Source organism: Mauremys reevesii, linkage group 1 (assembly GCF_016161935.1).
Source record: "Mauremys reevesii isolate NIE-2019 linkage group 1, ASM1616193v1, whole genome shotgun sequence".
Classification (NCBI taxonomy): domain Eukaryota; kingdom Metazoa; phylum Chordata; order Testudines; family Geoemydidae; genus Mauremys; species Mauremys reevesii.
The window spans coordinates 163,500,322-163,572,410 of NC_052623.1; the positions used below are offsets into that span (position 1 = coordinate 163,500,322).

Here is a 72,089-nt window from a genome sequence, read left to right on the forward strand (position 1 = left end):
GATGGATGCCAAAGATGGCTTCTGTCTTTGGAAGATATAAGCAAAGTTCAATGAATTTGTTTCAAGAGGCAGGATGACCTCATGCTGCTCTTCAGTTCCTGTGGGCTTCCCATCCCCCTGTATGTAAATTGGTTTTCCATTGTTTTGATTCCACCATGCTTAATTTACATAGGAGACAGGTAGATGACTGCCTTGTCTCCTGTCTGCAAGGGAACCTGTTTCTCTCTGGCCACAGACTTCAAAACACAATATCATTAAGTATCTGTATTTCCTCATATAGTGTTAATACATACATTTCACAATGATTTTAATCAACAGTGTGTCATTAGCTTTCAGAAAAGCCTCCCCTTTGGTTGAAGGAACCATCTTTCTCAGCTTGCAAGTATGCTGGCTCCTTGCATCAGCCCATGATGGATGCCAAAGATGGCTTCTGTCTTTGGAAGATATAAGCAAAGTTCAATGAATTTGTTTCAAGAGGCAGGATGACCTCATGCTGCTCTTCAGTTCCTGTGGGCTTCCCATCCCCCTGTATGTAAATTGGTTTTCCATTGTTTTGATTCCACCATGCTTAATTTACATAGGAGACAGGTAGATGACTGCCTTGTCTCCTGTCTGCAAGGGAACCTGTTTCTCTCTGGCCACAGACTTCAAAACACAATATCATTAAGTATCTGTATTTCCTCATATAGTGTTAATACATACATTTCACAATGATTTTAATCAACAGTGTGTCATTAGCTTTCAGAAAAGACCTCACTCTATACAGTTTTACAATAGCATGATATTGTATACAATTGGTTGATTCAATTGCTTATCACTTGAGGCTTTGCCCCCTTGTCTTTATAGGCCAGTAAACCCTTGTAATGTGTTCTTTGAAAAGTAAAACCAAGACCAAGCTTCTGCCTTCTGTTGGCATGTAGATGCCATGCTATCTTCTATCCTGCTTGTTAGTGTGAGGTTTGTCTCCACCCCTTGTTAGCCTGATAGGTCTGCTTATGCAATATGTAAATACATTCTCATTGTCTTTCAAAGTACTTCGGTAGTAACTCCCAGGTGGGGAAAACACATTCCTTTGTCTAGTGCAGCCCTATTTACCAACTCCCTTTGGGATGCCTGGTTTTGAACACACTTTAGTAATCATTCCAGCATGTCCATAAATCTTGATACACACTGCATGCATACATCACACAACAGTATTAATGATTAGTGGATTATTAGTTTTCCAATGACATATTACATGACACTTTTTAGATACCGATTATAACCATAGTGAGTTGGGGTACACTGAATTGGTCAGGCCAGTTGATACCAGTGAGCCCCTTGCTCTCTAGCAAGTAGCAACTTGGAGACCTTGCAGGGTGGAGCTGAAATTCTCTGACTTCCCCACAAGCAAGGCAGTGTTATCTTCATAGGCTTGGTCAGTAAACACTTCTTGACTAACCTAGATTCCAACATGTGGAGCTGCAAGACCTCATATCCAGTCAACCTCTCAACAGAATAGTACTGGGGTGAGAATGCATCCCTGTCATACATCTGAGGTTGTGTAGAAATGTGGCAAAAGCTGTGAACCAATGCACACTTTCACAGAGGTACTCGTGTTGAAGATCATGCTCCAGATTTGCCAGAACATCTGTAATGCTAAATCCTTTCAGTAGGAACTGAAGTGCTGACCTGTTGACAGAATCAAAAGCCACTTTAATATTGATATATGCCACACGAAGCGAGGCATTAAATTCTTGCTTTGCCTTTGGACAAATTTCAAATCGGAAAGATTTTAAGTGGGGCTACTACTCTTCCTGCAGGTCTCCTTTGTGTTCCTTAAACTGCTGCATCTAGGCCCTATCATCCTTACTTGGTCTCTAGCCTCAGGAAATGTATGGGTCCTCTTGCAGGATTTTCTCTGTCTTTTCATCACATGGAGCAGGGGATGGAAGAGAGGTAAAAAGATTTTTCCCTCCTTGTGAAATAAGAGGAGGTCCCTAGAGGTAGAGACACCAGGCTTTAACTTCCCCCCAACTCCTCCTTAGTTCAATACTTTCTCAGCCCCTTGGCCATGCATGATCTTTGCTCACAAGGCCATTTTCCCACTGGTGTTTCATTCAGTTTCAATACAAGTATTTTCAGGGATCCACCCTTCTTCTCTGGAATGGCATTTGTGTGGTAGATGGTGCAACATGGCCTCACAGGCACCATCTAGATGAACATGAAAAAAACCCAAATACTAGACTGTGGATGACTTGTGCCTTGTGGCTCCAGTGAATGGTGGAGGAGAATTGTATTATCTGAAAATCATTTAGACTGGAGTGATGTTGAAATGCTGTTTGCTTCCTGTTCCCGGCACGCTTAGTTTTCAAGTTGGCTTAAATGTCCTTGGAAGGTAACTTTTTTTTTCTTGCATCCGACGAAGTGGGCATTCACCCACGAAAGCTCATGCTGCAAAACGTCTGTTAGTCTATAAGGTGCCACAGGATTCTTTGCTTTTTTTTTTTCACCATTCCATTTCCAGTCCTACCCTTAAATGTTTAGGCTTTGCGTCATTTTCAGGGTTAAATATTTTGGTCTCATATTTCTTGACTCATAAGGTTGCAGTTGACCCCAGTATTTGTTTTCATCAGTACTTATATAAACATTCAATTCTGATATGCTCATATTTGGACCAAATGGAAAGCACAGTCCTACCCATCACATGTTGGTAGTTATTTTATATGACTAAGCTCTGACACAGCAACTCTGCACACAAACATTGTGTTTTCTTTACTTTGTGGTAAGGGTATGTGGCTTAGTAATCAGTTTGATTTATGATATTGTACTGAACTGAAAATCCACAACTATTGCTTTTTTGTCCTCTTAATTTTGTGTTGTGGGAATGTGACTTTGCTACCATCACAGCTTGTGATGCTGCCCTGAAATTCCTAATTTGCATAATGACAGTCAACAATTAGTCTTTATTCCCCTTAACATTAAGGATTTTTCTGGGTGTGGAATCACTAGTTGGCAGCAGGGCCGGCTCTAGGCACCAGCTGACCAAGCACGTGCTTGGGGCGGCACCATATAAGGGGCGGCCAATCTTGGTTCGGCGGGGCAGCACTCGGGTTTTTTTTTTTTTGGCTCTGGGAGGGGTTGATTTTCTCTTTGGTTCGGCGGGGCAGCGCTCCAGGGGGGAGAGGAGGTTGATTTTGTTTTTGATTTGGCGGGGCGGTGCTCCGGAGGGGAGTGGGGGGTTGATTTTGGTTTGGCTGGGTTTTTGTTGTTGTTTTTGGTTTGGCGGTGTGGCACTTGCAGGAGGGGAGGGGTTGGTTCGGCGGAGCGGCTTTTTTTCCTTTTTTTTTGTTTTTGCTTGGGGCAGCAAAAAAGTTAGAGCCGGCCCTGGTTGGCAGCATGCTGCAGATAATGAACTGTAATGACTATCCGTGCCCAGTGCAAAGAAGGTGAAATTCACACACATGCAGAGTCTAAGAAAGTTAGCTTTGTGTGGTGAATAGAATCCTGTACCCTGCTGCTATTCCAGTCCCTTTGATATAAGTAATCCAACCTTCATGATACAAACTATTCTGATCCAAACAGTGCCATAAATTCAGCTGTGGGCTTTGGTTTCCAAAGTTTAGAAAACTAGTATCAGACTGAAATAAAAAAGCACTTACATGTAGGACATGGCTAGTGACCTCATCTGGCCTCTTGATATTGTAAGTGCATTTTTTCACCCACAATTAAATACAGGCTCAAAATGGAGGGTGCAATGACTTGCCCCTTCAGTTGCATTCAGTTAGACACTTAATTACATATCTCTTATTCATATCTTAAAAAAACCACACTCAAACCTGTAAATTGGGCACCTAGCTAGTCTTTCACTGCTACCTTCTTTCTTCCTCCTCCACTACCTTCACTTGTTTGTCACACTCACTTGTGCCTTGTATTAACTTAGACCCTGATCCTGTAAACATGTATGTACCTGAGTAATTTGTGTGTTTGCAGGACTGAAGCCTTACTATGTGCATAGAAGCTATGTATTTATTGTGATTGTATCAGTACAAAGTTCTGAATTTTGTCTCCCCACTGACTTAGGGTCTGATTTTTGCTGATGGCCTGTATTATTATGGGCACATTTCTCACAAATAATTGTGCCTGCATTGAGGTACTACTGTCTGCAACTTTTAGACGACATCTTATGATCTGATTTAAAAGTGCAAAGATGTAGACACAAAACACAAAACTGCAGGCATGGTTATTTATGGGCTTACACCGGCACCTGCTAGGAGTGAGGCTGGCTTGAGGCCCAATTTAAAAATCAAATGTCTAAAAGAGAGAAATAGCAGAATCACCCAAACAAATGAAACTGGCGTCTCTCCCTGAAATTGCATAACTTTTAAACTATGGAAAAAATGAGGCCTACAGGAGTTGATGCTGATGTCTATTTGATCATGTGGCAAATGATCTTCAGCAATACCGAACTTCTGCTTGCAGGTTAGAGCAGTACTTTGGATGTCTGCTTCAAACCACCATAGAAAGTTATTCTTGTACTATAGTAACCAATGAGACGATTTGAAATTGAGAGGAAAAATTCCATCTAGAAAACGAGCCCTTGCAGAGGCTCTGTATTTGGAGTTTGTATTTAATCTATGTTCAAGGGCAGTAAAATAGTTCAAACACTTTATTTCTTTATACATATATTTTTATGACTATGTATTCAAAGAAAGAAATCCAGTGTGCAAAACAAGTAGGAGAATTCATGAAGCCTGAGGAAGTAGTAGTCCCTGGAGACCTTTTACTTTGCCCAATATCCATTCTTAACACTTCTCCCCAAGTACACATTCTAGTTGTAAGACTGTACTGTGATACCATAGCTGGCAGCACCTCAGCATTCCAGGCAAATGATAACATTATGAGACAGTCACAATGCCTGCCACAAGGCTGGAGGAGGTTCCAGCTGCTGCAATAAATTAATCAATTATAACAGGAATCAGCAACCTTTGGCATACTGCTCACCATGGTAAGCCCCCTAGCGGGCCGGGCTGGTTTGTTTACCTGCCACGTCCGCAGGTTCAGCCAATCGTGGCTCCCACTGGCCGCGGTTCGCCACTCCAGGCCAATGGGTGCGGCAGGAATCTGTGGCCAGCACATCTCTCAGCCTGCGCCGCTTCCCGCAGCCCCCATTTGCCTGGAGCGGTGAACCGCGGCCAGTGGGAGCCATGATCGGATTAACCTGCGGACACAGCAGGTAAACAAATCAGCCAGGCCCGCCAGGCGGGTCGCGTGCCAAAGGTTGCTGATCCCTGGATTATAAGGCCAGTAGGGACCACTGTGATCATCTAGTTGGACCTCGTGCATAACATAGGCCATAGAACTTCTTTGAATTAGTTCCTGCTTGGACTAGAGCACTTCTTGTAAGGAAACATCCATCTCTGATTTAAAAATTGCCAGTGATGGAGAATCCACCACAGCCCTTGGTAAATTGTTCCAGTGGTTAATTACCCTATCAAAATTTTGCTCCTCATTTCTAGTGTAACCCCACTGTTCAGCTCCAACTTCCAGCCACTGGATCTTGTTCTACCTTTGTCTGCTAGACTGAAGAGTCCTCTATCATCAAATTCTGGTTCCCCATGTAAGTACTTATAGACTGTGTAATCAATCACCCCTTAACCTTCTCTTTGATACAAAACATAGAGTGACCTCCAGGAGGTCAATCGCTATAAGGCCTGTTTTCCAATTCTTTAAATAATTCTTATGGCCCTTCTTTGAACCTTCTCCAGTTTTTCAACATTCCTCTTGAATTGTGGACACCAGAACTGGACACTATATTCCAGTAGCAGTTGCACCAGAACCAAATACTGAGGCAAAATAATCTCACTACTCTGACTTGAGATTCCCTTGTTTATACATCCAAGTATTGCATTTACTCTTAACCACAGTTCAGCTGATTATCCACCATGACATCTCACAGCTAGAGGCTCTGGAGGTTCCCAGGTTGATTTATTCAGAAGCTTAAACTACTGTCATTAACTTTTATGCTTTTTGTCATCCTGATAAACCAACAGCAAGATTATTTATTTATTTATTTGATGCTGAAATGCTAGATTGCTCAACAACTCGGCACTGACTCCTGGCAAGCAACCCTTTAAGAGATCAAATAGTAGGGACTTTTACAACGATATGATGTAACCTTCAACTCCCTTATTGTAAGTGTTGTGTTGCAACCTTTGCCTGTTTTTAATAGTAAAGCTGTCATGTTTAGAATAGAGTTTTTACCGCAACCTTAGCACACTAGCCTTACACTTCAATAAATATTTCATAACTTTACCAGTGGAGAACTCTATGTTCAGTGACTTAATCAGGGGGCTCAGTTTCCAGTTCCTACTTTTATTTTTAGCTAGCTTTGCCAAGTGGAAGGTTTCTCTTTGCTCTGCAGTTGAGAGCAGCCTGATGCTTAGTTCTGTAGCTGCTCTGAGAGCAAACGAAGTCCTCACTTCTACAGCCACAGAGGCCATCTCCATCTAGAGCTAGGTGTTGATTCCTCCAGGTCTTTGCCTGGGACAGAGACAGAGCAGGGTGAAGCAAAGGTAGCTTCATGCTACCTCTGCACTTCTCAGTCTCTTTTTTACCATAATCTTCTGTTTTCTCATGCGGCAAATGCTGACCCCTCCTCTACAGCCAAGGATAATTGTCCACAGACAAATCAGCGCTGTTCTGCTTTGTGGGAAAGGAGGCAGCTTTGGTAGACATTGCACAGGGAGACTGTACCCTCTTCATGTCCTTGAGCCCCCACCGGGGAGGGGAGATCACTGCAATCCAGCGTGAGTGGGGCAGGAGCAGGTCTGGTGGGTCTGTGGCTGTGCCAATACAAATGTGGCCCATTGAAATGCTCTTGTATGGAATCTGTGGACAGAGCTTGAAAGGTTAGCTCTAAAAGAAGTGTAAACAGCTCCTCTTCGTCCCCAAGGGGTGTTTGTTCTGAAGCCTAATGAAGAATGTTTGAATGACAGCATTGTTAACTAGTTCACTGTGAGCGGAAATATCCCAGGGATTTGCGTATCCAGGGTGGGTGGACAGTATAGAAACATGAGATGGAAAAATACTTATTTTAAAGGTAATTCATTTCCTTCCTACTGCAGGAAGGAGAAAGAGGCAGGAAGCACTAGGGCTGAGGGAGAAGCTATTAAAGGAGGGAAGAAAAGGAAAGTGTAATGACAGCAGTTGCTTAGGGATGGAGTACAGCAAAGATGGGCTTTCCCCAAGCCAGGGGAGGGAGTGGAGGGGAAACTGTCCCTCTGGCTTTAGCAGCTGAGGGGAAGTTCCACTGACACATGCTACCCCTTATTTTAACCCCCTCTCATCATTTCTACTTGCTGGGCTGATGACCAGGCTTAGGCCTCTCTTAGGTCCCTAGCTCAGCAGCTTTAGCTTGCTGAGTTAAAGCCAAGGCAATGGGCACAGGTCTTTGAGGGGGTCTCTGAGCTCACTGGCTCTGCACAGTTGCTTTTGGGGCTCATGTCAAGGCCCATGCCTCTGTGAGGTTACTGGTGCAGCATCTCTAGCTTACTGCTTTTATGTGTAGGGCCAGACTTTTATGAGCTCTGTAGGTCAGCTCCTTTAGCTGACTGGGGCTATATCTTGGCAGAGACTCTCTGAGGTTACATATGCAGTACCATTAGTTTGCAAAGCTCACGTCAAGGTTTGGGCCTCTGGGAGACCTCTGGTTCAGCATCACTACCTTGCTGAGATGATGCCAAGGCACAGGCTTTGTGAGGTAACTTGCTCAGCAGGGCATAGTGTCTTTACACAGTCTGATGAACATGAAACCAGAAAACCTGCTATCATTATCAACTTCTGGTTTGGTGTCATTTCATCCTCTTGGGATACAGGTCAAAGGACATTTTGGATCTTAGGGGGAAATCATTTTCTGTGTCCATATAACTGAACTGGTGTCAGTAGCTAAACAGTGTGCAGGTAGTTAATATTACTAGTTACTGGTTTGTCATCCGAGTCTCATTTAAACTTGATTAACTGAAGGGTGCGGTTATGGAAGTTGAAAGAGCCTGTATTTGACAAACTTGAAGTTTGTGAAAGAATTAGAATCTCAATCAAAACTGATTTCAGGTGGGTTCTGTGTAAATCATTCACAAACCTAGATAAAAGCAGCCAAAAGTGGGCTTAGGACAAGCTCTTGCCCTGTACAAGTGAGTGAAGATGCTGTGGAGACGCAATATTAAAATATTAATAATTCTTGGATTCATTTGATTTCTCATGCTTGTTTTTTTCAGTAATTGCCTCTTCCCCTGACAGTGATTTCTATAAAATTATTTTGCCTTCTTAACCTCATGTGCTTACTGTTTTATTTGAAGGGTTGCTCAGAGGCTGCTGGACAGCTGGTGGGTTGTTTAAAATATGTGAGACCATTTTAATATTTGCTGGAGAAAAATTAATGTAATAAAAATATAACTCTTTGGCCTGACCTGGCTGAGGTGGCAAGAACTGCTAGTGATGATGGCTCTATTGAGTTATTTGTTAATGGCTGCACTTTGATTGCTTTAAAAAAAAAAAAAAAAAAAGGGCTGTGGGGAGAAGCCACACCAGCACTCCAGTTTCTGCAAAACATCTGAGCTGCTTTTATGATGGAAAGACTCACAAGTTTAAGGAAGGAAAATGTACTGTATATGGACCTCTGTGCCATGGGGTGGCTTTCGTGGATGAGTCAATACATGCAACTGACCTGGTTCAGGATTATATGATGGGTCAGAATTCAGTGCACCAGTGGTTACTGTTCAAAAGTGTCTTCTTGAACTGCTTTCATAGAGCAATGTTATTGAAACTAGGGTAAAAGCAGCAAACACCAGTAGAATGAAATAGCCATAGTGTGTTGTTCAGCGTAGTCCCAGGGTTATAATTTAGGAGTAGTGGTATGAAATTTAAATAAAATTAAGTTAAAAATGAGGACAAGTTTCTGATCAGTGAGGTCTATTTAACTGAGATAATCTTTCAAAAGAAATGAGGGGAGGTCCGTTACTTGACTCACTTAAAACTGAACTGGGCAATGAATTGGAGAGTACCATGCAGTTTAGGGAACAATCCTGCATTAGTAGCATTGGTGAGGGTATGGACTCAGGGTCTTTCCCAGCTGTGATTCCATGATTATAAATGTAGCAAGACATGTATATGGACTTACACATAGCTGAGTAGCTCCCTCAATGTTTAGTAAGTTTTGTCTGGTTAGATGTTTATGTATATTTTAATTGATTACATGCCTAATAAAATGAGGGCAGGGGAAAACCTATAAGCTTTCCAAGTTGATATACTGTATATGGAAAAGCTAGGCTGTATTTTGAACCTTCCAATCCTGACAAAGTCCCTTTAAGAGGAGTAGAATTTTGCCTGCACTGGCAACAATGCATGTGTTTGTTAAGGAACCCACCATATCTACCTTCCTGATGCAGAAGACAAGGAATGTTGTGTCTAGGACTCTGGGGGGAATTGGGAATTATTCAAAAACAGTTAATCCTTGTGTAAAGATTGTCCCTGTTAGACTGCCAACATCTAGGCAGCTTGAGTTAGACCAGCCTGCTAAGTGGCAGTAACATAAAGCTGGAGATCTGGGAGCGGATCCTTATTTCAGCAAGGGATGTGGGCTCTCAGCAAATGACATGGGTGAATAGGGGTTGTGTTTTTAATGCAGAAGTGGTTTCTCTGTTGGATTCATACTACTTCCTCCTCTACCCTACAAGTGCACATTCCCTTCACTTTGCCAAAGCCATCCTGTTCCATGGTGAAAACCCTTCAGTTAAATGAGAGAATCACATTTTGCCTGATTCATCTGTGACCTTACATTAAATCAGTGACACTCAGACTGAGGCTTGGGATCTGCAAGTGGCTCTTTAATATGTCTTCTGCAGTACATGATAAACACACTATGTGATTTAATTATTAACCAATCAGGATGCTTTTGCTATGTTATTAACTAGTTGTGGAATACTTGGCCAGTCATTTTGCTGTGAGAATAATTATATATATAATTATTCTCACAGCAAAATGACATATATATAAAAAAATAGTAAATGAAACAATAAATTCACACTACTGTGACTCTTTTGGGCAGTGTTTTCACTAATTTGGCTCCTGAACCACTGAGATGTGACTATCACTGCATTACAACCATCTTCAACATGAAATCAGTTTTAAGGAGGGGGATTTGTTCCCTAATTGTTCAGTATAGATGGCTTTATCTTTGGCAGGGCATCATCCTGGGATCATCTATCACAACAGTGATTCTGTTTGCTATTGATTTGTACATTTGCATGTACACTATAAATTCATGGATGTTAGCCTTTGTTAGCTAAAATTCACATTAATTAGTAACACAGCAGGAGCCAGATCCTCAGCTGACATAAATGGGCACTGTTCTATTGACTTCCAAGGTACCTGGTCCTTACTGGAGTGGACAAATCTGTTCTCTTTGTGATCCACAGTATAATAAAAGCTTGGAATGAAAAATTAGGTTTTAAAATGCTGATTCCCAGGGAGTTACATTAGAATGCATCTGGCCTCTGATTTATATGTTACAATTTATAAACCATTTACCACCAGGATTGGGCCATTTTGCTGTCTACCCACGAAACATATGAAACAGACTTTTCTTCCAGAGAATGAAGACTTTTTGTTTTGTGATTTCATAATACACAAGGCGCTAACCTTTTTATGTCAGAGAATAAATGCCAAGAAGGAGAAAGGCAGGAGAACAGAAAATGGCATAGCTTTGTTCCTTCATCCTCAAACACAGAAAATGTTCAAAACATTTCTATTCTATATGAGACCTACCATTAGAAAAAAATCTCAATTTGCATGGGGCAAGTTATATTGAGACAGAGGGTTTATATAGTTTGCTTACTTTTAAGAAATGTATATGTTACATGGTTACTGACTGCATCACATGACACACATTAGACATGAAACACAGGACTCCTTCATAAAGGAACACACATTGGTCTGTAATGTGAATTCCTCTCACTTTTAAGGACATATTCTCTCCCCCCACACACACACACACTCCCTTTAACATTATCAGTCACATGTCTAGTATATGAATGAAGAGAACAGTCACAATGCCGTGACCACATATGCCTGAACTGATGAAAAGCTACATACTGAGAAAGAGAAGTTAATAAAAGCAAGTTGAGCTGGAATGTGTCAGATTTGGCAATTCTGTAACTGACATTTGCATACTACTTTGTGAGGGCAGCAAAAAAGTAGCTGCTGATTTCATAAAGAACAAAGATCTGTGTAAATTGTAGCTGTGAGAATGCAGCCAGTCCTGTTATAGCAAAAAAAAAAAAAACAAAAAAAATGCCACCAATCTTTCCCCTTCCTATATTAAAACTGCATGCAAAATGTCATGATAGTTTAAACCCTAACCATAGCACAATTACAGGTTTTCCTTCATTTTTTTCCATTCCAGTGTACTTCCTTAGACTTTGCAATATTAATTTTGCTATCTACTGGTAGACATTTATATTGGATCACAGTATTGGAGCATCTTACAAGTTATTAAATATTAAGGGCCAAGTTCTGCACTTAAACACTGTGCAACCCCATTGATCTCAGTCACTGCAGAATTTAGTTGTATGTCTTTGGAATATCAGTGCAAAATGTATCTTTTTAAAATTTAAGTGGGCCCTTAATGTTAGATGGAGTGAGACTTTGCTGTTACTAATCTCATATACACTAAATACTTTTGAAAGGTGCTGAACTATTATTATTTGTATGAGGTTAATAGCTGGAAGCCCTACCTGAGTTCAGGGCCCTATTGTGGAAAGCATTGTACAGACACTAAGAGACAGCCCCCGATGGACAAAGGAAGCTTTATCATCTCCATTTTACAGATGGGGAGCTGAGGCACAGAGCTGAAGTGCCTTACCCAAGGTCACAGGAAGACTGACAGACAGAAATAGAATAGCAGCTGCCACTTTGGCTTCTTACTCCGTGAAGTCAATGGGAGTTTTGCCTGAGTAAGGAAGACTGGACAGGGCCCGGCAACACCTCACTCATTAATAAGGTGGCACTTCATAGATGGAGGCAGTATATTCAGCTTGAGGAAGGAGCTCACTACCATTTTATAACAGCCTGGCTGTCTCTGGAACAGAGATGACAGGCTTTGGAAGGATCTGCATTCAGGTCTTCACATCTGGAAGGACAATTGGGTCAGACCTTTAGGAATGGGGAGAATTTATTAGAACTTAGCAGTCATTCCTTTGCCTGTGGGAAAAGAGTAGAAGTTTTCTACATGGTTTGTTCTCCAGTCACATAGAAGACCCTTTTTAAATTGTCTTTGCAGACCATAAACCTATATAATATATGCAATCTATGTCACATCCTCTAATATGTGAATGCAAATGGTTGGGTTCTCAGACTTCAAGGTCAGAATGATCATCTAATCTGCAGGCCACAGAACCTCACCCACTCCTGTAATAGACTCCTAACCTCTGGTTGAGTTACTGAAGTCCTTACATCATGATATAAAGACATCAGCTTACAGAGAATCCATCATTTACACTAGTTTAAACCTGCAAATGCCCCATGCTGCAGAGGAAGACAAAAAAAACCCAGGGTCTCTGCCAATCAGACCTGGGGGGGAAGATTCCTTCCTGACCCCAGATATGGTGATCAGTTAGACTCTGAGCATGTGGGCAAGACCCACCAGCGAGACATCTGGGAAGGAATTCTCTATAGCAACTCAGAGCTGTCCCATCATCAGATGTTGGAGCTATTTGCTGTTAGCAGCTGCAGATCAGCTACATGTCATTATAGTCAATCCCACCATATCATCCCCTCCATAAATTTTAACAAGCTCAGTCTTGAAGCCAGTTAAGTTTGTGCCCCCACTTCTCCTTGAAAAGCTGTTCCAGATATCACCCCTCTGATGGTTAGAAGCTTTGCCTAATTTTAAGCCTGAACTTGTTGATGGCCAGTTTATAGCCATTGGTTTTTGTGTCCACATTGGTGCTTAACTTGAATAACTTCTCTCCCTCCCTCATATTTATCCCTCTGATGTATTTATAGAGAGCAGTCATATCTCCCCTCAACCTTCTTTTGGTTAGGCTAAAGAAACCAAATTCTTTGAGTCACCCCTCATAAGGTAGGTTTTCCATTCCTTAGATCAGCCTAGTAGCCCTTCTCTGCACCTGTTCCAGTTTGACTTCATCTTTCTTAAACCCGAGAGACCAGAATTGCACATAGTATTCCAGATGAGGTCTCACCAGTGCCTTGTTAATGGTACTAACATTTCCCTATCTCTACTGGAAATACCTCACCTGAGGCACCTCAGGACCGCATTAGCCTTTTTCACAGCTGCATCACATTGGCAGTTCATAGTCATCCTCTGATCAACCAATCATCCAGGTCTTTCTACTCCTGTCACTTCCAACTGATAAATCCCCAACTTATTGCAGAAAATCTTGTTGTTAGTTCCTAAATGTATGACCTTGCACTTTGCATTATTAAATTTTATCCCATGTGACAAAGTTCCTCCTCTACCTTGATAGGTCCTGCAATTATTGGTGGATTGGCTCACCTCAGTGATCTCCCCCTCTGGTGGAACCCACAGTCTGGGTCAACTCCTCCTGTGTCTGATCAGGAGTGGGGAGGTTTGGGGGGAACCTGGGCCCACCCTCTACTCCAGGTTCCAGCCCAGGGCCCTGTGGATTGGAGCTGTCTATAGTGCCTCCTGTAACAGCTGCATGACAGCTACAACTCCCTGGGCTACCTCCCCATGGCCTCCTCCAAACACCTTCTTTATCCTCACCCCGGGACCTTCCTCCTGATAATGCTTGTATGCCTCAATCCTCCAGTAGTTCACTCTCAGCTCCTTGTACTACTTGCTCCCAGCTCCTCACACCCAAATCTCACTAACTAACTGGGAGGCTTTTAACTAGTTCCAGCCAGCCCTTGATTGGCTTCAGGTGGCCCAATCAATGTAGCTATCTCCACTGCCTTCTAGAAAGATCTTAATTGGCCCCAGGTGTCTTGATTAACCTGGAGCAACTGCCATTTGGTTACCATGGTACTAGGGATTTGGTTAGCCTGGGGCTAACATACCTGTTCCTTACTACTTTACTGTAGCCATCTGGCCTTGCCCCATCACATCCATTTCTATTACTGCAGATTACAAGGTCATCCAGATCTTCTTGTAAGATACTCCAGTCCTCCTCCATATTGACAGTATCTCCCAACTTTGTGTCATCTGCAAATTTTATTAGCGCACTCCCACTTTTTGTGCCAGGATCAGTGATAAAAATGTTAAATATGATTGGTCCTAAGCCTGATCTCTGAGGAACTCCACTAGTAACCTCCCTCTAGCCTGACAATGTGACCCATTGTAGTTGTCCCTTTAACCAGTTTCTTGTCCACCTTTTAGTTCTCATATTAATCCCCATCTTCTCAAATTTAATTAATAATTTTCCAAGTGGAACTGTATCAAATGCCTTCCTGAAATCCAGGAAAATTAGATCTACTGCATTCCTTTGTCTAAAAAATCAGTTATCTTCTCAAAGAAGGAGATCAGGTTGGTCTGGAACAATATATCTTTTGTAAAACCATCTTGTATTTTACCCAATTACCATTCACTTTTATGTCCTTAACTAGTTTCTCTTTCAAAATTTGTTCCAAGAACTTGCACACAATTGAGGTCAAACTAACAGGCCTGTAGTTTCCTGCATCACTTTTTTTCCCCTTTTTTAAAAATGGGAACTATATTAGCAATTCTCCATAGAGTATGGCCCCTGAGTTTACAGAGCCATTCAAAATCCTTACTATTGGGCTTGCACTTTTCCTTTAATATTCTTGGATGGAGATTACCTGGGCCCCCTGATTTAGTACCGCTAAACTGTTTGAGTTTGACTTTCACCTATGATGTGGTAATTTCTACCTCCATATTCTCATTCCCATTAGCCACCCTGCCATTGCCCCAAGCTCTTCATTAGCCTCAATAAAAACTGAGGCAAAGCATTTGTTTAGGTGTTGGGGTGAAAATTAAAGATTAGCTAGGCATTGCCCATCATCAGTGTTTAGCAGTCCCACTTCTTCTTTCTTAGGGCTTGTCTACACTACAGGACTATTTCGAATCTACTTAAGTCGAATTTGTGGATTCGACCTTAATAAGTCGAATTTGTGTATCCATACTAAATACACAAATTCGAACTTCTGAGTCCACATTCACGGGGCCAGCTTCGACTTTGGAAGCGGTGCACTGTGGGAAGCTATCCCACAGTTCCCGCACTCCCCGCTGCCCATTGGAATTGTGGGATTTCCCCCCAATGCATGCTGGGGGGAAAAATGTGTCGTCATTGAACCGTCAATCCCGCCCTCCCTCTCTTCCTTGAAAGCGCCGGCGGGAAATCTGTTCGCGCCCTTCTCTGGTCGGTTACAGCGCGGACGCCACAGCACTGCGAGCATGGAGCCCGCTGCGATCATCGCTGCACTTATGGCCGTTGTCAACTCCTCGCACGTTATCGTCCACCTCTTCCACAGTCAGATGCTGAGAAACCGGGCGAGGAGGCTCCGGCAGCACGGTGAGGAGAGTGGCGCAGACCTCTCACAAAGCAGGGTACGCCGGGCAGTGGAGATCATGGTGGCAATGGGTCAAGTTCATGGTGTGGAACGCGATTCTGGGCCGGAAACAAGCACAGACTGGTGGGACCGCATAGTGCTGCAGGTCTGGGATGACACAGAGTGGCTGCGAAACTTCAGGATGCGTAAGGACACTTTCCTTGAACTGTGTGACTTGCTGTCCCCTGCCCTGAGGCGCCAGGACACAAGGATGCGAGCAGCCCTGACTGTGCAGAAGCGAGTGGCCATAGCCCTCTGGAAACTTGCCACGCCAGACAGCTACCGGTCAGTAGCGAACCACTTTGGCGTGGGCAAATCTACCGTGGGGATTGCTGTCATTCAAGTAGCCCACGCAATCGTTGAGCAACTGCTCTCAAAGGTAGTGACTGTCGGAAATGTCCAGGTCATCATAGATGGCTTCGCGCGATGGGATTCCCAAACTGCGGTGGGGCTATAGATGGGACTCACATCCCTATCCTGGCACCAGCCCACCAGGCCAGCGAGTACATTAACCGAAAGGGCTACTTTTCAATGGTGCTGCAAGCTGTGGTGGACCATAGGGGACGTTTTACCAACATCAACGTCGGGTGGGCGGGCAAGGTTCATGGCGCGTGTGTTCAGGAACTCTGGTCTGTTTAGACGCCTCCAGGCAGGCACTTTCTTCCCGGACCACAAAATAACGGTTGGGTATGTGCAGATGCCTACAGTGATCCTCGGGACCCGGCCTACCCGCTAATGCCCTGGCTCATGAAGCCCTATACAGGCGCCTTGGACACTGAAAAGGAACTCTTCAACTACCGGCTGAGCAAGTGCAGAATGGTGGTGGAGTGTGCTTTCGGACGTCTCAAGGGGAGATGGCGGACCTTACTGACTCGCTCGGACATCAGCGAGAAGAATATCCCGTAGTTATTGCTGCTTGCTGTGTGCTCCACAATCTCTGTGAGAGCAAGGGCGAGACCTTTTGGCCGCTTGGGAGGTTGAGGCAAATCGCCTGGCTGCTGTTTATGATCAGCCAGACACCCGTGCTGAGAGAATATCCCAGCGGGAAGCGATATGCATCAGGGAGGCTTTGAAAGCGAGTTTCCTCGCAGAGCAGGGTAACCTGTGACTGTCCACTTGATTTTAAGAGAGCCTGATCATAAACCAAGTTTTCCCCACTTCCCAAGGACGTTTTAAAACTAAGGACATGTTTTAGTAATTAATAATAAATCTTTCGTTGACTTTGCATTTCTGTTTCTTCGTTGAAACATGGAAGCATTCTGTGCTGGTTAAGGTGTGCACTGATGGGTGGGTTTGCAGGAAGGGCGAGGGTGCCGTCCTTGGATAGGGGTTACCATGACGGCTGTGGGTTTGGGCGTTGGAAGGGGTGAGGGTGTGGGGAAGGGTGAGTATCTGCCCTGGATGAGGTCTCTTTTTGGGGCTCGGGGCACCGGGAGGATCGTGACTACGGTCCAAATGCATGTGAAGGAAGCCTGCCTTTACATTCGGGATGTCAGGCACCAGGACCCTACACATCAAGGAAAGACCCGGGGCAGCATACACCACACAGACTGTCCCTGGTGCCTAGTGACTGCAGTCTGTGTGTGCCCTGCAGTTGACCCTGCCCCAAGTCTGTACCCTGGTAATGTGGGCTATGCACTGTAATTAAAAATCCCCCCCCCCCACAAAGTCTTCTGACACGAGAAACGTGACGGAAACAGAGAGTAACAGCAAACCGCTTTTAATAATGTTATACACAGTGGGGGGTTGAAACTTGGATTTGGGACTGGGTGATCCTGTAAGGGAAGAACTTCTACAAATTTACAGCGCGAGAGGTGTCTTGTACATTAGCGCTCTGCTGCGGTGCAGTGACAGTTCTCACGGCCCCTACCGCCCCTCCTTCTTGTCACTTTGGGTGAGGGGACAGGACTTCTTGGCGTTGGAGGCGGTTGCAGATGCACTGCAGGGGCTCTCTCCTCCTGCCTGTGGTCTTGCAGAACATCTACAAGGCGCCGGGCGTGTCCGTTTGCTCCCTCATGAGACCAAGCAGCGTTTGAGTCGCCTGCTGGTCTTCCTGCCGCCACCTATCCTCCCGTTCCATGTGTGTGAGATGCTGATGACACAGGCTCTCACTCGACTGTCTCTGCTCTGCCGCATCCGCTCTGGAGCTGGCCATCAGTTCCTGGAACATGTCGTCCCTTGTCTTTTCTTTCGGCGTCTAATCTGAGCCAGCCTCTGCGAGGATGGCGGGGCAGTCCGTGAAGGAGCCGAAGCTGTGTGATGCGAAAAAGTAGGTGATTTCCTTGAACAAATACATGTTTGCCAACAGTAAACACAGTCTAGTCATTTTCAGTTAAGAAGACCAAACAGGGAACCAAGTCTCAGGAGATCTCGGAACTAGTCCGAGATTTGAATACGCTCTCATTGGCGGCGCGATTGCACTGGATAGCGCTGGCGAGGAGAGACAGCTGCATCCCTCTTGCACAAAGTCCTGGTAAGCCTTACAGTACAGACTGCTTATCAGATAGTGCTTAGCTGTGCTCTCCTGCTGGAGGCAATGTGCAAAGCAGAAAAGATGAGCGTTATGCGGCATCTCCCGCCAGTGAGCGAAAGACCCTGTATGCTTTTCCTCTGAGGCCTGCAACACGTGGCTGTTAAGCGAGGGTCATTCTTATGCAAAGTAAAACTCTGTTAAGCGAGGGTCATTCTTATGCAAAGTAAAACTCTGTTAAGCGAGGTCTTTCTTATGCAAAGTAAAAGTCTACCATGCACAATAGTAACAGTACACTAATTCCACTAATTAGATGCAGCACTTCCACAACGACATCACCCTGAGGCGTGTCAGGCGCACACAGAGAGCGGATGTTAATAGAAGCCCTGCACAGACCAGGACCCTACGCTGCCATGCTCGTGAGGCGATGGTCCCCCTCTACCTGAGGATGGCATGGCGCGGAAGAGTGTGCTTCAACGGAGCACCCAATAAAGCACCTCTCCCAAGAAACCTCTTGCTGAGGCTTTTCCAGCTGCTCTCTGAGAGCTTTTTGAAATATCCCCAGAGGACTATTGCTCCATTGCTGTTTGTGTAGACCTGCTGTTTGTTTAGTTTCATATTTAAAAATGTTTATATAGTATTTCTATTTTTATATAAATCCCTGTTTCTTAAAATAATAAATGTTTCCCTGTTTGTAGCACTTACCGCCTGATCCTTCCCTGATTCCGAGTCCTGGTTAACGGGCGGGACGGTTGGTAGGGGATCTCTGTGAGGGTGATGAAGAGATCCTGGCTGTCAGGAAAGCGGGAGTGGGTTCGATGTCGCCTGCGCCGTCCTCTAAAGACCCTTCCTCATCTTCCCCATCGGCGAACAGGGAGGGGAACTGTCCCGGTACACTATTCCGTCCTCGGAGTCCACCGTCACTGGTGGGGCACTGGTGGCAGACCCACCTAGAATGGCATGCAGTGCCTCGTAGAAGCGGCATGTCTGGGGCTGGGCTCCGGGCGTCCGTTTGCCGCTCTGACTTTTGATACCCTTGTCCTAGTTCCTTCACTTTCACACGGCACTGCATCACATCCCGGCTGTATCCTTTGTCTTTCATGGCTTTAGAGACCTTCTCGAAGGTCTTCGCGTTCCGCTTGTTGGAGCGCAGCTCCGAGAGCACAGACTCCTCGCCCCACACAGCGATCAGATCCTGGACTTCCCGGTCACTCCATGCTGGGGACCTCTTTCTATTCTGGGATTGCCCGGACTCCTCTGCTGGAGAGCTCTGCATCGTTGCAGGTGCTGCGGAGCTCGCCCCGATGTGCAACCAGAACGTCAGATTCAAACCGCCCAGACAGGAAAATGAATTCAAATTTTCGCGGGTCATTTCCTGTGTGGCTGGCCAGAGAATCCAAGCTCGGACTGCTGTCCAGAGCGTCAACAGAGTGGTGCACTGTGGGATAGCTCCCGGAGCTGCTAAGTTCGATTAGCATCCACACCAAGCCTAATTCGAGCTAGCAAGTGCGAATTTAGCGTTACTCCACCTGCCGGGGTGGAGTACCAAATTCGAACTAAAGAGCCCTCTAGTTCGAATTAAATGGCTTCCTGGTGTGGACGGTTGAGCGGTTAGTTCGAATTAACGCTGATAAATTCGAATTAAAGTCCTAGTGTAGACCAGGCCTCAGCCATACAAATAAGAAGAAAACTATAGAACATTTTACTATTGGTTTTAATTCCCTTTGCAAGGTCCCACTCTGCTTGGCTTTTGGCAGTTCCCACTTTATCCCAGCACTTTCTGACAAAAGGTTGCTTTCCTTGCTGATCCCTCTGTCACAGAGTCCCTGGGCAATGCTCTGGAACTGCTCCCTACAAAGCCAGTCAGGACTTTGGGGGAGCCTCCTCTCCCTTGGAGCAGACTGTCTTCAGGGCAAGACGCGCACATGGCTTCACCTTCCTGGGTCTGACCTTGGAGCATTCAGCATATACCCCTCCATGCGCTTCTCACAGTGAGTCTACCCAGGCGGGGTCCTGGGGAAGCCAGAGGGTCCTGCATGCACCCCCTCTTTGCAGTCAGACATGACTCTTAGCCAGCCAGTAAACCAGAGGTTTATTAGATGACAGGAACCTAAAACAGAGCTTTTAGGTACAGAGCGGGACCCCTCAGCCAGGTCCATTTTGGGGCCCAGTGAGCCAGACAACCCCATCTGCCTTCACTTCCCGTCCCCAGCCAGGTCCAAACTGAAACCTCCTCCTCTGCTGAGTTCCTTCCCTGGCCAGGAGGTCACCTGACCTCTTTGTTCTCCCATACCTTTAGCATCCCCTTGCAGGGGGGAAGGGCCCAGGCTGTTAGGTGCCAGGAGACAGAGTGTTGACCAGAAACTGAGGCACCCACACAGTATTCAGAGGAAACATTAAGAACAGTCCCACTTCGTCACACCCTCCCATCTTCCATTCCTTGTAGGCTTGCTGCCTTCTCTTAATCACCTGCTGTTCCTTTCTTATTTGATTTTCCTCCCTCACTGTTAAAATCAGGTGTGCAGATCACATGAGCATCTCCCTAGAGAGCCTAGTTTAAAGCTCTTTTAATCAGTTGTGCTAACCTCCATCCCAGAAGTCTATTTCCCTCCCTACTCAGGTGGAGTCCATCCCATGAGAACAGTACTGAGGGTTCAAGTCATAGAAGAGGCATGTTAATGTGGGTAGCTTAGATCTTGTGTACTCTGTGTTCCTACTGATGTAAGTTTTTTTTTTTTGTTGAATTTGGGCATTTAAACACAAAACTTATATGAACAATAACCTGCTAGGCTTCAGCTCTAAATGAGTGATAGTGCTGTGTTTAGGAAATATATATTGAAAGTGAAATTAGGGCTGAAACACCCTATAATCAAAAGCAGAAGAGTGGCACAGAAAGAGAAAAATATGACTGTAGACAATGACATGGCTGTAAAGGAAATACGTTGATGTCTCCTGCCCCCCACCCCCAAGAAACCCAGGCCAGAAGCAAGTTATTTCTAGACCTACAATGTAGTACATTATATTCTCTAGTGGCCTGATTTAAATACCACTGAAAATTGTGGGTGCCTTTCCATTGACCTTATTGGGCTTTGGCTTAGCCCCAAGAAACTGGATTTCTGTTCAAGCTATACATGCCTTTGTTAGCTGATAGGACAGCTACAAACTGCAGCCTGAATTCAGCAGACCCCATATGTGGGCCTGCAATAGTGGTGGTGAGTACTGTGTTCCCCCTCTTTCCCTTGTATGGGCCACGGAAAGGCTAGAAAGAAGATCATGCACAGGGACTGCCCTAGACCTCAAAGTTCACGGTGCATCATATGGCCATTGACAGATGAGGTTCTGACCAGCTCATCCATTTGGAAGAACAAGTTTGAGAGCTTTTCTACTGTGTTTTGTTTTAAAGAGCCTTTTTATAAAACTACCCATTCTGCTTTTACAGCAGGTTGAATCCAGTGCAATGAGAGCAGAATTTGGCTCATTTTTGTAGCTACTAGAACAAGGAAAATTTCTCTTTTAAAAGCACTTGATATTGTTTCCTCCTTTTTTTCTCCTTTAGAGAAAGGCAAGCTTAAGAATGACTGGCATGTTATGGCCTACTATCTTACTGGGGAGGGGAGGGGAAGAAAACAAATGACTCATGGTATTTGCAAAGTGGCTCTTATTCCATATCAGGTGGTGTTGGGAATGTTTTTCAACATGATGGGAGTTATGTACCCTGAACACAAGTACCAGTTTGGGGATAGGTTGTAGTGGCTTTTTTACAGAGCATGGAGTTTTTCTGGAATAAGTGTGTCCATAACTGCATACTTTATCTTAATCCAAATTATCAAATGCCAGCTTGAGTTAAAAACTCTTGAAAATATTATGTTCATCCTCCATCTGGAGACATTATATAAGTTCTTGTAACTTGAATCAGACGTATGTACTGTACTCTCTGGCAGTAAGGGGGGGGAGGGGAGAAAAGAGTGTCAGCACAAAGCTGTTTGAGGAAGGGCATAGAGCCTTGTGCAACGTGTTCTGTACAGAGCTGAACATCACCACAAAGTTATTGCCCGATTCTCCTCCCGCAAGAGCTATACACTGAGGTACCTCAACTCTTTTCAGTGGACTTACTTCCAGTTTACACTGGTCCGAGAAGAGAATCAGGGCTGTGACTTCAGAAGGTATTTCCACAAAGGACTATAAGAGAGCTAAAATATTTAGGAATTAATACAAATTAAATTACGCACACTTTTTTCTGTTTAAGATGTTTTAATAAAGATTTGTATTTTCTCTCCTTCACACTGTACAACACAGTTCAATGTACATCAAGCTCAGATAAAAAATAAAGCTCTTACAAATTACATTTTTCCAGTGAATTTTTTTTGCAGTAAAAAATAGCTGCTACATAAATCCCTCTTGAGCTCTGAAAAAGGAGCCACATTTCCAAAAATAGAATTCATATTTTAATCAGATGGGATAAACCAGAAAAAAAGGCTTCTATATAAAATTGTTTTTAAAAGGACATGCATAGACGTGAAAAAACATGCACCATTTATCCATGTTAATGTTTTTAAGAGAAACAGGCCCTTTATGCTCCAGACTACATTAGTTTCTTGTAAAAATGCCAAAATGAACAAAGTTTGCCAGCTACAGTTATGGCAAAATATTCAACCAATACCCTCCATCTAAACTTTCATATTGCAGGCCTACAGTATAATCTACTAGGCACTTTACAGACTTCCTCAAACTGCAAAATGTTGTATGTCCTATTCAAACATGAAACAAAACGTTTACATTCTTCCTATTTCAAAATGCACATACAATTAGTTTAAATTACATTATACAATATCTGTTAAATAGGAACATTAAATATATACAAACTGACTTGAAATGGTGTGATTTTTTCCACTCTCCCTTGAAAGGAAAAAAATAATTGCTACACCTAGTTTTGAAACATAAAACAAAATGTTTCTGTACCTAACATGTTGTGTAATAAAATGTACAATACAAATTTGTGTCTGTCTCTGCTTTAAAATAAAGGTTACGTAGTTTTTTGTTTTTTTTTAAAATGCATATCATGATGTAAGCAACGTGGTTGTTAAGTTTTGAGCTAGAATTCTGATGTATTATTGGTCACTCTCCAACCTTTGGTATTAAAAACAACCCATAATTATATGGCACTGTAAAAAGCCAAAACATTTAACCCTAGAGCATTTTCATGTCTTCAGGTTAGAGCTAGGCACTGTGCCATCTGCCACACTGCTCTAAAGAACTTGGTGCAGCAATACTTGAAGCCATTGCGTCTGATGAAATAAGGCCACTTCTTCCTTCAGCTTTCCCCGATTACAAAACCAGTTCAAGGTCCTTATTTCTTAACAGTTGCACCAATCTGAACAGTCAAGACCGACTGTAGATAGGTCCTAGTCACAGTTCAAAATCTTGCAATCTTTGCCAGTTTTGCACGATATTGCAGTGCTCAATCTTCTGTGTCTAGCTGCACTCCCAGCATGGCATGAAGTTCCTCTGCCGTGTACCCCAGCAGGTTCTGTAGGTCACATACAAACCGGTACACGTAGCGCTTCCCTGATGTCTTGTGGATGATGTTCTTGTCATAATAATAGCGCAGGCCTCGGCTTAGTTTCTCATAGTTCATTTTTGGCTTGTTTTTCCTCCTTCCCCACCGTCGTGCCACCTTCAGCCCCAAGGGGGGGGGGGGGAGAAGAGGGGGAGAGAGAGAAAGAAAGGCAAAAACTAATTAAAGCATACTATCATAGTTAGCTGATGGTAAACTTATTTAGCAACCAAGTCATTCTGATGGTTCAAATGCCATAAAATCAGTGAGGATACTTGGATGAGTAAGAGCTGAAGCCTTCAGTGGTTTGAGCATTGGCCTGCTAAACCCAGGGTTGTGAGTTCAATCCTTGAGGGGGCCACTTAGGGATCTGGGGCACAATCAGTACTTGGTCCTGTTAGTGAAGGCAGGGGGCTGGACTCAATGACCTTTCAAGGTCCCTTCCAGTTCTAGGAGGTAGGATATCTCCATTAATTTAAAACAATCTCTGAGTTATTGGCCGGACTTTGATTAAAAGGAATAAGACCTAGGGTCTATGAACATGACACCAATAGACAGTGGATAGGTGCATGAGGCACCTTGCCACAAAAGCTGTTAGTGCAAGAGAAGAGGTTAAGGTGAATTCTTCTCTCTCAAAGAACAACCACCTCCCATGTGAGAGAGTAGTGTAAAGTGAAAGTTGAATTATGTGAAGTCACTTAAGGCCATATCCAAAGCTCACTCAAGGCAATGGGAGTCTTTTCATTGACTTCTGTAGGCCCTGGATCAGGCCCATTAACTGCATCAGAAAGTGATTCCATCAATTAGAGGGTTGGAGTTTATTCTGTTAATGACTGCTGTAATAACTTGGAAATTAAAACTAGTCATTTGATGCATGTCTGAAAACAGACTTTTGAAGGCCTCAGTACTCTGTGCAGCTGCCATGTTTCTCTCAATTCCCAGAGGTTTTATCAATTAAGTTACTTTCTTTAAACAGTTAAGCAATGCTGTAAGTTAAACATAAACATAAAGGCAGCATGCACAGTAAGGCTATAATACACTAAACTTTTACATACACCTAGGTACTAGACTGATGCTCTTGAAGTCACCCAGACTGCACAGTAAAGCATTTACAGAGGCAGAGATGCCTGATCTTGTAAACACTTTGCCTTGAGGGGTGCCTTTCACTGATGGAGGATGTAGGATCAGGCCCTAGCTTTTTATTCAATCACAATTAGCCACATACCTCATCTGGGTCAGCAAGTTTAAACTCCCAGCCATCTCCAGTCCAGCTAATAAATGACTGACAGGATTTGTCTGTTAGTAACTCCAGAAGGAATTGCCACAGTTGTATAGGTCCACTGCCTGTAAAAACCAAGAAGAGCAAAATTATTAATCATAACTAAGGGATATAGTAAGACCCATACCATAATCCTAAGATTTAGCTGATATAATTTTAAGATGTTTAGCTGAGGCAAAGAACGACAACTGTTTCTTTAAACAGGAATCTGCTGAAGGATATTATAATGAACTTTGAATTAAAATAGTGGACAAAGTAGTTATTTGAACCAAGCTTTGCTTCTCCCCTCACTTCATTCCTTTCTGCTGGAAGGAATATTTAAAACCTTACAGTCCTAAACTAAAGTCCTTGCCCTGACGAAGCTTCCAGTGATGAGCATTTCGCCTGAGTAAGCACTCTAGGGATGAGTGCTTAGTGGGTGAGTCAGTGCTAGTGAACTCCTTGAACTCCTTGGTTTTGTCTGAGTTTCCCTCCTTTTTAGACAGAGGAGAGCTACCGAAAATAGAATGCATTCCAGGTTTTAATAGTCTAGATTTTTACTAGAACATTGCATTATTAGTGAAGAAGTCATTCATGAACAATGAGTAAGAGTGTACCTCTCAACCTCCCTTCATCAAAAATGGACATACACCCACACAAGGGATCAGAAACGTGAGAACAAGAGATACAGTGTGTGACATCACTTGCCTGTAAAGCCTGCTAGAATTGCTGCTGGTATAACTGGTTTCCCTTGCTCTACAGGATCACTTCTTTCTTGAATGTAATCTTTGAAAGACATTGTAGGTTTGTTCAGACATAGAGACTGGCTACAATCGTCTTCAAAACTTTCGTAAGAGGGCACACGTTGTACATCCACTAAAGATGATTGGCTGTTCCAGGACTGAAGTTGAGAATCTGTGCTTTCATAACTTTCTGTGCCGCTGTCACTGGATTCATGCTCTCTGGGCTTACCTAAAAAGTTAAATAATGGTTGTTATTCACTTTATTTTGTCTGTATAAACCATGTTAAGAAAAGAGTGCACAGAGCATAGAGCCTTAAACTAATAATTAGCAAATGGATAAGGTAAATCATACCAGAGTTATCTATCAGCAAGTTCAGATTGTTTGTGAAGTCGTGGGTCATGGAGCAGTAGTTCACATTGACTGTCTCTAACTGAGCTTTGGGGAACATGGAAAAGTCTTGATCTGGGCCAAGGAGATTTGGTCCTGCAGAAGTCTGACATAAGTCACTCAGGAGGCTGGCTTTGGGGTAGCTATGCATTTGCATACCATAAGAGACCTGTTCTGTATTAAAACCTAAAGTGGGAAGGAGAGGGAGAAAAAAATGAATGGATTAGTTATTCACTACAGTCCTTCTCATAAATGTAATACCCTCATGTAAGCAAAACAAAAACAAGTCAACCCTTCCACTGCAACATAGACATACAGTTATGCCACTAAAAAATATTTTTTAGCTGAAAACCTGACTGGGTAGGAATGATAGGCTGTGTGTCTAATCCAAAGTCAGTGGAAGGACTCCTATTGACTGCACTAGGGTTTGAACGAGGTTCTGTATCACACAACCTGTATCTGGTGTATGATTCACAGATTGCCAGTTGTGCACAGAGCTCTCTGTGGTTTCCCAGAATGACAGAACACATGGGTAGGGGGCTAGGTAGTCCATAGCAGGATTCCTCTCTTGTTAATCTACTAATCAGTTAAGAGAAATGTGCTGAAAATACAACCTCATACATATAAGCAGTATATGGGGGGAGGGGAAGAGAGAAAGATGTCAGGAGAGGGCCACTGGTCTGTGATCTCCCTCCCATCTGCCCTCCAAGGCGCCATATGGCATCCATCTTCCTTCTGCCAAAAAGGACTAAAATATGACTCCTGCTGGATCCCATCAGTGCTGCTTTTAGATTCAGCCTGGTAGTTGTAATGGCCAGTTTGTACTAAACACTTGATTTTTGGCAATTCATGTACCAAAAACAAAAATTTGGGATTTCATAAATTTTCTGCACAAATTAAGACTTTTGATTAACCACAGTTTTCACATAGTCTTCTTTCCTCCTGGTTTCACTGACTCCAAGGATTTGCCTCAAGAAAATATCTAGTCTGATTATTTTCAGTGTTCAAACCAACTTGCAGAATTACAGTGTGTGATATCCCATGCAGCATAAAGCCAAAGAAGTGATTTTAAACGTCAACCAAATCAGGATACCTACTTAATGAGTTGTTATTGACCCAGTGCGGGACTGAGGTAAGATGAGAGTTTTCAACATATTGGTCCTGTCTCTTCTCTTGACTATCTGAAAACAGAACAAATATTCTTTTTACACATCTGACCAGGACATTATGGGGAACTTCAAAGTGATGGGAGGTATTTCTGACAGTTACATGAAGTTAGTCACCTGACATCAAACTTTCAAAGAAATAACTGCTAGTAGGGAAAATGTCATGCCAATGGAATTATAATATTTAATTTGTCTAAAAATCTGCAATAAGGCTCTGATCCTGCAAACACTTCAGCAATTGCTTAACTTCATGCACATCAAGGGAATTATATGTGTACTTAAAAGTTTATAGGATCTGGGCATTAGATAAGTGTTTTACACACAGGACTAGAACAGTGAAGAGACAAAAAGCAAAACCACCAAAATCCAGCTAGACAAAAGAACACTCAACTTCCAAAGTTTGTTTGACAAATATTTAAATGAAAGGCAGCTTATGGTAACAATGGGAAAAGAAAAAAATAAAACAAAACGTTTTCCCTTATTTTTCCAATAGTTATTTTAGCGCTCATCTTGTCAGATGATATGGGTGGGCAGATCTCTGCATCCATGTGAAGCCTCTCGACAAAATTTGTCCTCATCCCTCTTTTGTCTCAATGAAAGCACCCTCAAGTCTCTGTCATTCCTACGTTCATTCACTGACTTATTCCAAAACACTGGTAAAAATCACTAGTAACATGAATTCACCTAATCTGATTTTTGTTTAGATTTTTTTTCGTATTTGAATTATATATTGCATCCCTATATATATATATTATATATCCTAAACCCATGTATATGAATGACCATTCCGTATAAAACTGCTGCTGAGACAACTGCACAGTCTGGCAGTGATTGACAAACTAGTGACAACTGATGATTGCTTTTACGCTCTCCAGAAAATGATTTTTTTTTTAAAGATACCTTTGATAATGTTTAAAGATTTTAAAATTCTGAGTTTTTTAGGCAATTACAAAACCACAACTTGGTGAAATACATCACAGTTGTGTTTGACAGGGTTGCTTTGCTAGGATCACAGAGCAGGAGTCCTTTTTGGCTATCTAGTTACCTTTTATCATCTGTTCCAGGTGTTCCCACAGAATGTCGCCTACATAATCCGGAGCTAGCTCCAAGAAACGTTCCTTGCCCAGGTTGCACAAATCTTGGCCATTCATGACAAACTGATGAAAGTTCACATTTGCCAAACTAAACTCCCTGGTAGCCCAGAAAAGCCACTGGCAAACCTGCTGTTCAGTCCACAGCCAAGGATCTGCAAATGGGGAGTGGGAGAAGAGAAGAAAAAGAACATAACATTTAGAGGCAACTCTTAATATTTACATTCATAAGACCCTAAAATAAGTTTAGTTAAAAAAGATATTGAGAGTGAGGGCTCATGTTTAAAAAAATCATCTAGGATATCTATTCTGAAGCTCAAATATCAACGATTTATTCTTAATTTTAAATTAATGCTCTAATTTTTCCTTCTATGTTCTTTTAATCAGTGGATGAACTCAGTTTACCTTCTCTTCTCTTATGTTGCCATCTAACCAATCAGCGTAATTTTTGCACTAGAAAGGCTATAAAAAGAAAGCACTTACTATTCGGGATACCCAGCCGACACTGTTCCTTTGCGAAGCCACTGAAAGTAGCTTTTAAGGCCTGACTCATCACAGCCTTACTGCATGGGGTTAAGAGGGGCAATTCACAGCTGTTTGACTCTAAAAGAATGAAGGGGGGAGAGGGGGAAAAAGAGAAACATTAGCATTTAGGCTAATGAACCAGACCGACAATGGAGAATCCACTATGTTACTTAAAGAACAAGCAAAAGAGGCTTCCAACTATAAAATGGGACCAAATATGGCAAGCCTTATCTGTATGTAATAGGTTAGTTCTATGCCAGCGTTTAAGATTTTGTTGCAGCTAATGATGCAGACTCAGATTGACTCTGGTTGTACGAAATATGCCTGTGTTATGTAGAGTCAATTATCTTTATTAGAAAATAAGAAGACTGCTTCGTCTTCTTTTCCTCCTCTATAATTTGAGAGCCAAGTGATCTCTTGTTAACTCCAGATCCCCTGCACTGAGCTTGAGAACTAAGTAACGGGCAGGGTAGTAGTGATGAGTAGGCTTGTGGGTACATTTACCACTGCACTAGATTGAATGTCAGACCCACTCATGCATAAATCAGTCAATTGAATTTGTGGTGTTGTCATGCCTTATTCAATGGTTAGACTGTAAAATGTTTTTGGTCACAAGCTAGTTCCCAATGTCAAATTTATGTAACTGGCTGATGATCGTGGTACTGAATTTTATGCAGCCATAAATTGTTATAAATTCATAATCTAGATAATCAACTCCTTAGTTAATGCTGCAACCACTTCCATTCAAAGGAATAATTTAGCCTCCCATCCTATCTTATTTATTAGAAAGATTTGGCATGAAAATGTCCAGACCTCTTCTGGAAGTAAAGAGCATTTTCAAGAAAAGTTTGAAGAAAATTGGTCAAATTGTTTTTGCATTATGTGTCATTAAAAAAAAGTTAACTGGATTTGATATTCTGACTGGTGTCTAACATTTCCTCAGGTTCCCTCTAGCTTGGAACTAGCTTGTCACTACCTCTTCAAACTTTCAACTTTCCACAGATCTCTTTGAAAACGAGCGCACAGATGGTGGTTGACAAAGTTAGGTTGCACTCATGTTATTAATAATTGCTACATCTAATAATGTTAGTGTCACAGGGAGAGTGTGCATACGTGTGTGATAAGCTGTCAGGCTTTAGGACTATGCATGAAGCTGCAAAGCTAATCTAGCTATCTATGGCCTACAATGAGCTTCACATGAGCAAGCAGGTGAACCTCTGAACACATGTGGAGCTCACTGCAAGGTTGAATAAAAACTTGGGTGAAACACCCATCACCACTGTATCTGAGTAGCTTGGGAATAAGCCAGTCAGAGAGATCTGAGGTGAGGGCAAATGGAGAACTTTTAGTGAGTCCAGTCCTGCTACAAGGATTTCAATGTACTACTTATGCAAAGTTTCTAAAGCTGCAAAAAAACCCTTAGGGAAATGGGGACCAAGGACCTTGCAGAGTTCTACATTTATACAAGTTCAGCAGGACTAAATAGAGTTCTAATATTCTGTCTTGACCCATTTTAAAAATACACCAACTTGAGTTATAGAAATGAACAAGTAAAGGTAGGTAAAGATTATTAGTAATGTTAGTCTTAACAGAAACACATATCCAAAGACCTCTTTAATTCTGCTCCAGTATGCCTAACTGGCCTTCTACAGACCACACCCTACTTCAGTGTAGGTTTCCAGTATGGGAAGTTCTATTGCTAGCTTACAACTACTCATGTGAATAAACTTAAGAATGTATGTAAATGTCTGCAGGACTGAAGCCTTAAACTAATATTAAAAAAAGTCTTCTCTATTATTAAAGACTTATTGTTGCGGATTGTAGGTAACAGTGACAGGAACCTAGTTAGAGATCCCAGCACTTTCTATTTTGACTGATGTGGCTGATCAAACTAAAAAACACAAACAAACCATATTTACCATAAGAAATTGAATCAAACCCTGTTGGTACTTCTTGAAGGGTTTGATCTTCATTTAATGAGGGAAAATATCCTGCAAACAAAGAGCTTGTGACATCAAAGACGTCAAATGCAGGTTGATGCTGAAAAACAGTTGAAGAAAAAGAATATTCAGTGTCAGTATTCTGCTAGAGCACTGCTAACAGCAACTGCAAAGAGGACGGGTTAAGTTAGTATCTGGAGATAATGTACATACAATCTAATCATTAATAATGTAATGTTAAGGATTGTATAGTTAAAATAAAGTTAAGGTTCCAACAGCAGTTGTAACTTTCCTGTGTGGCACATTCTGTATGTCCTATGCTAACCTTTTTAGCAGCATGAACAGTGGAATACTAAGCTACACATTATACAAAATAAGCTAATGCTATATTTAACTAATGTTTATGTTTCCTGTCCTTCTGTGCCAGACCCACAGATAGTGTAAATCAGAATAGATCACTGACTTAATTGGAGCCAAGATGGTTTGCATAAGATGAGGATCTGGCCTTCTGATTTTTGACTGTGCAACTCTGATACACTAAAATGCCAAAGGGCTGTGTTTAATCTTTTCAAAGACAATGCTGCCTGTATTAAATTGTTAGAAGTTCAATCACCCCAATTAGGCTTTTATGCTTCTACCTCCATAGAGGTGAGCGGATCAAATTCCCAGATGAGCGGTTATTGACTGGAGGCAGCGTTCTGCAAGACTGTGTTCGAAAAGCAGGCTGCTTTACAGTGTGACAGCTGCATCTTTAATTCAAAGATACTAGACTATTTTAAACTTGAGGAGATACAATGAAAACTGCAAACTTTAGCTATAGTAGGCACAACTAGCAGTTATTTTAACCTTTTCTGTAACTGAAGTATTATTCTAACAGGTGTGCATCTAAATTTTAACTGATTGCTAAATTGTAAAGAGAGATTAGTATCATTTTTAGCCTTGTAATAGACTGCTAATGATAATTAGCACTTAAAAGAAGTCATTATTATACTAGAAGGACTAGTGAATTATAACAAAATAATTGCCAATGTGAAGATGCAAGTAGGTTTACTTACATTTTTGGAAATATTTAATCTGAACCACATTACTTAAGGTTGTAAAATTGCTTTACATGATTTATTTTCTTGGGTTTATTTTATTCTATGGTTTAGGTTACCTGATTGTACCAACTACTGCATTTCACAAAAAGCAGCTTGTTAATCCTCAGCAGTCTCTAACGAGTCTTTGCTAGTTTAAACAAATGAACAAGAATAAGTAGGACTGGCTATAATAGAATGTTTGAGGGGAAAAAGGAGAGTGATTTCTGATGAGCTAATAGTCACTTTTATTAAAGATCATAAATATTTGTAGAAAATCTTGTCTATCATTCAAACTCTGAAGTGCTCTAGTTGAGAGGTGCTGTGTAAATGGAAAGTTATTACTGAATCTCCCAGGCCACATGCACTCCTTCTTAGTAAATATGTTTAAGAGTTACAAGCTTTTTCTACAAAAGTGAGCTGAATAAGTTTATAATTAACATGCCAACTAGTCATGAAAAAGACTTGTAGCAACAGGTAGAGGCTATCACTAGAAATTCCCATTGATGAGATTTAAAAAAAAACAAAAAATCCCCAAAACACCACAAACCCAAACCTGTGGGCACAGTATTTGGAAAGCTACAGAACACAGCAGTGATACCCATATGAGAGCATCTGCAGTAAAGAGGAGCCAGAGACTAAGGAAACACATACAATATCTGTTGATAGTTCCTATTTGCTTAGGCATCCACTTAAATGTTAAAGTCAAGGTACAAATTTCTGTTGAGAATAAGCTAATGCACCTCAGCATAACACAGATTTGCTCTCAACTGACTGTACTAACTTAAATTGTTTTTGCAGAATAGCATATTAAGTATCTGCTCTTTCCCTGAATCCACCATGGTTCCTTTCTGGAATTTACAGCTTCTCTATTTTGGTATATGGTGCTATTTTTGTTTTGTAAACTGGCAGGGCAGAAATTCAAGAAAGACACTTTGGTTTGCATGTAGTATTGAGGCTGGTTTTTATAAAAAGTTGCTATACATTTCAGTATGTAATTCATGGCAGCCTATCATCCACAGAAGGAAGAGGCTGGCATGAAGAAAAATCTAGAAGTCTTCCTTCTAATGGCTAATTTAGTTCCAAAAATACACTGAGCTGACCAGTAGAGTTAAAGTAATATTGTTCATACTAATTAAGATTGTTCATGTACATATGATAGCAATAAGAAAAGTCAGAGTAAAGAGACTTGAAAGATTTGTTATGTGTGAAATAGTTAATAAAACCAGCTGGTCTGCTACTAAAATGCTTTAAATGTTAATAGATAATAGCTCTGATTCACCATTTGTATCTAGAGAAAAGGCCAAGTTCTTTCAACATCATCTGGAAACTCCTGTATTGTGTGTAAATAAAGTGACCCTTACAGTGACTCACTGGAAAAAAGCAGTAGTATATGAATGAGAAGAAAGCATAGCGTACCCCAGGGCCGCCCAGAGGATTCCGGGGTCTTCGGCGGCGGGGGGCCCTTCCGTTCTGGGACCCGCCGCCGAAGTGCCCCGAAGACCCGCGGCGGGGGCCCCCCCCCGCTGCCGAATTACCGCCAAAGCAGGACCCGCCGAAGTGCAGCCCGGTCTTCGGCGGTAATTCGGCCGCGGGGGGGGGGCCCCCGCCGCCGAATTATCGCCGAAGACCAAGCTGAACTTCGGCGGCGGGTCCCGCTCCGTCTTCGCCGGTAATTCGCCAGCGGGGGGTCCTTCCGCCCCGGAGCGGAAGGACCCCCCGCCGGCGAAGACCGGGAGCGAAGAAGCTCCTGCGCCCGGCCGCACAAGAGTTTTCCGGGCCCCACGGAGCGAGTGAGGGACCTCGCTCCAGGGCCCCCGAAAAACTCTCATGGGGGCCCCTGTGGGGCTCGGGGCAAATTGCCCCTCTTCCCCCCCCCCCCGGGCGGCCCTGCTGTACCCTAGTCTCATTTCAGAAATGAGAAATGTATTAGTTAATGTTGAACATTGCTCTGAACAGGTAATAAAACCCCATATGGGATCAATCCTGCTCACCTTACTCAGTGTAAAAAGAGGCAAGCAAGCACTATATGGTTTCATGGCAGTTATGTATAAATTTAGTAATACAGTACAAAACTTGAAGCAAATCCAAAAGAATTGGAAACAACTATGCAGTGGTGGAATAGAGAGTCTTAAAGGTTGACATAAGATTGCGACAAATTTTAATCTATCTCCAATTTCCTTTGTGCCTGGCATAATTCCTGCATGGGAGAGCACTCAATTCACAAATTTCACATAAAGCTTTGGTTGGTTAGCAAAACAAATTTTATAAGCAAGTTGAAGAAGAAAAAAAAACCAAAACATTTGCAACTGACTTTAAATGAGACTGTGATATCATCTCTGAAACACGGGCATTTCTCATAGCTTTCTAGTTTAACAGGTCTTTATTCAATTTGCCTTGATCACCACAATACAAGTGACCAATGCTGGCTAAAGACCTTTCATGAATAAATTACAAAGAAATAATTAGTTACATGAATGCCCTTGCAGTTACAAAAATGAAATCTTTTAAATTCTGTTTTTTCTAACCCGTCCTTGGTCTGTAAGTATTTTTCAAAGCAAGTAAAGACATCTGAACAACTGTTTCTTACAAATAAGACTGAATAGCTTTCATGCCTTTTACTCTAGATTTTCATTTGGTAGATTTGCACATAACCACAGAGAACTTAATTTTCCTGATATTAGACTAATGCTTTTATATACATCAGTCCTATTAAAAAACACTGACAGCCTTGCATGAAGTTGAATATAGAAAGACCACATCTAGGACCCAATTCTTCTGCCCATACCTACACAATTCTGATTGAATTCAATGGATTGGAAATCAGAATCTGACTTTTCATCTTGCTTGACAATCTTTAGGATGAGTTTGTCAAATGTATATTTTTCTGTTTAAACAGAGTGCTTTAAATGGCTAGGTATAAAGTGCTTGCTCCTTATCTTATAGAAGTAAGTGTCAACAAGAAGGAACCCAAATGTAATTAGCGTAGTCTCTCATCAGTGTGCATATGTATGTCTCTCACTAACATGAGAAATGTGTGCATGGAGTGGGAGATTAGGCCACTTGTTTTTAGCATCTCTCCTAGGAAAACTCACCTTGAGCATTCCTCTGTAGATGTTAGATACAGGAGCTACCTGATCCATGTTCTTGATTCCAACGTCACTCATCTGAAATGAAAACAATGTATGAAAAACTTGTTCTTGCAGAAGGTAAGAGTCCATTAAAAGAAGCACCTTATCTACTCTATTGTAGAACATAAACTTGTAATACAACAAAATGCTTCTTTCAGAGAATCCTCTGACAAGGCAATAATATGAAAGCTTTCATCTTGAGTACTATGTCCTCAACACTGGGACTGATTTACACATTTTGAATTGGGTGAACTCCATCAAAATCATTAACGTTAGAATGGTGTGAGACATGTATATGTGAGAAGGATCAAGCTCTTAGTATACAAGATGAAAGACTTCCTAGTGCCTAAGTTTGCTGAATTTAAGTTTACAAGCCTATAGAAATTCTTTGCTTGCCAAGTATTTATTGCTTATCCATAGGTATCTTCAAGTTTTGGTCCCACTGCTGTAAGTGTTCATGTTTTGACTTTTTGAATTTTGACTTTGTTTACTGGATTTTTACTAACCACCCATAAAGGACTTACAACTTTCCCTTTCCAACTAGGAGTGTGGGGCTGCGTGTAAGATTTAGTGAGTCCTCTTTGTTTGCACTCAAAATATTTTGGAACTAAATCTTAGACATATGAATTTCGGGACAATCCAGAGTACACACAATCAAGTACTGAATACAGGTTGTTTATAATGTGAATTATTAGCCTGAGAAAAATGTAGCTTCTGATAGATGGATACAAGTTTCAGTTATTTACTCTTTGACAATCCGTTAAACAAACAGTATTTGGAGACTAAGCAAAATAAGCAACAACCCATTATAAGCAAATGTAATTTCACAACACTATAGGGTTCGGTACTTTGGACACATCAGAAGGAACATGCAGCAAGACGAATCTCTGAAAACGCTGACTGTGTCTGGATGGTAGATGTTCTAACTATTACCCATTTTACATTCTCTCCCCTTTTATGGAAATCGCAACAGAGTCTATTCCAAAAAGACTGATCCGAGTATTTATTAAAGAAAATATCCCCAAAGTGTTACACTACCGTTTTGCACACTCATAACTTAAAATGTAACCAAGTTTGGTAAAAATATTTGTTTGGGGATCAACTGTCTGCCAAGTTTCTGCCTAAAATATCTTACTACAGTTATAAACTCAACATCTTAAGAGGGTTTGTAATATAATGGGACTGATAACAGACACATCTGCAGTGGCATAAAAATACTATCCTGTGGCCTATAATACAAGGAACAGAATTGTGTGTAATTTTATGACTAGTTCTAAATCTATGTTTGACAAAATAGTGACATATTCATAGCAGCTCACTTAGCAAGGGAGGCTCAAACAGAAGGCATAGGCTTATGGGCCTTGCTCTGGCTTATAGGGACAAACCACACTGAACATAAATGCTTTATCAGAATCCACTGAGACACTTCATTTAAAATTTTTTTTCCTTTCACTTTGTCTTAGCACAATGCTGGCTTCTCCACCCTCACAGAAAGTGTATAGAAACTAGTATTAGTCCATAAATGCCATATCAGGAAAAGGTCAGCCCCACCATTCCCACATCAAAGCTGTAGTTATTAGAAACCTAAGTTCTTTCTGCCCCCCTTAGTTACTTCTATATACATGTGTTTAAAAAAAAATGAAGTACTCAAAAGAAACTAAGCAAAACTAATACAGCTTGCTGAAATGATACACATCCAAAGTATCTATATAAATAAACCAATGAAACCAGCCTCTCTCTCTCTTCTCCTTTGTCTGATCACTTAAAATCCTAAATATTTAAACTTAAAGGCTCATTTTGGCTTTAGTGTCAACTGTTCTTCCACATACAAAACTCAACTGAAAATAGAAAACAACTGCATTTGAGGCACAATACAGTCAGGTAGACTCCACCTAAATATGGAAAATGCTAATTGGTGTGATTTTGTGGAAATGTGAACACAAAATATCCCATCTCTATTATGAATGTGTTGGTAACGAATAGTGATCTCTACACAGTTCAGGTCATAAGTTCACTCAAGTGTCCCCCATCCCTTCCCTGAAGATATTACAATTTTAAATTAACAGCATATCCTGCTAATCCTGTTGTTGCTCCTTTTCAGAGTATAATGAATTTCTAAAGCTTTTTTTAGTCTCCAAGTTACTACTCCTTATATTTTAATGGTATCTAGCTATGAGCCTCAACTTCTAGTATACCTGCAATTTATGATGCAGAAATGCTTTTGCATATGTTTTCAATAATCTTAATTTTGGGCCCATTGTTTATTGTGATTAGTCTGAAGACTTCAGGTGAAATCCTGGCCCCATTGCAGTCAATTGTAATCTTGCCAATGACTTCAAGAGGACCAGGATTTTACCTGTCATTTTTTTTTATTTGTCTCAGTAAGTGTTCACAATACAAGTACTATTTTTTTTTAATAAAATACTATCTCAGGCATTTCTTCCAGTATATTAAACTAGTCACTATTTCTCTATGCCAGTCTGCTCACTTGCTATTTCAAGCACACAGTCACTTTCACTTTTTGTCAGTATTTTATGTTTTGAAGGCAGCTGGAAAGAGACTCTGTACCACACAATTATGTGCCAAAATCCTCATCAATATTTTTTCTTTGATCAGATTCTTCAAGTACAACTTGTATGACAAATGAAATGCTTATTCATAGTGTTACCAGTTTGGGCAATCTACCAATGATGCAAAGGTTTCCAGCTTGGTGATAGGGAACTCACTAGTATGCTGGAAAATAAACTGGGCGGAGTGAGTGTGCAATACAGATCTTTGCAATAGAGAGACTTAGTGTTAGAGTATTTTATTGGGATGGTGAATGTTGTTGTTTTAAGTTCTTAAAAAGGCACAATAGCTCAGTGTGATTAGGCCTCACTACCCACTCCTCCACTAAACACTGACAACTGATTCTTGTTGGCTACAATGAGCCTAACTAGCAGAACACTTTTGTCAACACCTGTGCATGGCTGAGAGTGGGTGAACCTGAACAGACTCAACAGGATCAAGCAATTAACTAATACTTCTGAATGTTGGTCAACTTCTTTCAGCCATAAGCAGATACTTCCTTTACCTAGAGTAAGCCTGTACCCATTCAAAAGAAAAACTAAATCAATGTTAATATTTGAGACCTAACTAATTAAGCAGCTAGTCTTCATAGGCTCAATCCACCAGTTCTTCCCAAGCAAAACTCCATCGGACTTCAAAAGTATTTTTATAATGGGCTTAAAAACAAAACAAAAACCACACACCCAAGAAAGCTCTTAATTTCTAAGTTTAACTATTCGATTCCAGTTAGTAGTGATGCTGCCTTAAATACATGATAGATGACTTGTCACGCAGTTGACACACTTGCCCATAAAAAAGTAAGGTGTAGAAATCATGCAACTAGACCTTAAAAACAAACCAACCAAAACGACACAACCTTTAAAACTTAAACTAAACCAAAACATCTGAGGTATCTGCCTACCAACTCTTGGCCCTCAACACTCAGTCACATCCAAAGGACTTTCCGGAGTTCCAATGTTTAACCTACTGCTCAAACGTCCAGAGTATCAGAAACAATTTATAAAACAATTTTTAAGTATGTGCTACCTTTTCCCTACCACACTAGTGGAATAAAGGAGATCATCATAACCCAGTTATAGATTCCAAGAACTCACAAGTCAGTATAAGACCAGCCTGGCTAAAAGACCTGCTAAATATTTCTCATACCGGCAAGGCTAGGACGAACCTCTTTGTAAGGGGGGAACCTTCAAAAACCAATTTCGATTTGCCCTCTCCGCTTGCCTCCAAATCGGCTCTCTCCCCTACATAGCCTGTGACATCTGAGTCGCCAATATAAAACATAGCGATCCCCTTTCGGGCTTGCTTCTCGCTCCAAACCTGAGGAGGGGGAGCAGCAGCAGGGCTAGCGGGGGGCACCGGGAGGCGAGGCAGGGTCGTCCCGCGCACAGGGCCCTGCCCGCGCCGGAGTGCGAGGCGGCTTCTTCCTGCCTCCCTCCCGCGAAGTCTGGGCGCAGCTGCCCCGGGGCAGACCCCGCGCCCGCGGCGGTCACTCCAGGGGCGGCTGCAGAGGCTGGGGCTGGTCGGCTCTCGCTCCCGGCGGCCCCGCACCCCATCGCTGCAGTCAGACGCGGCGTGAGACGAGGCACAGCGGAGCCACACGGCTGCCAAGCGCCCCCCTTCAACGCAACCGGCCTTACCTGGGCCGCCAGAGCCGAGGTCCCGCGGGGAAGCCGGCCAAACCCAGCGCTCGCTGCTGCCGCCGCTCCCTCCTCCAAACGCCGCTGCCGCGTCTGGAGCCGAAACCGCCTTTGCGCGGCCAAGCCGCCCGCCCCCGAGCCGAGGGCTGGCCCGAGCCAGAGGCGCTCGCAGGCGGGGTGCGGTGCGGTGCGTGGGCGCTGCCTGTGCCCGCCGGTGCCGGTGCCGCTGCCCCCGAGTGCCGCGCTCCGCTGTGTGCGCTGCCCCGAGCCTTTCGCTGGCTCTTCAGCGGGCAGGAGAAGGGGGCGGAGCTCCCCTCCCTGCGGGCCCAGCCTCCCCGCCCTACAGGAGGAGGCGGCGGCGGAAGAGCCGCTTCCTTCCCTTATCGCGCTTGTCGTCCTTTCGAGCCTGTCTGGGCTGCCAGGCAAACAGCCGCCGCCCTTCCCCCGCCGCGGTGCGAAGCGGGCCTGGGCTGGGGCCTCACGGGCCCCCGCCTCTCTCCTCCGTCTGTTTGTTGTTTTCTTCCCTGGCGGGAGGGGGCCAGCCTGCCTTTGAGGCGCTCCCATCACAAAAGAAGAGCGAGGGGGAAGAAATACCTGTATCCTCTGAGGCAGATGGGCGTGAGGCTCTCCGGGAGCCCTGGGGAATTCTTCATCGCCGATGATTTTGTTTTCAACCCAGGGTGGATGTTTTTCGAAAAGCTCTGCTCTAGGCAGTATTCGAGGGACGTGCTGTGGCCCCTGTTATACAGGCGGTCAGACCAGATCAGTGATTCTCAACCAGTGCTTAATTTGTAATGAAAGAAGCGTCCGGGCTCGCACACTTAGGTGCTGGGGCTCAAACAATTGTTTTTTTTGGTAATAATCGTAACTGATGGAGCAAGCCCAAAGGTGCCGGGCTATGAATTTCCAAGCCTAAAGGTGCCAGGGCTCCGCCCTGACACAAATTAAGTGTTGTTTTCAACCTTTTTTTCATTTGTGTATCCCTAAAAATTGTGAATGGAGGAGCGGACCCTTTTGAAAATATTAGACATGGCCCACGGACCCCTGAGGAATGTAACAGCTGTTCTATGGCTACGACAGCCTTTTGCGGATCCCTTACACATACTCTGCGGACCCCCAGGGGTTGAAAACCAGTGGGCTAGGTGATAATCCTGGTCCCGCCTGGCCTTGGAATCTGTGAAGCTAAGAACATCACAAGCATATAAAATATTTAGTTTTTAACTGAACCAAATGATGTATCCACACTGTTGTAAGATGAGGTGTGTCAGGCTTTTGGGCACAGAGCAACATGAAAATAATTCTCCAAGTCTGCCTTCCAGCCTGGACAGTACTGAGTGCCATGGTAGAGGATGTGTCACATTAAACTGATACTGGGTTTCCCCAGGGCCACTGTAACCTATGTAAATGGCTTTGTTGGGTATTTTCCATTTATCACAGTAGATACTTCTAAGGATGAAAAAGCGCAAATGTAGTCATTTGTTCCAAGCGCTCCATGCCTGTTCGGTATTTTTGATGGGGAAGTGGCCATGCCAAATGCTAAATTATGGGATTGATGCAGGAATTTCTGGATGAAATTTTATGGCAAAAGATCATGGTCATAATGGCCCTTTCTGCCCTTAAAATGTATGAATCTTCCAGAACTGAGTACCTTTCACTGAAACACGTCTTGCTATCAGCTTGATAGCAGATCACAGCTGCTGTAGAAAGGTTTCAGAGTGGTAGCCCTGTTGGTCTGTATCAGCAAAAAGAACAGGAGTACTTGTGGCACCTTAGAGACTAACAAATTTATTTGGGCATAAGCTTTCGTGGGCTAAAGCCCACTTCATTGGATGCATGCAGTGGAAAATACAATAGGAAGATAGATATACACAGAGAAAGCTTGTGCCCAAATACATTTGTTAGTCTCCAAGGTGCCACAAGTACTCCTCGTTCTTTTAGCTGCTGTAGAATCGCGCACAGATATGATTTCCAAGTAGCCAGCTCGCAAACCGTTTAAAGAGTTTTAGATACAAAACCAAGACATTTCATCTTATTCATTTAGTTGGGAGGCTACAAAATCTTTCAGATATGTAATCAGGATTCTGGGATAGGTGTGAAATCCAGCTTTACCACATAGAAAGGACAGACCAATATCTTGGGACAGCTAAATATTTATTGGCTGTTCTTTTTAATGTAAGCAACAGGGAACTGGGGGAATACAAGTGAGAGTTCGATCTTCTGGGTTGCCTCCGGCAACAAAACCTTAGAGCTGACTGTACAGTGTGTTTTTTGTTGTTAAGAAAACCTGGACCTCTCTTTACCTGCAGGACTGCAGTGTATATATTCTGAGTCTTGATCTTTCTCCCCCTTAATTTATTTCTAGGGTCACAGTGATAAAATTCATGGACTATTTAGGTTTAAGATAGTTTGCAAGAGACCAGTGTTATGTATTTGATTATATTGCTGTGTCTGAGACACTGACTCTTCTTTTTGTATCCTGTAAAAATATTTTGATAAAACTGATGAAATTTTAATTGGTCACGTGACTTTTTGTTGTGTTAGGGGACAGCACAAGCTGGCTTTTTCAAGCTCTCCGGGGAGCTAAGCGGATATTTTTAAGCCTATGTCTCTGATCTTTTCTGAGCTGAACTTCAATATAATCTATTTCTGACTAACTGTTTCAAGGGATGTAGAGTAAACTAAGACTTTATGTAAACAGAGCTAAATCTTAATAGGGTCTCCTGGTTAACAAAAGAAAGTGCCCTAGGCATTCCCTGTCAATACAAAATCTCAACTGCCTTGTCTTGCTGCCCTCTCTCTCAAAGGGAGCAGTAGTTTATGCAGAATCCTATTTACTAATACAGGTGCAGAACTGTACTACTGGTTAAGGGAGACAGGCCTAGATGTCTGCACAAGTAATTAAATCCATTTATTCATGTCTGAATATCAGTGACATTGTAGCAGAATTTTCTAAAGCCTTCACGATCCATCAGTACTCAGCAGCTGATCTTCCAGTGGCATGCCACACGCCATCCATCTACTTGCTTGTCGTCCCCTATTGTGATGACCCACCATTCCTTCTACAGTAACTTTCTCAAGTTTATTTCTATCTCTACACCTGTGACCAAAGTGCATAGGCTTGTGTCTGTGGTTTTCCAACGTCAGAGTCTTCTTCTCTCCAATAATATTTCTAACAGAGGCATTCATCCTTTTTTTCTGTCCAAGAGATAAGCAAGAGTCTTTGCCAGTGCCGCCTTTCAAAAGCTTCAGTTTCCTTCTCGTCAGCAGCATTAACTTCCCACAAATCACATTCATAAATTGCTATCAAAAAAATTAGGCTTTGCATCAGTCACCTCTTTGTGCATTTCAAGGTGCTGTGGTTTTTCCACACTTTCTTAAGAGAGGCCATTCCAATCTTAGGCAGTTCTAAAGAAATCAGAAGAACCTTCCTGGTTGGATATATATGATCCCAGATAATTAAATTCATCTACTGCCTCTACAGTTTGTCTGTTAATTGTGACTTCCACAATGCGTCCTGTTTTTGTTAGTCAAGTCACACACATGTATTTTGTTTTCATCACATTCAGGAATATTCCTCAGTAACTGTTTTTACAGACTCCAGTTTTTGTTGCATTGCATCCGTGGTTGTAGCAAAGAGTGTGTCATCTGCATATCTGTTGTTGGCTAAGAGCTGTCCGCCAATGGAGATCTCAGCTCCTTCCACTTTGTTAAACGTTCCAAGGCTTATCTCATAATAAATTCTCTGCATAAGTTAGAGGCCTGGGAACAAAATACATCCTTGTCTCACACCCCCGCACAGTGGAAAACCAATCCCTGTCACCTACTGTTATTTGCACTATGATCTGGTGGTGGTGGTAGAGACTTGCAATGAGTTCAATGAGTTGCTTTGAAATCCCCATATCTGCAAGTATCCTCCAGAGATGGTCATTATGGGTGGCACTGTATGCTTTTGAGCAGTGTACGAAGCATGTGATCAATGGGCGATCATACTCTCTTCATTTTCAGTGATTGACAGTCATGATTTGGTCATGTGCCTTGGCCGTCCTTGAAACTAGGTTGTTGTGGCATTAGTTCTTTGTTAGTGTTGAGGCATTAGTTCTATCCTTTGTTTCATGTGATCCTGGATTATGTAGCGCAGATATGATGTGAGATACCAGGAAATTGATACAATAGTTACTGCACTCTGTTATGTTTCCCTTCCCTTCCTTTCCCTTTGGTATGGGCAGAAAAATTCCCTTAGTCCAATCTTCTGTCCAATTTCTAGTCATCTATGCACCATTAAATTTTTTTCATATAGCCTGTGAATCTATCTGCTCAGTTTCTCATAGTGTGTCCTGCGTTCTTCTGTCTCCAAGCCAGTCTCTTTCACTCTGTCATTTTCCTGCCAGCTCAAACACCTTTTGAGTTAACCGTTATTTGGGCAGAGACTTACGTTTGGGAATGTGTGCTTTGGTGGTTTCAGACATCATAATTTTTATTATGGGAAAAGCAGAAAAAACTCAAGACTTCCTTAGTCAAATCAAAGAGACAGAGAGACTCTGAGACCATGGTGAAGAGAATTCACCTTTGAATATTTTCCCATTGGTTTTAATTAACACCCTTATACCACCAAAGACTTATGAGAGTGAAGCCTTAAAAAAAAAAAGTGTTTTTTTCTTACAGAATTTGTTCTTATAAGTCAACAATGTCACTTTTTCCATTCATTTCAACAACAGTTCTGTACATAGTATCTTCTGCAATAGTTTCAGATCACAAGCAAGTTTAAAATCATTATCAGGTGTATACTTAAAACTGGTACCTGTTCAGCTTTGTGAATTTGAATCAGAAGCAGAGACCAGAGACATGACACATGAGTACTCTTCAAGCCTTGAAAAATCTGCTTGCCCCGGAAAGTGAGATACTTCCCCAGGAGAAAGCAAGGGCCTTAAAGTGTCAATTTTTTGCACAATTTTTCATTAAAACATTTGTTTCTCACTCTTTGTGAAAGTTGACCTCCCCAAGAGGAGGTAGTGTGGTCCATCGGATAAGGCAATGGATTGGAAGTCAAGAAACATAGGCTGTATGCCACTGATTGCTCTACCATTGTGTGTCTTTGGGCAAGCTACTTAACCTCTCTAAGTCTCCTGATTTGTAATTTGTACATAATTATGATTCTTTGTAACCCCTTATAAAGCACTTTGATAACTGCAGATGAAAAGTACTATAGCCCTGCTTCAGAAGAGTATTAATGTAACTCACATTCCAGTTTAACTCTTGCTTTCATTCATAGCATAACTCGATAGCTGTTACTTTTATGTTCAGATTTCTGTACTGGAATTCAAACTACCATCTGAACATCGATTTCACATCTCAGAATCAGGATTTTTGGCATTAACAATTGTAGTTTGTTTTAGTGCTGGTGGTGAAACTTTATAATTCCCCCATTTGCTGCCCTTAAATAGTGGCTCCCCTGCAATTTGTGGTTCTGGAGGTCTGTACTCTATGGTTTGTAGACCAGTTTCCTCAAAATTCGATTCTTTAATTTAATACTTTCCTCTTCCATATAGCTTTTTCTCCAGCCTCTAGATAGGGGTTGATACCTGATTCCTTCTGTCAAACGTGCACAAATCAGGCAAATTGTGACAGCACACTTTTGAGAGAGACACAAAAATGGCTTGATTATGATGATATTTCTTAATACAAGAAAGTCCTGATCTAATAAGATGGCATCTGCTAAACTCACAAGGGAAACAGTTATAAACTGTATGTCAGCTGGATAGCAATTTTAATTATAAGACTGACAAGAACAATTATGCCACCATTAATAGAGGGGCAGCAACTCTCAGAAAGGACAGGATGACAGATTGGAAGTTACTTATATTTTTGATCGTTTTTGTGCTGGGATCCTATGCAAAAATAAAATCTTTTAAATAACTCTATTAAAAACTAATGCATACATCAGTATTTTAGCTGCAAAATAGATAATGTTATGCCATTTTAAACTGAAACAATCAAATTTACATCAGAACTTGTTTTGTATTGATTAGAAACACTTAGTATTAATGCATCTCTATGTCTTGTCTTAGGTTCTGCCTATTTCGATCCCCTCCCCCCAACTAACATGTGATTCTACCTGTACTGCATTTGTATTTGTTTTAACTTACTATAAAACATGGTGACACATGTGAATGGTGCAGCATAAGTCAATGAATAATCACCAGGTCAGTGCCATTGTGAAATCTCCATTGAGAATCTTCACTGTGAATCACCGTGGGAGACTGGCACCTTCTTTGCAGCTGAGTTCTCACAATGTTGCCAAGTGACTAGGAAGGTGTGACAGCCAGAGAGTAAAAGGGAAGAGAAGTGTTAGGGTCAGAATTTCTAGAAGCTCATGTTGCATGGGGAGTCTCCTGTAATTCTTCCACAGAATACTTTTGTCAGTACGCTTTCATCATATGGTGTCTTTCTAGCGAGGATGGAAGTGAGTCCTTAGATTTTGGGGATGGTTCTGGCTTGCTCCCTGCCTTTCCTGGTATAATGTCTTCTAAATGCTCTAAAGAATGTCCCTCTGACTTTGTGATCCAAGTGAAAGAACTTGCTGAAATGTCAAAGTATTTAAATATGGGACATTTAATGGGTAAAATTTTTCTCTGGGTTATGTGTCTCCCATTGATATCACTGAAAGGGGTGGATGCTTTTCTGGGGGCATATTTTGGGCTAATCTTACCAATTTGACTCTGGCTACTTTACATCTAACTGCAGGTCTCAAAAGGAGAAGGGTATATTCAATTTTCTTCTGGTTTCTCTGGTCTTGAAGTGCATGTTTGACTCCTGTTCTGTGCACAGAACTCCCACTGATGTCAAGACAGAGAAAAATAGGACCCAAAGAATTTATGGTTTAAACAACACGGGGCGGGGGGGGGGGTGAGAGGGAAGGTATGAGGAGGGGCTTCATTACAATGGGCACCCAGATGAATTACAGCTGAATGCCCCAAAATTCCTCCTGGGACTCTGGAGAACATGTTGAGGTGGAAGACTGCCATACTTTTAAAGGATGCAGTGTGGGCTCACCTTCCCCAGTGGGGTTGCCTGTGGGAGGAAAGGGGAGCCTGAGGACAGGCATGGCCTCACCACACCCTCTCCTCCCACTGAAGAGCCTAACAGTGCTGGCTGCACTGTCTTGGAATAGTCCTTGCACTCAAGGCTGCAAATGATAGCAGTCCTTGCTCAGGGACACATCATCAATGGTAGACCTGTACGGTCTCCCTTTTGCATACTCATGCAGCACCTGCAACAGTCTTGCTCAATGGATCATTTGTATTAAGTACGGTTGTAAAATGAATCATTTTGGATTAACAAGTCCATATGTGTGTGGATCTTCAAGATAACTTCCAGTAAAACTACAGAGGACACCCCATATAAGGTCATAGCATAAGGGTTTGGGGAAATAACATCTCCAAAAGCTAAATGCCTATTTTTCTCAGTTTGAAAACATCAGCATCCAAACTAAATTCTATTATAATTTAAACAAAACAAAGGGCCAAATTCATCAACTCCATGATCTAAATAAAGTTACAGCAGAGATGAATTTAGGCCATAATGTTTACTCAATTGATACCCAGCAAATGATTGGTTGTGTATAGTTAGAGTAGAAGTAAGACAAGTGACCCTCCCAGAATCTACCTTTCAAGCCAATGTGCATTCCATTCCTTCTGAAGAAGAGACTTTAAATTATTTGGAGAACAAAATTTGATCAAGGTAACATCTGGAAAGACATCTCAGTGAGTCATAAAGTACAGTAATTTCTTCACATGTGGCATTGCGCTTAATACATGCAGACTGGCATCGACACTTACTGCAAAGGCAAATACTATGCCAAAGTTCTTTAGGCAAGTTTGAACAAAAGAATCAACACCATATATTCTATTTGTGTTGGATAAAATTGATGATCATTAAATAAACCTTACAACTCAGTCATTTATACTTATAAAAACTCAAAGATTTTTATGCTCATGTGGCTTTTGAATTGGTGAAAATGATCTGACCATGACTTGCATAACTTTTGCAGTTGGACTGATGGAGATGCATAACACATGAATTTTATTATGTATCATACAATTTGAAAAACTAAGTCTTTACTCTTCATATTAAAGTAAAAGCTTAGTCATTATACTACTCAGCCTCGCTATTGCTTAAGAGATTGCCCAAACCATTTAGAGTACACTTACTTCATTTGGTGCTGTTGGAGGCATAAAATAAAAAGCATATCTTAATATTTTTAAGGCCAAATTTGTCCAGAAACTGAAGAGAACATTCACTGGGTTTTGGATCTCTTGTTTTCCAAGAAATGGGGCCTTTTGAAGGTTCAGCAACTGAAAGGTTTTATATCTTTTGTTGTTTGCATTTCACATACTGCTCATTTCTTTTATAAGCTTACCTTGCTGTTATAAGTTTGCCTTTCCTCTGTACAGACTTACCATGCTGTTGTCCCAGACTTTTATAATTAATGTGATCTCATCACCAAAGTTAATTAGGTTTCTATGGATGTGCACAGTTGAATGATTCCTTCACCAGTAAATACTGTTCATGGTTTAATCTATACACTTTTTCTATATTTGGATTTTCACCTTTTTTTAAGGTTACAGTACTTGCAGTTGGTACTTTGACAGGATGACTGCTTTTGCCCCAGATACATTTAGGAAGGCATTCTAAAATACAAAATCGAAAAGCCCCTGATACCACGCTTGCTTCTTGTTCTGAAAGCTACAACTGTTCTGGGCAAGTGAGAGTTTTTGTTACTGCATGCCACTTCAGAAGCTCTGCCTTACCTACATCCTTTAACTACTGACATTCTGCTACCTTTAAGTGGATTAGCCTAATAATGGTAAAGGTTTGGTTGATTATTTTTTTTAGCAACTTTTAACGTTTCTGTCTATTCTCATCATGTGCATCTAAAACAAATCCTTCATATCTCTTACATTCCCCACTACACAGAGACAATGTGCTTTATGTACCAAGTTACAGGATAATGGGGGTGGCAGGTGGGGACTCAAGGGAAAAAAGTGAACATGGTATCACATCCAATTTCTTGTTCTATTACAAGTAAGAAAATGTGACAATTGAGTGACCGTCTGCTTTTACCCCATGCTTTAATGTGCAACTCAAAAGCAATGGAGAATCTCGTCCCTACTGTAGTTAAGGAAAAATAAATATTTATTATATTCACTCACCATGCTTCTCATTAGAGCGCAAATTCTGGCAGGTGCTACCCATAGGCACCCAAAAGACACATGGCTCCCAGTACCAGCATTGTGGGGGAAGTTGTTTGACTATTTTGACCTGCACACAAATGCATGTAGAGGCAGTCTGCTCTATGGGCTCTCTGAACTCAGATAAGCTAGGGCTGCCAGGGTGTAAGCCACGTATTGGTTGAAATTCATCACTGTGCAGAGGGTTAGCACAAGGTCTATACACCACTTCAGTTCTATTTTAAATTTCCAGTTTCCTACATGGGATATTTCCTACATAGTGAACAATTTAGGTCCTGCTATCTAAAGAAATTGAGCTAAATCTCACAGAAATACTTGGCAAGCTAAAGATAATAGCAGGCCTGATGTGTAGATGGATATACTGTAAAATTGTCTACCTTTTGCTAACAGACATCTCTTCAATGAGGCATGTATTTTGTCTAAGTGGCATCTTCTGCCTTTTTTTTTGCTTCTGCATCCCGAAAGTCATAATGTCAAATTAGTCATTTTTATACTAGAGAAACTTTAATATCTACACCCATATGTATTCCAGTACACTGACAAGACAAAGCCATTTTTATAAAACTATAAGCAGTGATTGTTCTGTTTTTCCAATACATTTTTAAATAGGGCAGGTGCAATGACCACATCTCTTATCAGTAACTAACAATGAATCACTCACATTCTCTAGGTGTTACATGCTTGTATTAGTCAGCCTGTCCTGTGCTTTTCGGAATTCAGGCAGACAAAACATTGCTCAAGGTGTATCATTTAAGATTCATTGAAGAATATCCATGTGCAAACAGCAAATGAAGTAGAAAAATAGAGATGATGGCTTTTTTAAACATTTGTAGACAATAAACTTGGTAAGCCAGGTCACAGAATAGTTTAAGAGTATTATTTATAAAGCAAAAACTACCAGAGTCACTTGATCCAGCCATTGACCTACTTGAGTGAAATTCACTCCATGTATGTAGAGCCTAAATATTTGGGCTTCTGAGTGGCTCATAGGTCCGTGGGGAAGGTGAAATCCAACATCATACCCAACCTAAGGCCAATGTATAGGACTGCCATACAGCCCAATGCTGGCAACACCTCCTCTATGGCTAATCTTCCAGTTTATAGCTTGAATACCATTCACAGTCCAGTGTTTTGGTTGCACCAAGTACTAGGGCCACTGGATCTGTGTAAACACTGGTCCGCAACCCTTCCCACTGGTCGGTTCCCTGGCCTACTCCAGCCTATGCAAGGCTGGCATAGAGCTGGATGGGAAATGGTTTTCCTGTCCTGCAAGAATTCTCAGGTTTGTTTGTTTGTTTGTTTGTTGTATTAAAAATTCCTATCCTGAATCAGGATGAAAAGTTAAAATTTCAAAAAAATTTGTTAACTGAAATTCTGGAAGGGGGGGGAATTGCATCATGTCAACTGAAACACTTCATTTTTATTTCAATCATTTAAAAAAGCCCTACATTTTAAAACTATAAATGTTGAAATGAAAAGTCATTTTGACCAAAACAGAACATTTCCTTTCAAAGTGGGATATTTTGACAATTTTTTAACCTGGTTTCAAAAAAAATTTGAAATCAGTCTAAACCAACTCCTGCCTGTGAACAGTTTTCAACAAATCAGTATTTTCTAATGAAAAATACATTTTGTCTAAAAATTCCCACCGGGTTTAGGCTGGCAAGTAAAGATTCTTTTTGCGGTCCAGCCCCTGTGCAGCTGCTCAGCAGGCAGAGTCAGTGTAGCATCCATGGAGGGCAGTGTGTTGACTCTCCATGCCAGGACGAGCAGGCCCGGCCCACAACATTTTGGCACCTGAGGTGAGGCGCTCAAATGACGCCTCCCATATTCCCGTGCTTGGGCCAAAACTTTGAAAGGTCTCAATTCTGCCTTCCTCCTGTTCTACTCCTCTCATGGTACTGCTCTGCTACCTACCCCAATAAAGGAGAATTAACAACTTAAAATGCTTTGTTCAAAAATTTTGAGTAACGCTCAACTTTCAAATGCCTGAACAGCAAATGTAACTTTTCTTGTCTGCATAGTAAACACTGGCATTTTTATCTGTTTGAATAATCAAACTGGTGCTTTTCGTGCCTTCTTGGCTGCAAAGATTTGAACTGCTTCCTGAAGGTCCACAGTCTGGGCCAGCTCATGCTCTATTGAGATGGTTGCAAGGCCGACCAGCCTCTCCTGTGTCACAAGGCCGACCAGCCTCTCCTGTGTCATTGTGGAGCGTAGATATGTTTTTATTAACTTCAGCTTGGAGAAGCTGCGTTCTCCACTGGTAACTGTTACAGGAAGTGTTAGAAGTATGTTCAGAGCAACAAAAGCATTTGGAAAGAGGGTGGTCATCTTATTTGTGCACATATATTCCAGAACAGCCTTTGGAGTTGATCCTGCATGTATCTTGAAAGGGCTTTCAGTTCATCACCTAAATCACTCGCATCAATATTGTGCATATCATCATGTGTCAACACTGTCTCTAGTGCCCTGCATTGCTGGTGTAGATCTTCTTCAGGTATAATGAGGAGTTTTGTAATATCATACAACATCCCAAATATACTTCTGTGTTCCTTGAGCTGCATGAACCATTCTTCAACTGACTGTATTGCACAATCTACCACCTGGTTAAAGAATTCAACTTTGAATTGTTGTTTGGGGTCTCTTATGGGATTACCCTGTGCCTCGTAATCAAAATGTCTTCTTCTTTGGTGACTCTTGTATTCTTGAATGGGTAATATCTTCAGTGTGAAGTTCCTCTGCCAACTTCTGTGCACTCTTCAGAACATTTTGAAATCCCTCATCTGACCGGTAAGACTGTAGGTATGACTTTGCTTTGTCCAGTTGTTCCATTGCTCCAGATATATCAAGGTCAACACTTTGGAGTTTCTTGTTGACAACATTTATTTCAAATAGTATGTCAAGCCACAACACTAAGCCACACAGAAATGTGAAGTTATGTATGTTTCTGGTGATTCCATTTCCCTCTGCCACTGTTCTCCCATGAACAGTTCCTGTCATAGCATTATCCTCCATAATGGCAACTATGGCATCATCTATCTTCCCAATCTGGTATTTGATAGGCTTTATTGCCTCCACTCGACTTTCCCATCATGTGGCACTCAGTGGTTTCAGTGTCAGAGAGGATGTTCCCAGATGTTGCTTCAAAATTTGTCATCGATGAGTTGATGCAGAGAAAAATACAGAGATACTTTGAATTACATTAAAAAATTCAACAGTCTCACAAGAAGCTGATGCTGCATCACTGACCACCAAGTTCAATGAATGACAACTGCATAGGACAAAAAAAGCTCGAGGGTTTAACTCTCGGATCTGTGTCTGCACTCCTCTGTTCTTTCCTCTCATGTTGGCACCATTATCGTATCCCTGACCTCTTATGTCAGCTATCGCAATTCCTGTATCTTCCAGCTTTTTAAGAAGCGCATTTGTCATACCAGCTCCTGTAGTATCATCAATGTCAATACATTCTAGAAAATGCTCTCTAACAGTCACCATTGCTGTGACATTTTCACTGGGTTCTGTTGTTGTTACAAAATGCACCATTCAAGTCATTTATTCTGTATGGCAGAATAACAGAGTAATATCTTGCTGACTTCACATCTGCCACAATCTTCTGTTTTACTTTTGTTGTCAGTAACTGTATGATCTCATTTTGAATTGTTTTTCCAAGGCAATGGTGTGTGTACATTTCTTAGGTGGTGACTCTTCTTAGATGGTCCTGGAGTACAGCATCAAACTCAGCCATCAGCTCCACAATTTCAAGGAAGTTTCCATTATTTGGCACATACAACTGATCTGAAGTGCCATGCAGTGCTAAGTTTTGGGTAAAAAGCATTCTCACAATGGCAATGAGCCTTTTCAGAACATTTTGCCAGTAAAGAGACTGTGATGCAATCTTCTCTTGATGCTGATGATCTATGGTGGCCTTTAACCATAGTCTTATCTCAAGCTCTTTCCACCTATGGAAAGCTCTCTGGTGATTTGCTGCCTTCTCATGGCATGCCAGATTTCTAGCCAGATTTTTCCAGTCCTTTGTTCTGTAGAACCCAATGTGGCTGGAACATTAGACTGGAAGAGTTTGCAACAAAAACAGTATGCAGCATTCTGGATTTTTGAGTACATAAGCCATGGCCTCTCCACTTTGTCACCATTGGGGATTTCATGCCAATAATGTGTTGGATGGAAACTTCTATTTTCATTGTCTTTGGGGAACATTAAGTTTTCACTTGCTGTGGCCCATGCGGTACAAGGAAGTCCCTCTGGCTACTGCTCAAGTGGGTCCACAGTCCTGGATCATCTAGACTTAAGGAACTAAACTCAGCAGCAGCTGTTTCTTGTGCCTCCACCACACTCTTCTCTGATCTACACTTTTCTTCAGGAATGTGCATGGTTACATCCATTTGAGATGGAGATATGGATGCTGCAGTAGCTGCCAGGTCATCTGCACTCTGACTAACTGGAAGATCAGGCATCTCCTCGCCACTCACATCCTCACTGGGGCCAGAAGGCTCACTGTGAACATTTGTGTCTATGTATCTCAGGAGAGCTCCTTCCTGCTAAGATAGAAAAGCTTCCTTTGCTTTCTTTCTTTTTCTGAATGCTGCCGCAGAGGGGCGTTTTCTTCTTTCACTCATGACTGTTGTTCTGTGCCAGCTATAGTGGCTCTCAACACTCAGTTGAAGGGGACAAATAAGCAGGTTGGTAGCAGGGCCTGAGTGAGGGAAGATATTAGCATCCTAAGGGCCTAACTGGCTCCTACTACTTCAGTTGACTGCCTGTTCTCCTCAAGTGGGTTCCGGGAACAGCAGGAAACAGGAAGCTCCCTGAGAAGCTGGTGTTAATCAGTCCAGGCTCCTGGGGGTGCTAGAGAGGTACATAAGAGGCTCCTCCTCCTCTTTCTCCCTGCAGCTCCTGCTGCTTTCTGTTATTCCCTCTCACCTTTTCTCCTGCCTGCCTCTTGTGCCCTCCTTCCTCCAGCACAGCACTCCACCATCTCTGTGCATCTAGAGCAGAGAGAATACATATGCACCAGCAGCAGACACAATTTTCTACACTCTGGGTCCTAATGGTACCCCCCGCCCCTCAGTCTGACACCTGAGGCGGCCGCCTCATGGATGAACTTCACCTTTTGGCCCAGACTTTGGCCTTCTTACTCCTTGCACTGGTGAGCAATTACTCAACCGAGCATTGACTTCATTGGGACTTGTATATAAGAAACTGCTCACTGGTGTGGGGAAAGGGGTCACAATCTGGCCCTTTGTGAAGAAGCAACAACTGCAATTTAGTGCATGTGTGCTTTCACCCAGTGTCTGAAAACTTTGGATTCCTGTGAAAATAACTTTGCTAATTCACTACTGTTACCACCGTGTAAAACTGCTGTTTTTTATTGTTCCAATATAACCTAAATTATTAATCTGAAATGTTTTTAATTATTATTTCTTATGTATTCTGCTGTAACTTCTAAATTAATCATTCCTTTTCACTAATGATCTGTGTTACTTTAGCAATCAGTATACACTTTATATCTCTAATTTGACTCATATATGGAATCTGTGCTTTGGAAATATTATGCTTTAACATATATGGAAAAATCTCTTGAGCCAAGTTCAGAGAAGAGGAAAGTGAGAGCAACTCCACTGACTTCCACAGGCTTTATTATGGAGACTTGTATCACTTTCAAACTTGCCAGGTATACAAGGGAGAATCCAGCTATTCTGAGCTGATCTGTGGTCTGAGAAGAACAAACCCTGTCTTGTTTTCTGCTCCATCAAATACAAAATTCAAAATATGGAGATTTTGATCTTGCCTTCTTTAAATCCCTTCTATGCCCTTGCAGAAGCTTATGCTCTTTGTCAGTTCCAGTAATTCTGGAAACCAATGCCAATTGCATGCAGGGGCCACCATTTCAGTGTGAGGCCACCAGCCCCTGTGAGACTGTAGGGGCCATCAATCCAATGACCTGGTGGACGTGCTCAAATAGCAAAACTCTTGGTAGCTATTTCTTAAAATATCCTATCTCACATTCACACCATCTGCTGCCCCTCCCAGTCTCCTTGGAACTCCCACTGAGGCCACCCCTTCTTCTGGCAGACCTTTCAATTTCTACCATTGACAGACATGCCAAAACAGAGGCCTTCTAACTAAACATAGTTGCTTCAAAGGTGTGTTCTAAAAGGAACTTGTTGGACACCCATGCAAAGGAGATAACAATCAGCCCTAGACAGTGAGAGGATTGGCTTTTGTGCAGTAACCGAATACACTACAGTGAGAAAAGACTGGGGTTAAAATGCATTGTAAATCATAAATACAGCTGCCTCCAATGGCACACATTTTGACTAGAAAAGCTTCCCTGATTGTCTTTGTGCCTCTGCATCCTGTTTGCTTTCACACTCCAGTGGAGAGTTCAAATACTGAGACAGAGGTGAAGAGGGCTTAACTGACCATGCACTTGACTCCTTTTGGCATTTTGAGTATTCTAAGGATATTTCCTTCCTCTCTTCCCATCCCCTTCACATGTCATGCACACACACATGGAGCTAATCAGTGTATTAAGACTCCTTAGACTGAGTAAGCAAAGTTTCTAGATAATGTTTTTTGAGAGATGAGGGGAAGGTTTTTTGTTTGTGTCTGTTTTGCATAACTTACAGGGAGCAAGATTGCTCGGATGAGCAGAATAATGAATCACTTACACATATAATGTCCTGACCGCAGTGGAACTGGATGACTCAGAGTTGATAATAGGATGCAGAACATACCTGCATTAATCTGGTTTGGATTTGAAGTGTCTGGAATTTGTTACCGTCTGTAGGCTATTCACTGGCTAATGTAAAACGAGTTGGTGATTTCACACTGGAACCTATTTGCAACTGGCCACCACAGTTGGTACCCATGTCAGTCAAGTCTTGGCAGGAAAGTCAGGGCTGAAAGAGCATGGAGACTGGCCACTCGTCTATCTCTAGAGAGCGGTCAGATCTGTTATCTTTGTTTTAAATGCATATTATTTATCACTTGCATTACTCCTTATTGTACCATAATTGATCTGTGAATGATTAGGGGACTTTGTTATAGGTTTAAACAGAAGGGGACTGGTGGTAGTGTTTTCACTGAGAGTCCTGCCCTATAGAACCTGCTCCTCTTCCCACTTCAACGGGACTTCAGTGTTCATTGTAAATTTTATCTACTTCCTAGGCTTTCTCTGGGATGGGATTGAGCATGTTTTAGGGAGTTTAGTTGTTTATTTTTTGTTTGTTTTTTAATTGGGAGGATTTATCATAAAGTGGTCCTGTTTGACTTTATATCTGTATTTTATAAATTCTGAGCATTGGATGGGCACAGATTTACTTTTATAAATATAAAACTCTAAAATAAACACAGCCTAGAGAACATGAAATCTGGCAACTTTCATCAACACTAAATTCACTGGGCAAATCTTTAACAGATCTCATCCCTAACCCTGTCTTATAAACAGTAGCAATCACATTGTATAATGTGGCTTACTACTGTCAATTTCAGGAAAGATGTAGACAAATTGGAGAAAGTCCAGAGAAGAGCTACAAAAATGATTAAGGTCTAGAAAACATGACCTATGAGGGAAGATTGAAAAAATTGGGTTTGTTTAGCCTGGAGAAGAGGAGACTGAGGGGGACATTATAACGGTTTTCAAATACATAAAAGGTTGTTACAAGGAGGAGGGAGAAAAATTGTTCTTCTTAACCTCTGAGGATAGGACAAGAAGCAATGGGCTTAAATTGCAGCAAGGGCAGTTTAGGTTGGACATTAGGAAAAACTTCCTAACTGTCAGGGTGGTTAAACACTGGAATAAATTGTCTAGGGAGGTTGTGGAATCTCCATCATTGGGGATTTTTAAGAGCAGGTTGAACAAACACCTGTCAGGGGTGGTCTAGATAATACTTACTCCTGCCTTGAGTGCAGGGGACTGGACTAGATGACCTCTCGAGGTCCCTTCCAGTCCTATGAGTCTATGATTCATCTGGTGGTTGGATGGATGACGATGATTTGTATTACGTGAGTTTCCAGGTTCCCAATAAGAATCAGGTCTCAGGATGTTGGATGCTATATAAACAGAGTAAGAGTCAGTCCTTGCCTCAAAGATTTTCTCAATTTAGTTTGAGAAGATGGAACAGGAGGGTGTGGTAGACGAGGGACTGATTGGAGAGGGCTGATGATGGTAACAGCAATGGAACACCAGGTTGATTGGATATGCTGTGTGCCTAACTTGCAGTTTTCAAACCAGGAATTATATATTACAAAGAGGAGGGATTAATGAATGTTGACAGGCCATTCATCTCACCATTATCATTGTCCTCCTTTAAGTCCCTTGCTAAAACTCTTCTCTGCCATGACACCTACAAAAAACTTGACAGCGGTTGGGGAACTAGCTTTCTGTGATCACTGATTTGAATAAGAAAGAAGGCACAAAGATGCTTGACCCAGATCCTAAAAGGCATTCAGGCACTTGACTCCCACTGAAATCAGTAAGAGTTAGATGCCTAAGTATCTGTGAGAATTTGGGCAGTATAGATGGAGCGGAACTGGGGTTGAGCAGATAGGCAGGGAAGGACTAAATTGTAGAAGGCCAGGTCCTGGTAAGGAGCAAAAGTCTGTGTTTGATGTGATGGATAGTTTTGAAGAGAGGGACAAAGTGACAAACCAGGAAGATGATTTTAGCAACAGTGTTTTGAATGGATCTGAATGGGGCAAGGTGGATATCAGGAAGGCCAGGGAAAAAGTTGCAGTAGTCAAGATGGGCGAGAAATACCCAGTTGAAGGATTAGACTACACTGTAGCACTTGTTCACATGACAAAAAAAATAAAGAACGAAATTTGAGGCCACTTTATCTAAATCAGTTCAGTGGCTTTTCAGCCAAAATAAAATCCAGTTTAGTGAGCTGGGTACATAACGTGTGGTGTGGTGTGTTTTTATTATTACTATTTTTATTTAACTGTTTTGATGTCAAAATATATCGAATGCGCCTTTTGGTGAGTGAATAATAGAGATCACTTCTGCAAAATGTTATTAGTGGGCGTTGTTTTGCTGTTGGCCAACATTCTGTTGCCATACCCAGAAGTATCCTTTTAAAGCTACTTCCAAAGAGGAGCTATGGCGATAAGACAAATATTTAGCAACGTGCACTGAAGCAGTTGGGTGAAGTGGTCATTTCTAGGGAATAGTAAACAATGTTGGAGTCATTCCTAATCACTGGTTTTCCACTATCAGTCATCAACGCCTCCTTCTCTACATACTATTATTTATAGAAATGACTATTATGCTACTTTAAATTTGGGGTGCACGCTTATTTAATTGAAATTAAAATCTGAACTTGTATTTAGTGATCTGAATTCCTATCCTTACTCATTCATCTATCATTCATGAAAATTATATATCTGGAATGTGACATGTGCATAATTAAGATTAATTAAAGCCACAAACAGTATGCTGAAAGACTTGCATTTAAAACAGGGACTTGAATAATTAAGGTAATTAGTCAGATTGGCTGTAATGTAGCTTCTCGAAAATATGGAAGAATAAATCACTAATTTTCTAGATAGAGCTGGACAAAACATCAGTTTGGTATTTAATTTTGTAAAGATCAATTAACTGAGGTGGTGCATATCTGAACCCCTTTTTATTCAAGCCTCTAACATTCAGGGAAGGGGATAAGTGGCAGATAAATGGTTCCAGTGTTGACCCCTCTGTATAAGGAGTTTTTATTGTTCAGAATACATAAATAAGAATTCAATGTACCAGCAAGAATCCCCATACCTAGCAGGACACGTCCCACTTTTAGTTTCCATAACTTTGGTTTATAATCCTAAATTTATCTGCTAGCTCCCTACAGCTCTTATTTCACTCACAGCTACTGTACTACCGTTAGTGCTTGCCTTAGATCTGTGTGTAAGATACAACATGGCAAGATATCTCATGTTCTTTATCCCTCCCTGTAGGCTTAACAAGCTTCCTAAAACTTTCAAGGAAGGTGTGATGGAATCTAACACCCACACTCTGGGAATGCACCTCTTTGTCATCATGAGTTTACAAACTACCACTGGAGCTAGAACTCAAGGAGAGAGAACAGGAGAAGGGTCTGCAATATTGCACAGGTTTGAAAGAATCTCGCAAATTTGAACCTTTTGTTCTTTATCTACACAGCGGCGGCTCCAGGCACCAGCGCTCCAAGCGCATGCCTGGGGCGGCAAGCCGCGGGGGTCGCCCTGCCGGTCCCTGAGAGGGTGGCAGTCAGGTAGCCTTCGGCAACTTGCCTGCGGGAGGTCCGCTGGTCCCACAGATTCGTCGGCAATTCGTCGGCTGGTACGCTGAAGCTGCGGGACCAGCAGACCTCCCACAGGCGCACCGCCAAATCCACAGGACCGGCGGCTGCCTGACTGTCGTGCTTGGGGTGGCAAAAAAGCTAGAGCCGCCCCTGGATCTACATCCTCCTTAGTTGGACTAGCATCCTTTACCTTCAGTGGGATTTTTTGCCTGTGTAATAGGGAGCTGTGGATAAGTTCCACAGTCACTCTACCATATGTATCACTAACTCATTACTGTAAAACACTCCATTTTTAGAGACTTGAAAAGGTCCATTATAAAACTTTCTTTTTTCTTGGAGGTAGAGACCTTTACACAAAAGGCATGCTAGTTACATTGTTTATTGCAAGATCTGAGATCTTGTATTTCCAAAAGTGTTAATGTGCTCATGCGAAATTCTGCTCTTGGTTACACAGTTCCCAGAATTTGGACCATTCTCTTCTATGTTTTGCATTAAAACGCAATTCAGCAAAGCACTTAAGCACCATGCTTAAGTCCTACTGACTTCAATACTTAATTTTGAGCATGTGTCTAAGTGATTTGTTGAATGGGGGGCTTTGTTTCTCAACTGAATAAACCTACAGGGAGATGACTAGCAGGGTTTTTTTAACCAGCTCAGAAATATTTTTAGAATCTGGCAAAACGATACTTTATAACAACACAAAGTAAGCTGTTGAAAAAGAGGAAATAATGTCTCAAGGGAAGTCAGCATTACCATCTTTCTAATTACTAATCCTTTTGATGTTGTCAACTTGTACCTAAGCAAGGGGAATCATTGTCTAACTTCCTTCCTATTTAATGCGGTCACTTTATTGCTTACAAAAATGGCCATTGCTGGTAACACTTACCATTTAAGGTCTAGATTGTGACATACAGGCACAGCCTTGTGTTGGCGGTGATGCCTTGTTGAACAGTCCCAGAGAGAGCGTGGGGAAGCATTCTGCCTTGAGTATGAATGTGGCTTCCCAGAGCTTCCTAGGGCACACAGAGAATGTGCCTCCTACACCACACCCCTTTGTGGGGTACCTCTTGCTCTTCCTTGAATGGCCTGCTGGCTCTATTTATCAATGCAAAAGAGAGGCAGAGCCATGCCTCCTCCCCAGGGCCGCCCAGAGGATTCAGGGGGCCTGGGGTCCTCAGCGGCGGGGGGCCCCTGCTTCGGCGGTAATTCGGTGGTGGGGGGTCCTTCCGCTCTGGGACCCGCCGCTGAAGTGCCCCGAAGACCCGCAGCGGGGGTTCCCGCCGCCGAATTATCACTGAAGACCCAGCTCTTTGGCAGCGGGTCCTGGGGCGGAAGGACTCCCCGCCACGGGTCTTCGGGGCACTTCGGTGGTGGGTCCCGGTGCAGAAGAACCCCCCGCTGCCGAATTACCGCCGAAGACCCGGAGTGGAAGAAGCTCCGGGGGCCCGGGCCCCGCGAGAATTTTCCGGGGCCCCCGGAGCAAGTGAAGGACCCTGCTCATGGGGCCCCGAAAAACTCTCATGGGGGCCCCTGCGGGGCCGGGGGCAAATTGCCCCATTTGCCCCCCCCCCCCCCGGGCGGCCCTGCTCCTCCCAGCCTCATACTGGGATTCCATGAAAAGTGTGGCTCAAGCAACCCTTGCGCACCTCTGATCACAGGGTTTGCAATTTTACCAGGCCTTTACATGAGCTGCACACAAGGTGGGGGAGGAAGACTCTTCAGCCTTTTTACTAATTGTGGGACTCTTCTGGGAGTTACACTTTCAAAAACTATTTTTATTGTCACTGGTGCTCAGTGTTTGTTATGAAGGATTTGTTCTTTCAAGCTTTTTTTTTTTCCCCCCTGTCCCTTTATTTATTTATTTTTAATTGTGAAAAAGGAAAATTCAGCCTTGCAGGCAAGTATTTCCGTAGGCAAAGACTCTGATAAATTCACACTAAACTTGATTCAAAACTAGACCGAGGCTCTATACTGATACTATACACGAATATTCCTGGTCTGAAGCTGAGCTCAAATGCCACACTGTCTGTGTGGAACGCAAGTCCTCGTGGGCTCTGAGGTAGTGTTATATTGTCTTTCACAGGGCCTTATGCAATGCTCCAAAATGTAAATGTACTTCAGATGATTTTGCACCATATTTGGTATCAACATATTAACAGGTTTCTATGGTGTTGGTAAATGAGATTGATCCCCTGCTTTCAAATCTGTTTCCAGACACGCTGAAAATTCCTTGTACCATAGTATTGTTATGCAGATATGCAAGCAGAAAGGTTCAAACAAACCTGGCTAACCAGTCTAGAGGGAATTGTGTTTCTCAAACTGAAAAACAAGGGATAGAATAAAATTACCTCATATTCCAGAATTAAAATGTTCACACAAATAGTTTGAAAAGAAATTGTGTAGCCTGATTACAAAACAGTGACTAAAGTCAACTATATATTTGCATTATTATCACATTATTGGGTCAGATCCTCAGCTCATCCTCCACAAGCTCTGCCAATTTATACTAACTGAGGATCAGGCCCTGTATATTTAGTAGCTAAATTCTGTAGTCTTTACTTAGTTTTGGCCCCATTTTATCAATCCTTACTCAGGCCAGATCTACACTAGGAAATTAGGTCAGTATAACTACATTGCTCAGCAGTGTAAAAAATCCACACCCCTGAATGATGCAGTTAAACCAAATAAACTCCTGGTGCAGACAGCACTATGTTGACAGAAGAGTTTCTCACGTCGACATAGCTATCATCTCTTGCAGAGGTGGAGTACCTCCGCGGATGGAAGAAGACCTCCCATTGGCATAGGTAGTGTCTTCACTGAAGTGTGAAAGTGGCGCAGATGCACCAGTGCAGTTACACCGCTGCAGTGTTTTAAGTGTAGACCTGCTCTCAGTTAAAATCCTGTGGACTAAATAGTCCCCAATAAAGTCACGTTTAAGAATAGCCATTTTGGGTCAGACCAATGGTCCAGCTAGCCATCTGTCCTCTAAGGGTATGTCTATACTACCAGATTAGTTTGATTTAACTTAATTTGAATTTGTGGAATCGACCTTACAAAGTCGAATTTGTGTGTCCACACTAAGGACACTAATTCAACTTTGTGAGTCCACACTAACGGGGCAAGCGTCGACATTGGAAGCGGTGCACTGTGGGAAGCTATCCCACAGTTCCCACAGTCCCCGCTGCCCATTTGAATTCTGGGATTTCCCCACAATGCATGCTGGGGGGAAAAATGTGTCGAGGGTGGTCTTGGGTAACTGTCATCATTCAACGTGCTTTCGGACGTCTCAAGGGGAGATGGAGGAGCTTACTGACTCGCTCGGATCTCAGTGAAACCAATATCCCCATTGTTATTGCAGCTTGCTGTGTGCTCCACAATCTCTGTGAGAGCAAGGGGGAGACCTTTATGGCGGGATGGGAGGTTGAGGCAAATCGCCTGGCTGCTGATTACGCTCAGCCAGACAGCTGTGCAATTAGAAGAGCCCAGCGGGAAGCGCTGTGCATCCGGGAGGCTTTGAAAGCTAGGTTCTTCTTCGAGTGATTGCTCATATCCATTCCATGTAGGTGGGTGCGTGCCGCGTGCACATTAGTCAGAAGACTTTTACCCTAGCAACTCGGTGGGTCGGCTGGGCGCCCCCTGGAGTGGCGCCACCATGGCGCCGGATATATACACCAGCCGACCCACCCACTCCTCAGTTCGTTGGAGCAGTGGAGCGCTGCTTAGCTGACCTCCACTTCCCTAGCTACTCGTAGTTTCTCTTGTTAAGTATCGTATATAGTTCAGATTTTTATAGTTGTAGTTAACTTTATTTATTTGTAAGGGGGAGGGATAGCTCAGTGGTTTGAGCATTGGCCTGCTAAACCCAGGGTTTGTGAGTTCAATCCTTGAGGGGGCCACTTAGGGATCTGGGGCAAAAATTGGTCCTGCTAGTGAAGGCAGGGGGCTGGACTTGATGACCCTTCAAGGTCCCTTCCAGTTCTAGGAGATTGATATATCTCCAATTATTACCTATTACCTTTGTAGTATAGTATAGTGTATTTATTTCACAGGTGTTCGGGGTTTATCCCCTTCCCCTCACCCGGTGCCGGGTCCGATGCCTGGTCCACAGGGTTTTATAATGCTCGTCCGGCCTCAAGCCGATGCCGACAAGAGATCCTCTCCTAAGTGCCTCGAGGAATCTCACCTCACAGATAAGTGCCGCATTTGTGAGGCCTTTAATCCGAGAACAAAGGGGAGCTGGACTTTCGTCTCAAGCAGCTCCTGCCGGAGGCAGCTCTTGCTCCTCCGCTCTCGGCACCGAGCGCTGGTTAGTTTTCAAGGAGCGCCCCCTCGGCACCGGATCGCCGGTACCGCCAAGGCCTCTCAGCACCAGCCGCCGATAGCTCCGATGTCCACCCGGCATGGATCCCTCTCCTGGAGAATGAAGAGGCTCAAGATTCTTGCTCCGTCCGAGCCGCCTGCTCTGCAGCCCGAGCGCTATGCTAAGTCGGATCGCCCGGCACCGATGTCTGCTGTGGCGCCGACAATATCCGCACCGCTAACTCTGGCCATGCAAGAGCCGTTGAGTCCGGTGCTGGAAAGCTCCCCGGTACAGACCGTGGTCAAGCCTGTTATTAAGCTGTGTCGGAGCCGCCTGCTCCGCAGCCGAGTGCTCTACTAAGGAGCACTGCCCGGCACCGATGTCTGCCGTGGCGCCGACAATATCCGCACCGCTAACTCTGGCCATGCAAGAGCCGTCGAGTCCGGTGCTGGAAAGCTCCCCGGTACGAACCGTGGTCGAGCCTGTTATTAAGCTGCGTCGGAGCCGCCTGCTCCGCAGCCGAGCGCTCTACTAAGTCGCACTGCCCAGCACCTATACCTGCTGCGGCACCGACAGTATCGGCACCGTCCACTCCGGCCATGCAAGAGCCGTCGAGTCCGGTACCGAGCCGCGGTTGAGCTCGCTCTTCAGCTGCGTCAGAGCCGCCTGCTCTGCAGCCGAGCGCTATACTAAGTCGGTCTGCCCGGTTCTAATACCTGCCGCGGCACCGACAATATCGGCACCGTCGACTCCGGCCACACAAGAGCCTTTGAGTCCAGCGCCTGAACGCTTCCTGGTGCGAGCCGTGGTTGAGCTCACTATTCCCTCCACGCCGGAAACATTTCCACAGCGAGGGAGTTGATGGCAGTGACAGAGCCTGTGCTGCTTCAACCCCCGGCACCGCCGGTGCGGGTTATATTGTCTATCAGCGAGCCTGTCTTGCTCAGGCCACCCTGTGTCAGCACCACAGAGCGGCACCGTTCACGATCACGGTCCTGCAGATGTTCTCGGTCCTGTCGCCAAGACAGGTGCCGGCACCGCTCACGGTCCTGGCACCGTTCCCCATATCGGTACCGGTCGTACCCGCGGCACCGATCAGCGTCCCGTTCCCCGACCTGGTACACTCGGTGCCCATCCAGCTCCTGGCACCGTTCCAGGCACTGGACTCCCGTAGCCACTCCCGGCGTCGAGCCTCGAGATCTCAGTCAGCCTCCCGGCACCGCTCCGGTCGCAGGTCCCATTCGTGCTCACGGTACCGGTAGGCCTCACGGTACCGATCCCCAGTGCCGCGTCGAGCGCCATGAGCTGGAGAGGGAGACTCTGCCCAGGGCTTTAACTTCTCCATGGCCATCCATTTGGATGTGCACACCAGAGTCTTCCGGGTGCCCCAGGCCAGGACCCTGACCCTCATCAGTGGCTGCCCTGTACATCTTGAGCGTGCCATCAGGCCAAAGGCCTACCTGTGATCCCATCGCGCTCTGTTCCGTCAGAGCACTGGGTACCAGGGGCGCAAGTTAGCCGTCCCCCTCCGACCGGTACGGAGGAAGTCCGGTTCTGCCACCGGATTCCCACATCCCACCAGATCAGGAGGTCGTCCAGGAGCGTGAGCCCACACAGGACCCACTTGTCCCTGGCCTTTCTTCTCCCTCCGCCCCAGATCAGGCGGTGGCAGAAGCGTACTCCTTGGGCCCTCCCCTAATCGGCCTGGGGGCCCATCAGGACCTTCCGAGACAGGTGGCATTCACTATGAATCTCCAAGTGGCCACTATCCCGCCCGTGGGCACGGGAGTCGAGTGCATGTGCATGGTATCCTCCAGGGGCGACGGGCACCTATATGTATGTCTTTCCCCCTGCTCCCTTGTCATCTAGTCCGTCAATGAGCCGCAACACCATGGCCTACAGGGACCAGCCCCTATGTCCAAGGGGGCTAGGCGAATGGGCTTCCTGGGCCATAGGATGTACTCGGCAGGCACCCTGCAACTTTGCGTAGCAAACCAGCAAGCCCTGCTTAGCCGTTACTATGGGCGGTGGTGGGAGAATTTACGGAGTCGGTTTCTCAGATCTCCCGTCAAGAGTTTGATGCCCTCCTGGAAAAAGGGCCGAAAGTGGCAAGAGCTTCCCTCCAGACCTTGTTAGATGTAGCGGACTCCACAGCCACGACTCTGGCCTCGGGTGTTGCCACGAGGCGCATTTCATGGCTCCAGTTATCAAGCCTTCCCTCGCAGCTCCTGCACACTATACAGTACTTGTCCTTCAATGACAAAGGCCTGTTCTCAAAACTGACCCTAGGCTGCAAGGCCCAAAGGACAGCGAGGTCACTATGCACTCCCTCTCGGCATGTACATGCCGATGTCTCACTGCCGACCTTTCTGCCAGCCTCACCGCCCTTACTCTACGCCTAGACAATGACAGGGCTTTGCCAGCAGGCGACGCTGAGGCAGTCGTAGGCGTTGGTCGGGACCCCTAAAGGGCCAAAATCAGGGTCCTCCCAACCACCAATCGAGCAAACCTATCCCTCCTCGTCCCTCTTAGGGACCCCTCTCACGAGCAATTCCTCTTGCAAGAGGTGCGGGCGCTCCTCACCATCGGAGCTATAGAGGAGGTTCCAAGGACGAAAGGGACAAAAGGTTCTAGCCCCACTAGTTCCTGATCCCCAAGGTGAAGGGAGGTCTCAGACCTATCCTAGACCTGCGGGAGCTCAACAAGTTATGATATACCTGGAGTTCCGCATGGTATCCATGGGGACCGTCATCCCGTCCTTGGATCCCGGAGACTGGTATGCCGCCCTCGATATGAAGGGCGTGTATTTTCACTTCGCCATTTATCCTCCGCACAGAAGGTACCTCCGGTTTGTGGCCAACCGTCATTTCCAGTTTACGGTCCTCCCGGTCGGCCTCTATACAGCCCCTGTGTATTCACGGTGTCTGGCTGTAGTCGCCGCCCTCTCCGCCACTGTCGGATACACGTTCTCCGTCTCTGGACGATTGGCTCATTCCAGGGGCCACCGGGGCCCAAGTTACCACTCGTGTGGGCGTCGACGAGGTCCTATTCCTGCGTTTAGGCCTGATGTTCCATATAGCGAAATCCACCCTGATTCCCACTCAGGGAATAGACTTAACTGAGGCCACCCTGGACTTCAGTATCGCACAGCCTGCTTACCTACGCCTTGATTTCACGCGATGGTAACCATTGTACAAGGTCTACGGACCTTCCCGGCAACTTTGGCTTGAACTTGTCTAGGTTTTCTGGGCCACATGGCTGCCTGCACATGCGTAACCGAACATGCTAGGCTTCGCCTCCGTACACTTTAATCGTGACTCAGCTCAGTGTACCACCTGGCCAGAGACAGCATGGTCATGGTTGCCTCGATCCCCCTGAGCGTCCTAGGCTCCCTCGACTGGGGGTCGACGCCCTCCGTGACGTGTGCAGGGGTGCTGTTCCATCCACCTCACCCTCACCCTCGGTGTCCCTCATGATGGACGCCCCCATCTCTTGGCTGGGGTGCTCACTTGGGTCAGTTTCCCACTCCAGACCTTTGGTTGGTTCAACAGCTGCCCTTGCACATCAATGTCAGAGAGTTGAGAGCAGTCTGCCTTGTGTACCAGGAGCTTCAGCAGCACCTACAAGCCTGTTGTGTCTCGGTGTTCACAGACAACACAACGGACACCCGTTGCATAAACAAGCACGGAGGAGTATGGTCCTCCTCTCTTTGCAGGGAGCTATCCAGCTCCGGTACTCCTGCACAGCTCAATCGACGGACCTGGTAGCGTCCTTTCTCCTAGGGGTCCGGAACACTCTGGCGGATCGCCTCAGCACTTCCTTCCTGTCTCTCAAGTGGTTGATTCCTCCGGATGTTATCCATTACATTTCCGGAACTTCGCTCTCGCGGGAACAGAACAAGGAAGAAGTTCTGCTCATGCCAAGGCCTCTCCCCGGGCTCGATCTTGGCTGCTTTTCTGATGCCGTGGACGAGCTGTCTGCCATCTGCTTTCCCACCGCTCCCGCTGGTTCGCAAGGTCCTAACACTCCGCAGGGACAGAGCGCATCTGATCATGATCGCTCCAGCGTGGTCCAGGCAGCACTGGGACTCCATGTTGCTAGACCTGTCGGTAGCCAACCGATTCCCCTGCCTCTTTGCCCAGACCTCATAACGCTGGATCACGGCAAGCTTTACCACCTAGACCTACAATCCCTGCACATCTCTGCATGCCTGCTGCGGGCCTAAACTGATCTGAGTTACGTTGTTCTGCCTCTGTTCTACAGGATTCTCCTGGGTGGTAGGAAGCCTTCCACTCGGTTAACGTATCCGCCCAACTGGCAGTCTTTCTCTTGCTGCTACGAAACACAATGTTTCCCCCACAGAGGTTCTGATCCATTTCCTCTTGGATTGCCTATGATCTTCAAACAGCAGCGCCTGGCGCAGTTCATCATTAAGGGTGCACTTGGCAGCCGTCTCTACCTTCCTCCCAAGGGAGAGTGGCCGCTTCATGTTCTCACACGCTGTGGTTTCTAGGTTCCTCAAGGGCTTGGGGCATTTATGCCCCCAGGTTCACCGCCCCCACCAACTCCTGGTTATAAGCAGACTTATGCCTGCTCCATTCGATCCACTGACAACATGCTCGCTGAGATACCTGTCCTGAGGGACAGTTTTTTCCTTGTAGCCTTTGCATCAGCTGGACAAGTCTCCGAGCTTCGGGCTCTCACAGTGGACCCACGGTACACTATGTTGCGTAAGGACAAGGGGCGGTTGTGACCACGTCCGGCCTTCCTCCCTAAGGTGCTGTTGACCTTTCATATCATCCGGGATATCTTCCTTCTGGTCTTCTTTCCGAAGCCCCATTCATCGCGACGGGAGCACATTTGCCCTCCCTAGACGTCCGTAGGGCGCTCGCTTTTTATGTCGAGCGGACAAGCCTTTTTGTACGCCCCAACTCTTCGTTGTATTGGCAGACCGGATGAAGGGCCTACCTGTCTCCTCCCAAAGCTTTCCATCTTGGGTGACGTCATGCATTTGCTCCTCCTGTGACTGGCCCATGTTCCGTCGAGCCACCTTACTGCTCATTTCACCAGGGCTCAGGCTTCTTCTGCGGCCCTTCCGACTCACATACCCTTCCAGGGGCTATGTCATGCTACTACCTGGTCCCCTATCTGGACCTTTGCCTCTTTGGTCTAACTGTCCAGAGATGATGCAGCCTTTGGCTTAGCAGTTTGCATTCTGCAACATCACACGCCGACCCCACCGCCTACGTAAGGCTTGGGAATCACCTACATGGAATGGATATGAGCAAGCACTCGAAGAAGAAAAACGGTTACTCACCGTTGTAACTGTTGTTCTTCGAGATGTGTTGCTCATATCCATTCCAAACCCGCCCTCCTTCCCCACTGTCGGAGTAGCCGGCAAGAAGGAACTGAGGAGTGGGTGGGTCGGCTGGTGTATATATCCGGCGCCATGGTGGCGCCACTCCAGGGGGCTCCCAGCCGACCCACTGAGTTGCTAGGGTAAAAGTCTTCCGACGAACGTGCACACGGCGCGCACACACCTACATGGAATGGATATGAGCAACACATCTCGAAGAACAACAGTTACAACGGTGAGTAACCGTTTTTTCCTCAGGGAGCAGGGTAACCTGTGACTGTTCAGTTTCTTTACAGAGAAGCTGAACCTGCCCCTGCTTCAGTTACTGTTGACTTTCTTCTGCGGTTACATACCCCGTTCACCACGTTTCCCCCCTTCCAACACACGTTTAAAAATAAAGTTAATGGAACATTGTTAATTAACAACGTTTTCTTTATTAATGAATTCGCGTTAAAGGGTTGAAACAGGGATGCAGACTGTGGTGGGTAGGGTGTGCAGTGATGTTAACACCGCTTCTACACTCGAGGAATGATAGGCTCCTGCTCCTAGAGCGATCTGCAGTGCCGGACTGGTTGTTTCAACGGAGCCTGCCATCCCTCCTTTTCGGGACTCTGTGTGCAGGGGCTATGTGACCTTGTGGCGGGGGAGGACGGTTACAGATTCCCCTGCTGCGTGGCTCTGTGGTCCGGGACAAGGACCGCTGCATAAGTTCTGTAACCGCCCTCCCATGCCACAAAGTCACGTACCCCCCACGCACACAGAACATGGAAAACACCTCCCAGACCGACCAGGGTGCCTACTGACTGCACTGTGTGTGTGACCTGCTGTTGATCCTGCCCCCGTGTCTGTACCCTGGTAAAGGTGACTGTCCTATGCAATTAACAACCCCCTTCCCCCCTCTTCACAGACAATCTTCTGTAGAAAAACTTGACGGAAATAGTAATTAATAGCAAACTACTTTTAATAATCAACTACACAGTTAGGGGATGAAACTGGGATTGGGGCTTCGGTGAGCCAGGAAGGGAAGGACTTCTCAACATTTAGGGAATGAGATCCTTCTTGTATTTGTGCACTCTGCAGGGGTGCAGTGACAGTTTTCACAGCCCCTGTCACCCCTCCTTCTTGTTACTTTGGGTGAGGGGGGTTTGGGACTTTGTGGCAGGGGAGGGCGGTTGCAGATACAGTCCAGGGGGGCTCTGTCCTCCTGCCTGCGGTCCTGCAGAACATCCACAAGGCGCCGGAGCGTGTCAAATTTTCCCTGGGCATTTCCTGTGTGGCTGGTCAGAACATCCAAGCTCGGACTGCTGTCCAGAGCGTCAACAGAGTGGTGCACTGTGGGATAGCTCCCGGAGCTACTAAGGTCGATTTCCGTCCACACATAGCCTAATTCGACATAGCCATGTCGAATTTAGTGCTACTCCCCTCGTTGGGGAGGAGTACAGAATTCGCACTAAAGAGCCCTCTAGGTCAAACTAATTAGCTTCCTGGTGTGGACGGGTGCACGGTTAAGTCGAATTAACGCTGCTAAATTCGACATAAACTCCTAGTGTAGACCAGGCCTAACAGTGGCCAGTGCCAGATGCTTCAGAAGGAATAAACAGAACAGGTCAATTTTGAGCGATCCATCCCTTGTTATCCAGTCCCAGCTTCTGGCAGCTGGAGGGTTAGGGACACCCAGAGCATGGGGTTGCATTCCTGACCATCTCGGCTAATAGCCATTGATAGACCTATGCTCCATGAACATAGCTAATTCTTTTTTTTTTTCACCTAGTTACACTTTTGGCCTTCACAACATCCTCTGGCAATGAGTTCTACATGTGGACTGTGCATTGTGTGAAGAATTACTTCATTGTGTTTGTTTTAAACCTGCTGCCTATTACTTTAATTGAGTGACCCCAGTTTCTTGTGTTATGTGAAGGGGGTAAATAACATTTCCTTATTCACTTTATCCGCACCAGTCATGATTTTATAGACCTCTATCATAGTATCCCTTTGTTGTCTCTTTACAATGCTGAACAGTCCCAGTCTTTTTAATCTCTCCTTGCACTGAAGCTGTTCCATACCCCAATCATTTTATTGCCCTTATCTGCATCTTTTCCAATTCTAATACATCTCATTTGAGATGGGGAAACCAGACCTGTATGCACTATTCTAGGTGTGGGCATACCAGGGATTTTTATAGTAGCGTTATGATATTTTCTGTCATATTATCTATCCCTTTCCTACAGTTTGCTAACATTCTGTGAGCTTTTTTTGAGTGCTGCTGCACATATAGCAATGTTTTCAGACAACTAACTATAATGAGTCCAAGATCTTTCTTGAGTGGTAACAGCTATTTAGATCCCTTAATTGTGTATGTATAGTTAGGAGTATGTTTTCCAGTGGAATTACTTTGCATTTTATCAACATTGGATTTCATCTGCCATTTTGTTGCCTAGTTAAATCCCTCTATAGCTCTTCAAAATCAGCTTTGGATTTAACTCTCTTGAGTAATTTTGTATTGTCTCCAAACTTTGCCACCTCATCATTCACTCCCCTTTCCAGATCATTTATAAATATGTTCAACAGCACAGGTGCCAGTACAGAACCTTGGGAGACCCTGCTATTTACCTCTCTCCATTATGAAAGCTGACCATTTATTCCTACCCTTTGTCTCCTGTTTTTTAACCAGTTACTGATCCATGAGATGACCTTCCCTCTTATTCCATGACTACTTACTTTGCTTAAGAGGCTTTGGTGTGCAACCTTGTCAAAGGCTTCCTGAACGTTCAAGTACCCTATATCCACTGGATTACCCTTGTCCACATGCTTGTTGACCCACTCAAAAATTCTAATAGAATGGTGAGGCATGATTTCCCTTTACAAAAGCTGTGTTGACTCTTCCCCAACATATCATATTCATCTGTTTCTGATAAGCCTGTTCTTTACTATAGTTTCAACCAATTTGCCGAGAAATTAAGTTAGGCTTACCGGCCTGTAATTGCCAGGATTGCCTCTGGAGCCCTTGTTAAAAGTCAGCATTACATTGGTTACCCTGCAGTCGTCTAGTATAGAGCCTGATTCAAGTGATGGGTTACATACAACAGTTAGTAGTTCTGCAATTTCACATTTGAGTTCCTTCAGAACTGGCTCTGGTGATGTATTGCTGTTTAATTTATCATTGTGTTCCAAAACCTCCTCTAATGACACCTCAGTCTGGACAGTTCCTCAGATTTGTCATTGTAGTGAGGCGGCCTGGCTCCCGGCCGCACCTGAGAGGGAGGAGCCAGAACAGCCACCCCAGTGGGCGGAGCCACCGCCACCTGTCCCCGCCCCCCGGAAGTCAAGGGGTGGGACAGGAAGTATAAAGGCCCGGCCCCAGCGCTCAGTTGCAGCCCGGCGGCCGGAGAGGACAGACGCTCCTGACCGAGCTCCTGCTGGACCGAGCCTTCCCCGAGCCCGGTACCCTGAGGTGGACTGGCCGAGCCTTCCCCAAGCTCGGTACCCTGAGGAGGACTGGCCGAGCCTGCCCCGAGCCCGGTACCCTGAGGAGGACTGGCCGAGCCTGCCCCGAGCCCAGTACCCCGAGGAGCTGCTCGAGCGTCCCCCCGACCCGAGTCCTGAGGAGCAGCCCGAGCTAGCCAGCCCTCAGCACGTCGAGGAGCCCATGGTGTGGGACCCAGCGCCGGACACCAGCGATGAGCAGGTACCCATGGAGGGGGAGATGGAAAGTAGCCCGGGGGTAGCTGACCCCAGTCTGGCTACAGCAGACTTTGAGC

At 43.9% G+C, this 72,089-nt stretch overlaps 1 protein-coding gene across 1 annotated transcript; it reads right to left on the minus strand.

The window, feature by feature from the left end:
* Positions 1-22,286: 22,286 nt before the first annotated feature.
* Positions 22,287-39,596, minus strand: ETS2 (ETS proto-oncogene 2, transcription factor). The gene is made up of 10 exons (XM_039528581.1): positions 39,133-39,596; positions 34,892-34,963; positions 30,700-30,820; positions 28,739-28,858; positions 28,210-28,410; positions 27,096-27,179; positions 25,963-26,184; positions 25,576-25,839; positions 24,835-24,953; positions 22,287-23,729 (listed from the first exon to the last, which is right to left on the minus strand). Exons 2-10 carry the CDS (start codon positions 34,961-34,963, stop codon positions 23,514-23,516), a joined length of 1,419 nt encoding a protein of 472 aa, XP_039384515.1. The 5' UTR covers positions 39,133-39,596; the 3' UTR covers positions 22,287-23,513.
* Between the last annotated feature and the right edge of the window lie 32,493 nt (positions 39,597-72,089).

Bases quoted from the DNA above. Each gene is read 5' to 3' on its own strand.
- ETS2 (XM_039528581.1), bottom strand. From the start codon at position 34,963: ATGAGTGACGTTGGAATCAAGAACATGGATCAGGTAGCTCCTGTATCT. The intron at 26,185-27,095 runs GTAGGTATCCTG...TTCCCACTTTAG, and splicing joins GGTCAATAACAACTCATTAA to GTTTTAATACAGAACAGGTC. The intron at 25,840-25,962 runs GTATGATTTACC...TTAACTTTTTAG, and splicing joins CTTGCTGATAGATAACTCTG to GTAAGCCCAGAGAGCATGAA.